General features: G+C 37.2%; 1 protein-coding gene across 1 annotated transcript; it reads left to right on the forward strand.

Annotated features, from left to right (window-relative positions):
- Positions 1-1,873: 1,873 nt before the first annotated feature.
- Positions 1,874-59,522, forward strand: LOC120089274 (proteasome adapter and scaffold protein ECM29). The gene is made up of 36 exons (XM_039046693.1): positions 1,874-2,242; positions 4,430-4,597; positions 4,701-4,790; positions 5,940-6,076; positions 6,173-6,263; positions 6,445-6,527; positions 7,418-7,524; positions 8,285-8,437; positions 9,720-9,784; positions 12,982-13,069; positions 13,188-13,266; positions 13,699-13,807; positions 15,282-15,341; positions 15,449-15,567; positions 17,744-18,122; positions 18,212-18,396; positions 18,520-18,592; positions 29,997-30,147; positions 30,238-30,407; positions 31,160-31,516; positions 32,377-32,544; positions 32,661-32,951; positions 34,109-34,285; positions 34,920-35,183; positions 35,671-35,769; positions 50,820-51,004; positions 51,355-51,690; positions 52,757-52,910; positions 53,006-53,116; positions 53,383-53,550; positions 54,351-54,468; positions 57,952-58,110; positions 58,192-58,307; positions 58,380-58,439; positions 58,591-58,826; positions 58,987-59,522. The coding sequence occupies exons 1-35, from the start codon at positions 2,069-2,071 to the stop codon at positions 58,792-58,794; spliced, it is 5,448 nt and encodes a 1,815-aa protein (XP_038902621.1). The 5' UTR covers positions 1,874-2,068; the 3' UTR covers positions 58,795-58,826; positions 58,987-59,522.
- The last annotated feature ends 2,553 nt before the right edge of the window (positions 59,523-62,075 follow it).

The raw sequence follows: 62,075 nt of genomic DNA on the forward strand, positions 1-62,075 counted from the left end.
AGGCTCGGGAGAGTCAGATTAGAATGCATAATCAAGAGATAGGAGCTTAGGAATAAGTATTGTTTGTTATCAACGCATCGCATGCATCCTAAAGATAGGATATGATTGTATGCGGTCACCTTGCCTTTATGCATTTTGCATCATCGCATAGGAAAAGAGTAGAGACTTAGGGATAAGCTTTATGGACACTTTTGCATTCAACACATGCGTCCTAGACTTATGAGCATCGCATTTGCATTGGAAAATGACTTGCTGTGCATGGTTGTAGCATGATTGCATAGTCTGACGCATTCCCAAGTAACGCTAGTTAAAGATCTTCTCAACCCGTTCATCCGCATAATCAGTGCATCTATCACACAACTGACTTTTCTCAAATCTGCCACATTTATTTATTTTTCATTAACGCAATCAACAACAAACCCCCAATTAATTGAGTTACCGGTTACCGCAAGGTTTTCATAAAAATTACCATCGCAATCTATTTTCACAAGTCTCTGAGTTCGACCCTGGACTTACCAGGAAACTCAGTGGAATTTACACTTGGATTCTGCTGAGGAAACTTGAGTGCACAACGCAATTTCACCATCGCATATCATCCATAATTTATTTCATAAAATCAAGCATCATGTAGCAAGTAAGAAAGCCATATAAATAACCATTGATAGAAATTTTTTAATCAATCGAGTAATACTATGAATGCGTTGTTTGAATATTTAGTTATGCTATTGTGGAGAAAAATATGTAGACATACTCAGTTGGGTGGATTTTTTGAATTAGATTGTCATACTTTGAGGATTCGAGTCAAATCAACCTTCCCTCTCATATTAAGGCGAGGCGAGGAATTCCATCAAATGTTTGTTGTTCAATTGGGTGAAATTTTTGAATTAGTTTCGATTTGGTCCATAAGGTTCAAAATGTTACATATTTAGTTATTGAGATTGATGTCAATTTAGTCCCTAGGTTTCAACATTTTCTAATTCTACTCTTAGATTTGAGTTTTGTTTCAATTTGAACTATATGTTTCAAGATTTATACTTCTGAACTCGCCTTTTCATTTAGTTCACAATTTGAGATGGTGGATGCTAAAAGATTGTGTATTTTTAAATTAAGACGCGAAATTTAAAAAAGAAACAAATAATGATATTTTTGTTTAAATTAAAGTTTGAAAATAAAAAGATTAATTAAGGTCCTATTTGGTAGCTATTTTGTTTTTTTTTTGTTTTTTTAAAAAATTAAGCCTATGACATTACTTTCACCTCCAAATTTCTTCATTTGTTATTTACTTTTCACTAATTATTTAAAAAAACTAAGCCAAAGTTTGAGAACTAAAAAAAATAGATTTTAAAAAGTTGTTTTTGTTTTTAGAATTTGTTTAAGAATTCAACTATTGTACTTAACAAAGATGCAAATCATAGTAAGAAATGTAGATGATATAAACTTAATTTTTCAAAAATAAAAATAAAAAACAAAATGATTATCAAACAGACCCGAATAATTCAAAGCAAATTAAAAAAAGATTTTTTTAAAACTAAGATACGATTAACATGAATTTATTAAAAAAGCAAAGAATGGAAAGAGGAAATCATTCCAATCAAAATAAAAAAAGACTTTTTAGATCGTTAACACGATAAATTAAAATTTAAAATCAAGAGATGATTTTGGAAAGAAAAGAATAGATGTTCTCAATAAACAATCATATATTTTTCTTAAATTATTCAAATATTTATTTTATTTAACCTTTAATGAAGTATATCCTCAAATTCAATTAAATCTGTGTCAGCAGTAACAAATAAACTCTGAAAAGTTCAAACTTCTAAAGATTGAAGTGCCAGTCACGTAAAGACCTAACTTTTTCTTCAAGAAAGATGTCACACACCATAAACAAGCCACAAAAAAGGAAAAAAGAGAAAAAAGAAAAAACAGAGAAACAAAAAGTACCGCGCCGAAATAAGGTCTTGTTCCTCTGTGTTAGCTTAATCTGTCAGACTTCCATCTCGTTTCAACCGCCTGACGTTTCGCGCGTGAATTTTTCACTCATCAGTGCAGAAGAGCTCAACAATATTGTGAAATGGCGGAATCGTCGTCGGCTTCAAAATCCGATGTGCAGTTAGAAGAAATGCTGGATCGAATACTGACGCGCTTGGCTCTATGCGACGATTCCGATCTTCAATCCCTTCTATTGAAAGTTCTTCCTGTCACGATTTCATCCCTCTCCTCCCAGGCTACCTCTGTTCGCAACAAGGTTTTTTAAATTGTTTATAGCTGTTTTTTCTTGTGAAAATTTATGTGTTTTCAGTTACTGAATTGAGCTCACTTTTGAAGTTTGTGTTGTTGAATATGATCTTATTCTGCTTATCGCTTTGTATCAACTGTTTGAGAACGTTCTTGTATGTTATAACTTAGAAGCGTGTGGTGTGATGAATTATGATAGTCATTAGACATTAGTAAGGGAGCTATTAGTTTGGATTGTATTATGATGAATTTTCATTGGCCCTTTTTGTTTACACACACACACACATCATATTCTTTTGAAAGTTATACCTTCAATCTTCACATTATCAACCCTCCTTCAGGCTAGTGAGTGCTATGAATTTATTTCAAACGAATGCTTTTTTATTTTCGGAGCAGCCAAATTCAAATGGATTGTACACACGAGTCCTGTAAATGTAAGAAATTTCGGGTCAAGTTCTTTTGGGATTTTGCATTCTTATTATAAAACGAGCTTAGGAAGAAGTATAAGTAGTGCTAGTTTCAATTGGGGCATGACTATACCCCTGTGGCCTCGCGACCACACCACAAACACAATGCAATGTACATGAGCTTATACTTGGGGCGTGGGTGGGTGACTCTAGGCCCGTGGAGGGTGGGGAACACGATGGTGGAATGTGCATGTTGGGGTAAGGCTAAGTGCCATGGGGGCATGAGGTGAAACTCATTGGATACAAAATGTTGCAATGTTGCCCACCACCTGTTCGATGTTTGCTTCAAGGCAGGTGCTAGAGGTCTGAGGCATGGCTAAGGACGTGGGTGGGATTATGTTGGGGTTTGAGGTGCCCAAAGCGTGCGACCTCTCAGCCTGCCAAAGTGTTGCTCCATGTTGAGTAGGTGATGTTGTCGCCTTGCCTCTCTCATTGGATTGAAATGGACTACACCCACTTGGTGCAAAATTAAGCACCCTTTCATTCATTATAGCTTATCTTTCTTAGTCCATAATTGGCGCTCTCTATTGTAATCACTTTTTGGTGCTTGAGGTTCTCCCTTGATTTCATTTTTCAATGAAATGTTTCTTTTACAAAAAAAAAAAAAAAAAGAAAAAGAAATGGACGTACACCCACGCCCCTCCACCGAGCAGGAAGAGAGTGGGATGTGGAGCCAAGCTTTGGAGGTGGGCCTGCTTTGACGACACTTGCACATGGTTGTCTCAATGCTCACTTTTTAAAAGAACTGTTACTTTTAGATACGGTCAACAATTTTGTCGGCTCTTAAAAATAGCGGTTTTTGTTCAAATATTTCAGAATTCTCCTAGTTTTATGCAGTAGAAATTTTGTTTTGATTGGAATGTCAAGTATCTCTGAATTCCTTTTCCTATAAATCATCTTCAGTTTGAACGTCTTTTGCATGTTGAGCTCCTTGTAGTTTCTCCTTGTAGTTTCTGATTTATAGGAATGGCATGTGTTTATGTAGATATGAAAAACCAATTGCTTATTTGGAAAGAAACAGTAGAATTGATTACATTGTTGTGTAGGACTGATTTCTAGCCTTAATCATGAAATCTGTGGCACAATTTTAGAAATGTGTCATTTCCTTTTAATTTAGCTTATTAAAGAACTTATGGCTGTCATCCTATTTTTTAACTTAATTGATGGAATGGAACTTGGTTCTTAAAGAAGAGTAGAAGTAATATAAGAAGAATGTCATAGGCTTCTTAACTTAGTTATACTCTATAGCTATTTTTTTTAACACATTGTTGGAATTGTTTGATAGCAGTGTTAAAATACGTTTTCTTTTTCCTAGAAACAAGTAACATTTAGCAACTTAGTGAACTCATATTTTTATGATGATTTTTTAAAGTAGTTTCAGAAAAGACATTACCAGAAACTATATTAGAATATATATTAGGATTTCCTATCGTGTCTCTAATAAGAAAAAAGAGGATTTCCTATTGCGGTTCCCTTTTGCGGGGCTCATGGGTTCCGACATTTTTCAAAACATGTCTCTCTTCTTGGACAAGGTTTTATGTTCTCAAGAAATGAAAGATTTATTCAAATATTAAGAAAGTCTTTGTGAATCTGTTTTAGTCTTTTTGCTCACTGTATTTTCTTGTTTGTGAAACTTCACAGCCCAAAGAGTTAGCAATTGTCCATGTGATATCAGTCTCCTTCTGAATTGTCATTTGTGTACTAACCTCTTGTCTTATTGAACATGATAGGTCCTTGAGATCTTGAGTCATGTGAATAAGAGAGTGAAACACCAGTCTCACATTGGTTTGCCATTGTTGGAGTTGTGGAACATATATTTGGAGGCCAATTCTACTTCCATGGTCAGGAATTTCTGCATTGTGTATATTGAGATGGCATTTGATCGTCTAGGTCCAAAGGTGTATGCATTTATCTTGTTCATTTGCCACTTAGAATGTTATTTTGTTGATTGGTATTTGGGAGAATTAGTTGTTTACCGAGTTCCTGACATTTCTTCCACAGGAAAAGGTGCATATGGCCCCTATGGTTTTGGCAAATATTTCGAAGCTACCTTCTCAGCATCAAGATATTATTTTGAGAATTGTTACTAAGGTGGACTATTCTTTGGATACCTTTGGGCTTGTAGCAAGATACTGCTGTTCATCATTTTAACTTCTTAATATTTTTTATTATCTGTAAATGTATCTTATTGTGTTTTTATATTTACTAAGATGATCTCTTGGCTGATATTTGTTTCTTACCATATTTTGATTTACAATCTTTTTTCATCTTTTTCATTTTATTTGAAAAAAATGTCCTTTATTTCGGAAAACTAACTTGATTTACTTTTTCATTCTTTTTTCTTGTGTTCAAATGTAGTTCTTGTGAGGTTTTCCATATTGTTGTAATTTGCATAATAAGATGAATAAAGCTATATCTACTTGTTTTTTGGGCATAATTTGGGACATATGGAAGGTTAATTGTTTTTTAAAGCTCAAGGCACAATAAAGCGCAATAGTCTTATGGGGCTTAAGCACGAGACGAAAAAAAGTGCTCTTTTTTATTTATTTATTTTTATTTTTATTTTTAATTTTTTTTTGTGAGACACACTATATATAAAAATACTACACAAAGAAGAGGAAGCATAGTTGAAGTGGAAATATGAAAAAAAGACCCCTAAACACAAAAAATTTTACATTTAGGCCGAGTAAATTTGATTTTTTTAGTTAATAACGAAGGAAAAACCCTAATTATTACTATTTTTTTAAATAATGAAAAAAACCCCAAAACTTAGGGCTTTGAGCCTGGAGGCTTCATGAAAGGCGCATGCCTGAGGCGTCCTGAGTGATCTTTTTAAAACACTGAAGGTTAAGAATGACATATCTTTGAATGAGAGGAAAATAGGGCTGAAGTGTGGATAAAAATCCATGTTTCTGGTTAATGTGATTCTATTTATTTGATTAAGGAGTTTCTTCTAAAAACTTCCATATTTCACGACTATGTAGGACTGGATGCCTTTTTATGAAAATCATTTTAGGACTTATCTGATGACTTTTTGTATCTCCTCGCTCTTATTAATTTAGATATCTTGTTCCTTGTAAAGAGGGGGAAAAAAGGCTGAACTCCTACAAGTAGAGATAAATCTTGGATTAGTTTGTTTACATGTTCTTTCTTACTGGGGAGAGAAACAAGCTGCTGTACGCAGTCAGCCTCCCCCTGAGACATTTCTGCTTTTGAGCAAGGCTTATTGCCTGTTTTCAGGTGATTGGTGAATGCCACTCTCATGAAATTGACGATGAAGTTGCTACCAAATATAGAATGCTGAATATGTCTCAGAATCAACTGCTCTTCCTTGACTTTTGCCTTCACACAATTTTGTATCAACCTTACTCTGAAAGGTTTGGAATTTTTAAGTTAACATTTTGTACGTATACATCTAAACACTTTTGTCTAATGAAATAATACATAAAGTTTATGCTTTATGATTTTTATAGTGATGGATGCCCGCCTGGACTTTCAATTGCTCAAACAAAACGTGTTACTGGAAAAAATCCTTTGAACAGCAATGTACTTCTATTGAGAAAGGTGGTTTGACAATTTGACCTGAATGGTTTTTCTTTTTTTAATAATTGGAAATTACATGGCTACCAATGCATTTGTTTATGCTCTTTTACCACACTTGCCTAGTAGCAATATGAATAGTTTTGTGAAAATTTTGCTAACTTAATGAGGAAGCTAAGGTATCTTATGATTTTTTTCCCAACAGTTGGGCATTTTGAATGTTCTAGAAGTCATGGAGCCAGCTTCAGAGCTTGTTTATCCTATTTATGTGATCGCCAGTGTAGATTGGTATGCATTTGTTTCCCTATTTTCTGCAGAGCTCGACATTGTAAATAACATATCATTTCTCAGATTTCTTAGGAATAGGATTTAAGCTGCAACATGGGAAAATAATCAGATTTTGGTAGGATGTTTGAGTTGAATCTATCCCCTCGGGTCCTCTCTTCTGGATATATAGACGATTTCAAATAAAATGGAATTGGTGATCCGCATTGTTGGAATGAAGAGAGCTTTAATTGGGGTTTAGGCCTTAGAAGAATTCTCTTTGATAGCGAGGTTGAAAGTTGGATGCATCTTAGAAATAAAATAAATGTTGTGAGGCTTTGATCTTGCACGCAAATTACTGCTCAGTCTCTCTTCCAATGAATAATAGGTTCTAACCAAATACCAACCAAAATGTGTGTTGGAACCATCTCTATTGGCATGGCAATGTTAGTGAAAATGATGGTTGTACATAGAAATGCCAAGCCCAGGACTCCAAGAGCTACTGAAATAGTACAACAGACAAACCAATCCTTAAAAAAAAAAAAAAAAAAAAAAAAAAGAAGAAGAAGAAGAAGAAGAAAAAAAAAAGAAACTCTCTTTATTACCTTTTAAATACAATTTAGATATAGCAAATTAATTTTTATTAGGACTGAATAACAGTGTTCAAGAAAACGGATAAAAGGATGAGGCAAAGTTGAGATATTTGGATGCGCCCACTAATCATTTGTTCTCTTTTTCTCTTTATAGACTTTTTGTATGTTGAGCATGTCTCTTTTTATTATGTCAATGAAAAACTTTGGCAAAGTTTGGTATAGATTCTAGTCATAACTTTTACTCTAGTTCTTTGTTTGTATTTGTTTTTATCTTTGCATTTGTGTTTCTTCTGAATTTGTTTCCCTGTTTCTTAAATAAAGTCACGATCGAGTTGTCAAGAGAGGGGAGGAGCTTCTGAAGAAGAAGGCTTCCACTGCTAATTTAGATGATCAACGTCTTATAAACAAGCTATTTTTACTATTTAACGGTATGGGAAGTAACTTTATTTTTTAATTCAATTAGATGGAATTAACTGGTGACTGCAGCTAGTACTTTCAAACAACCATTTGTTATTACTCATCCTTCTCCATTGTGACGGTTCGAATTGTTGAATGGTGGTCATGCATGATACTGTATGCTATTTTATATTTTTTATAAACTAATTTAGGTATGCTGCTGATTGTTCAAAATGGAAATAGGTAATGGATTATAAACTAATTTGGAAGATATGCTAATTTTGTGAATTAAAAATGAAAATAGGTAATGGTTTACGAATATAAATAAGCAAGCTGAACCTGAGTAGTTTTCCTCTAAATCTAGTATTTCCTCCTATCTCCACTGTTTCTTTGGATCTCGCCCAATGGTGGAATACTCTTGATTAGAGCAGTTACCAATATTTCCCATTTGCAGGATTTCTTTTTGGTAATAGGAACCTTGTCTGATTTTTACTTAATGTCGTTTATAGTGACTTGACATTTTCCCGTCTTCCCCTTTACCTTTATTTGAATAAATCTATCTTTCTTTATCAAAAGAGTATAAATGAAAAATTTTAACATGCTAATACGCCACTTGATTTCTTTTATTTTTCTCGATGAAAACATGATTTTCAATTAATTATAAGAATAGTCATGCGGGAGTATTTTTTTTGTCTGATTGTAGATTATTTTACAAATATTGTTCCAGTTTTCTGCTTTACATTTTTCCAATGTACTAAAATCAGCTACAAATACATGTTCCAATAAATGTAGGCTCTACTGGTGCTGAAAATGCTGCTTCAGAATCTCGAGTTAAACCTGGGAGTATTGCTCTAAAAGGAAAACTTATGTCTCTTTTTTGTCGATCAATAATGGCGGCAAATAGTTTCCCGTCAACCTTGCAGTGCATTTTTGGTTGCATATATGGTTCGATATCTATCTTTGATTAGTTATTCTTTCTAAATCGTCTCATTTTTGGTAAAAGAAACATTTCATTGATAAATGAAATCAAGGGAGATCCCAAACACCAAAAGTTGATCACATAAGGGAGCGCCAATTACTGACTAAAAAAGATAAGCTGAAATGAGTGAAAGGTTGATTTGTTTTGCACTAAGAAAAAGCCATAGACAACCAATTCCATAAAATGATTAAAAGAGAAAAAAGAGAAAAAAAGCCGTCTGTTCCTTTTGCCCCATAAACTCTAAAAAAGCACGCAGGAGAGCCAACCAAACCATCTCAGTTCCACTAGATCATCTCATTTGGTAATAATATTAGTATATTTTTTGTCATTTATTTGGAGATCCAAAGCTAAGGAAAATGGACGACCTCCAGGAAGTATAGCAAGGAATTGTCAAAGATTTTCACTATCTATTGCTACATTGAAAACTCAAACAGAAGCATGCAATCCGCATATTCCCTAAACTTCCTCCATCTTCACTTTTATTGGCCTCTCTTGTTTCGTCAAACTAACTTGATAGTCCCGTCAACCTTGCAGTGCATTTATGGTTGCATATATGGTCCGATATCTATCTTTGATTAGTTATTCTTTCTAAATCATCTCATTTTTGGTAAAAGAAACATTTCATTGATGAATGAAATTAAGGAAAACCCCAAACACCAACAGTTGATTGAACAAAGGAGCGCCAACTACTGACTAAAAAAGATAAGTTGAAATGAGCGAAAGGTTGCTTTGTTTTGCACCAAGGAAAAGCCATAGACAAAACTAATTCCATAAAATGATTAAAAGAGAAAAAAGAGTCACAAAAAAGCCGTCTGTTCCTTCGTTCCAAAACTCCAAAAAAAAAAAACACGCAGGAGAGCCAACCAAACCATCTTCTCAGTTCCACTAGATCATCTTATTTGGTAATTATATCAGTATTTTTTTGTCATTTATTTGGACATCCAAAGCTAAGGAAAATGGACGACCTCTAGGAAGTATAGCAAGGAATTGTCAAGAATTTTCACAATCTGTTGCTACATTGAAAACCCAAACAGAAGAATGCAATTCACATATTCCCTAAACTTCCTCCATCTTCACTTTTATTGACCTCCTATTTCGTCAAACGAACCTGATAGCCGCCCCCCCCCCCCCCCCCCCCCCCCCCCCCCCCGTGCACACACGTTATGTTAGTTATTTATTACTCTTAGAAATTGTGTTTTAGACTATTGATATAATCATTCCTCTAAGGGTTCTAAATCTCACATGTAGGGGATGGCACCACATCAAGGTTGAAGCAGTTGGGTATGGAATTCACTGTGTGGGTATTTAAACACGTAAGGATCTTTTTCTCTTGAAATCTTAAAAGTTGGAATTTATTTAAGAATAAAAAAGTTTCTTATTTATGTGAGTCACAGTTTGTGCAATAAAAGTTTCATACGTTGGGTTTTTTGAAAGTTGATGGTCTTGGCTCCCAAAATACATAGAGACTTGGGTTTGTTCATGCTTGTTTTTTCACTTCTCTTTTCCTTTTGGAATTCAATAATATTCAAGGGAAGAAAAACACAGCCCAAGATAAGAAATCTCATCTTGCAGCATGGTTGATGGAAGAGTAAAAAATTTCAACTCCCTTTTTCTCTATGCTTCCCGTGTCCTTCCCTTTTCACTTTCACTTCTGGAAGGGCATGGGTGTAGATTCAGCTATTCAAGGATGTTTGCTAGATGGTCCTGACCTCATTTGTTCCGCAATTCCTAGAGTTTGCCATTGTCCCTCCCGTCCTTCCATTTAAAGAGGTTGATAACTTAGGTAGTAGGCCCTCTCATGAACGCATGCTAGGTCCTAATGCTTGGCCCCTTGTGTCCACCCTAAAGACCATCGCATGCTCCCCCTTGGCTGCACACTTCTTCCCACACATGGCTTACCGTTGGCACATATCCTCTTTGGCCAACGCATCCTCCTTCATGCGCTCATCCTATAGACAGTCGCATGCTCTTCAACGCATACAGCACAACCAATGCAAACCTCTTCGCCTAGGCCAACCTTGTCACATGCGTCCATGAGGCCTTCCCTAACCTCATAGTGACTTAGCCATCGCATGGCTTCAACGCAAAGGCATTGCCTTGCACACTCATGCGATCAACTAACCTCTAATTGCCTTGGCCAACGCCTTGCCCTAACCTCACAAGTCCTTGTGTGCCGCATGCTCCTACTCTCGGACAACACCTTGCGTTTGACATGTCCTTCATGCCCCCACCTAAACAACTCTTGAATGACACTGCTCGCCCACCCACACCATGCGTCCATCATGGACTTGCCAAGCACAACACTCATTACTTGGTGTTTTGGCTGCATGCTTCACACCAACGCATGGTGTCCTTAAGCATTCCACACTTAATAAGCTTGCCTAACCTCTAATGACAATGTCAACGAATGGCAAGGCCATTGTTTTGCACTCTCTCATCCTAACGCATGGCATATGCCTTCTATATTTAGCCAAAATTTTGTCACCTAAAACCTCACTTAACCACAACTTAAGTTTTAACCTTTAAGGTCTAATTTTCAACACTTAAGGCATTTTCCTCCTCTTTTATCCTTCTTCATGCTTCCTTACTAACCAAGTTCTAACCTAATTCACTTGGGTGAAAATTCAGAGTTTTACAGGCCAGGTCATAACTTTTGAACTATTCTTGGAAGACAGAAGGCCAGCCGGACGCATAGGGCAGACGCCAGGGCCATCGACCTGACGCCCAACGCATACGCGCGTGCCCCACTTCTGTCGCACAGCGCGCGGACGCCCAACGCCAGGCGCGCACGGATGCACATCGACAGGCGCGCACGGACGCCCATCGCCAGGTGCGCAGATGCCTGTCAGCATGCACGACCGTGCGGCTGAGCGCCCCAGCGTATGCTTGCGCGCGTCACACCGCCCAGCCCTTGCACGCGCGATCACCTAACGTCGTGCCACGCCCACCCTGTGCGAGGCTTGACGCCCAACAACACCCATCTTCACGTTGCAACGCTCAGCCCTACAGCCACAACACCCGTTCGAAAGAAGATATGAAGACAACTGACATCACCCTTGTGATATCAACTGCCCAATTTTCATCAACTACAGATAGGTGTTATATATGAATCTTAATTAATTTTTAGGAACGGTTACAAGGTTCATACTATTACAATATTAGCTTTAACAATCCCAATGACTTCTAAAGATAACCTAATCCGAGTCTCGCTCTGTGAGAGAGTAGCAGTTCCAGACTTGGGTGACTTTTCTCAGAATGTTTCGCTTATGCTATCTGGGGGGGATAAAACATTGAAAAACATGAGCTAACTAGCCTAGTGAGTGGTACCAATGAGAGAAGTTTTTTTTTTGAGAAAACATTTTTGGGAAGCCAATTTTACACTCAATCAATCATCACATATAATAATGCAACCCTCCCAGCCTGATAACTAGATATCCCTGGCATGATCACGTATTTCCCCGACTATTCCTGTGAATTCCTGATATGAATAATGTGGAAACAATCCTAGTACCCTTATAGCCCGCGAATGTGCACATGCTGACAATATCCCATTAGACGTGCTATAGACACGCTAACAATTTTTCAACGTACAATCCCAATTTCCAATGCAAATCACAACAAGCAAAATAACAAGAATCTCATCAACCAATTAAAATCTAGAAAAACGTATTTCCCGATCATGCCAATTTTCCAAACTTTACACACATATATAATAGCTTCTATATATAATTCAAACATACGAAAATAATTAAAACCACTCAAAGTCCTCTTTGCTATTTCCTCAGGAATTCTCCTAGAACAACTCTCGACTCCGATTCCTTGAATTCCACTTCTTTTCGAAGAAATCCCAAATTAGTCCAAAGTTTCTCCAATAATTCCATTTTAGTCTTAAAAATAACCTTAAAGTAAAATAATCAGCTTAGCCCCTTTAAAATACCCAAACCTTGGACTAAATAATCAGCTACCATTAGGTTTGGGTATAGGAAAACTCCTTTGTCATCATCTTATTTCTTCCAAGAACACAGTTTGGTCTAAATTGGCCATAGAATATAAAACTGGTTGGAAGAAATGATCAACTTCTTCATGCTTTTACTAAAACAATGAGCTGATTCCAATTCTCAAGACAACTGGTAAATCATGTCTACCACTTTTGAATCTAAGCGCTGCTTCTACTTCTGATTTCTCTTCACATGTCACACTGTGCTGCTCGTGTACCACTCTTCAGCTGCACTCCTTGTAATTTCAACCTTCCATTTGTAGTTGTGAAACATGGATCCGTCATCCATTTGGGCTGTATTTATTTATTTATTTAATTAAGAAACAAATTATTGACTCATAGGATTTTAAGTCTGTCAAATTGATGAAAACAACTGACTGTAAGATAAGTCATGTTAGAGACTCATTTCTCACCTCATGATACTGGAATCCGTTGCCACCTTGTATTCTTCATTGCTTCTCTATCTGTAATGTGTATTTTGCCCAATTTAGTTCATATAAGAAAATGTTGCAGGCAAACAGCGATCAACTTAAGCTTATGAGCCCTCTTATACTTAATGGAATTCTGAAGTCACTTGACGGGTATTCAAAATCAGTATCAGGTCCATACTAATGAAGCTATCACATTTTATGTTATTTATGTCTTTTATACGTTTCCAATAATTGAAATTGTAGGAGTAGGACCATACCTAAATTGATGTAGTTCACGCATTTTACCAGATTCTACTACGAGAGACACGAAAACCTTTGCTTTTCAAGCAATTGGATTGCTTGCTCAGCGCATGCCTCAACTATTCAGGTTATATAGCCTCTCAGTCTATACTTGGTGGTCCGAATTTCATTGATGTTCGACTCTGTGGCTTCTTCCATGTATTTTCCTTCAGCAGTTTGGAATAAATCTTTGAAAACATTTGCAAGATCCTTAGTTAGGGAAATATTGGGATTATTAGTAGTTGCATAGAAGTAATTAGCTAAGGAGTTTGTTAGGGTTTTTAGTTATGAATAGAAGGAGCGGGTTGGGAGCAAGGTGTGAACATTTTAGAAGGAATTTCCATTATGGGGATTTGGGAGAGAGTAGCCCTCTCGAAAGGTAATGATATTGTTTCTTCATTAATATTGCAATATATATTTCTATCTGTTAGTGTTCTTGTATTTCTTGTATTTTTGAAGCTGTCTGGTTTAGAGGTAGCATAACAACATAAAAGCTGATTTCTGTTTTCACTAATTGCAGAGATAAAACTGACATGGCCATTCGTCTTTTTGATGCTTTGAAGACGGAGGACTCATCTCTTCGTTTTGTTGTTCAAGAGGCGACCAATTTGCTTGCTGCTGCATATAAGGTTGCTCTAAGATATTGATAAATAGTCCATCGTTAGAAAGTGTTAGCATGAAATTACTTGCATAAATGGGCTCAAATTTTAACAAGATGAAGAAATTTTGATCATGGAATTCAGAATTATGAAATGAATGTTATATGCTGGAAAGTAATGGGCTAGCCCTCACCCTTTCGAGTGGACATCGGGTGAAGTCAAAAGCACCCAAAGTTTTGGAAATTTCCATTGATCTTCCTACCTGTTGTTACTTTGTTCAATGTTCTATGGGTGACGGGGGATAGTTAATTTTGGGCCAATAAGTGGTTGGGAGATAAATTCTTAAGTTCAAATCATTTTTGTGGCAGTTTGGACATGATGAGGGTACTGAGGGGGTGTCAACCTAGTTGAGATACTCGGGGACACTTCCTGACCCACTAGATTTGTACTTTGTACCTTGAGACTTTGTCTCTTTCCATTAATTCAATGAAAAGTGTGTTTTCTTTTTTTTTTTTTTAAAAATCATTTTGTGGCAGTTGTCAAATATCTTTCTAGGAGCTCTTCTTCTTTACTGAGGATTTCGTCGTTCATTGTCTGATAAAGAAATGACAAATATTATAGCTATTTTATCAATTAATTGGGGAGTTTGAGTGTAGACCTAGTAGAAGGGATATTCATCTTTAGAGCCTAAGGGCTTTTCTTGCAGTTCACTCTTTTGTTGTTCAGTGAATCCCTCTTCCTCTACCCGCCAACAGAAGGTGAAAAGTACAAAGAAGGCTAGATTTTCGTGTGGCAGGTCAGTCATGAAAGAGTAAACACCTTGGATTAGTAATCGAGAAAGATGCCTAGTTGGGTACGGTCGTTCTGTTGCATGCTTTGTCGAAGGGCGGAGGAAGACCTTGACCATATCTTTTGGAGGTGCAACTTTCCGCAGACAGTTTGTGGTTGTTTTCTTTGAAATGTATGGTCTCCAGCTTGCTAGACACAAGGGTTGTAGAGGGATGCTGAAAGAGTTTCTTCTCCATCTCTCTTTTCTAGAGAAGGGTAGGTTTTTGTGGCAAGTGTGTGTCTATGCACATGTAGGGTCTATGAGAGGGGAACATTAATAGGACCTTTGGAGGTTGTTAGAGACTCGAGTTATGTTCAGTCCCTTGTTAGGTTCTATGTTTTACTTAGGCTTTGATGGCAAGGTTACCACACGAAGTTCTTATCTATTTTTTTTTTTACTTTTTAATAAGAAACACAAAAAAAGATATATTCAAAAAGGAGGAAAGAGAACAATCAAGGGCCCAGGGGTAGAGCCCCCTCCTAAAAAGACCATAACATCTAATTACTCTTTAGGTATCATTTTAGTTGACAGTAGCTCTTTTCTTTAGTTTGACTCCCTTTTTATGGGCATGATTTTCTTGGATGCCTTTGTATTCTTTTTTTCTTTTTCTCATTGAAAGTTTGGTTGTTCATTAGAAAGAAAAATTTATATCATTATTCCATATCTGATCCACAGGAGGCTTCAACTACTGTGTTGAACGAGTTAGAGACCCTTCTTCTTAAAAATTCTCAGGAGGTATAAGTTTACATCTATTTTTTGCTTCCCTTTTTCTTTCTTGTAATCAAGTGTCATTAGTTTCTTATTGCTTCTGAAATGATGTCTAATTCCATAATGCGAAACAGGAAGAAGGTGAAGTGCGGTTCTGTGCTGTGAGATGGGCAACAAAGTTGTTTCATTCGCAACATTGTCCAAGTAGGTTTATTTGTATGCTTGCTGCAGCAGATTCCAAACTGGACATTAGGTACCCTTGCCACTCCATTTTGAAATGTTAAGTTCCATATCCATGGCATGGGATGCTAAATTAATATGCGGACAATGTTTTCGGTGCTATATATGAGCACATATTGCTCATACTCACTAATGTAGGCAGATAAAAAGAAAATGACAACTTTTAAAAGAAGTTCTGAATTTTTTTTGGATAAAGACATCAAACTTCCATTAAAATCATGGAGTACAAAATGTTTAAAGACGCACTGAATAGCAGAAATACAGAAATACTCACAAAGTATGCAAATCTCTACAAGTATGGTAACCTCCAATTTTAGCAAAAATTTATGGACATCACAGTAGAATATAGGCTAAGAAAATCAAAATGAACTATTGAATTGAATAAAACTTAATAATTCTTCCAAGGCTCGTTATATATTTTCTCTTTGGTTCCTCCGAATTTAAATTGCCTACGACGAGGTAATAGCCCTAGTTTCCAAATCAATCTGCCTTCGTTGCTAGTTGGTAGTCAAGTTTGATACTGAGACTGGAGGAACTTACACTAAAGAGCACGAATTGAAGGGCAGTGTTGGAATTGTTCTTGACCTTTAGGGGCCGTTTGGTTTAAGGATTTCTAGATACCTGAGAATAAAGGATGTCTGAGAATAAGATGTCTGAGATAGGATGTATGATAATCAAAGATGGCTATGTTTGGTTGTGCATGGGAATGCTATCAGAATTTTGTGAACAAAAATTGTGTGTTTAATTTATGAAATTAAGCATGAAAATCTTATTATAATTGTAATTAGGTTGATAATTTAAAGAATAAATAATATTCAATATATCAATAAAAAAATTAATTAATTATGAATCAATAATAATTTTAATTATAAATATTTGAAGATTATAATTATAATTATAAATATTCAATATTTTAGTTATAACTATAAATATTTTAATAATTTTATTATTAAAATTAACCAGTTAATGCATTTAATGAATGCATACTAATTATAATCTAACACTTAATCATTTTTATTATTAATTGAGCTCAACATTAGTAATTTTACTTTTAATTAAATAATATAAGAAAATATATTTAAATGGACAATATATTATATAAAAGGTGAAGAAAATGAGATAAAAATATGATATATTAATAAATGTTATAATTCTATAGTTAGGTTTTCCATTCTTGTAAATATTTTGTGATATTTTCCTTTTCTATGCTTTGTACACTTGTATATATTCATATCTTTGGTGAATGAATAGTGTATTCTGATTCTTTCTCAAACCTAAGAGTTGTTTAATATGATGCAAAAATATTTTGTAAATATGATATGTTAATAATACTTGGAGATGCAAAAGTATTTTGTAAATATGATATGTTCATATATTTTGTAAAGAAGTCATATTTACTCAACCTAAGAGTTGTTTTTGTTGGCTTTTTGGTGAATATACCTTTCCGTTTCTTATAAAAAAAAGTCATTGTTTAATACTTGGAGATGCAAAAAGTACTAAAAACAAAAACAAAAAAACTTAGAACATCAGCAAAAGTTAAAGGAAACGGAATTATGAGGGATAAATGAAAACCGGTCAATTGCAATAAATGTTTTGAATCAAGAAACCTTCAAACTTCTTCGATAAGAAGCACCATGAAGAGGACATTAGATAATCAAGTCATAAATATAGTATGGACTTTGAGAAGAACTCTGAAAAATACATGGTTTCTTTCCATTCAACTCTCAGAATTGTATGATTTTACGATGTATTTATTGTGATCAGAATTGTATGATTTTATCAAGCAGCCAAAGGCTTCTTGGTGTGGTGATTCTTGTCAACAATTATTCTGCTTCAGATATTTTTGCTGAATGGAGTTCCTTTTTTATTCAATTGGTGTGTCTTTTTTTTTTTTTTTTTTTTTTTTTTTTTTTTTTGTTGTTGTTGTTGTTGAATTGAAAATGATGAGTGGTCTAAATCTTGGTTTTTGCCTAGTTAGATTATCAAGTTGGGCTCAGGGGTGGTGTAAGTCTGGTGTGGCATGTTTTATTGTGTGCTCTTCTTTAGGTTAGTCTGTGCGATACGTCTATTGGTTTTTTGATTGCTTTTAGGATGGGAATCTTCTTTAGGTTAATCAAAATATTTCTATTTCAAATGAAGAAAAGAATCTTGAAGTGAAAGATGGGAAAATTACTCTTTCCTTGTTTTAGGGAAATGGCCCTTGAGGGCCTCTTTGGAGCAAAAGGTGAAGGCCGAAGTACAACTCAAACTCATGACGTTAAATATCCAAAATTTGGGGTCATGCTAGATTACATTATTAAGCAGCAGCCAATGTTGTTATGTTCAACTGAGTTGAGGGAACAACAGGTTCTTTTTCCATCTCAAACATACATCGCGATGATACAATTTTTGCTAGAATGCTTCGAGGCAGAGTTGCAGCAAGATGATTCTTCTGAAGCATCATCTACTGAGTCTTCTGTGGAAACAATGTGTCAATTTTTAGAACACGCTATGGCATATGAAGGCTCTGTTGAGTTGCATTCTACTGCTTTCAAGGCATTGATTACCGTTGGATCTTATTTACCAGAGGTGGTTTGCTTTTTCTTAAAACTATCTTCAGTCATATTCATCTTTTCCCTCTGCTTGAAGTTCTTGCACTGGTGTGGTTATTCTTGCAGGTGATATCAAAACATTATGCATTGAAGGTTTCCTGGATAAAGAGCTTTCTTAGTCACATTGATATCGATACTCGTGAATCTGCCGCACGCTTACTTGGAATAGCTTCTTCTGCACTGACAATATCTGCATCATCAGCTGTTATCGAGGAACTATTGACCTCAATTAATGGAGCACATAATTTAAGGTGCAAGTACTAGATGAAAATGGAGATTTAAGATTTGTGTTTGTCTCTTATGTAGGAAAAAAAAAATGTCATATTTCTGTCTTTTGTATGTCGAGTTTATTTTTCATTTTGTTTATTCTGCAGGTTTGAGACTCAGCATGGAGTGCTATGTGCTATAGGATTTGTTACTGCAGATTGTGTTTCCAAAGCACCAATAGTAAGTTGATTAATTTCTCTCTCTCCCTAACAAAAAGTGTTGCCCATCCATATTTTGTGTGTGTGTGGTTTCCCCCCCTTCTTTCTTCTGATAGGAAGATACAAGTTTTTGTTGCTGAATGGGAGATGAATTTGCCATGTTGCATAAAATTACCTCTGTATCTTGGGTTTTTATTCTAGAGATTGTCAATATATTCCTTCAGGTTTGTATTAATCAATGGAACGTTTGTTTTCTTGTTTTATACTTCTATTCTTTTTCTTTTAAGATTGGACATCTAGTTGTATTTTGTTTTCATTTTTTTAAAGGAAGCAAAATTTTTCATTGATATAATAAAAAGAGGCTAATACTCAAAATATGGGGAAACAGATAGTTCAAGAACAGATGAAAAACAACGAATATGAGAACTAATGCATCCAAATGACAATAAAGAAAAAACAAAAATCATAGGGATAGAACATCAAGCTTCCCAGACAACTCCAGCTATGAACAATTTAAAACACGAAGAACTCCCAGCTTAGAACTTGATTGAACATGAAGCAGCTGCTGAAAATGCCAGCTTAGAACTTGATTAAACATTAAACATCAAGCTTCTAGTTGCATTGTAATCCTTGTTTTTAGTTATTGATGGGATTATGCGCTGTTATTTGTACATTCTTCATCAATATCCTTATTATTCTCTAGTTTCTTCCTTTTTTTCTTTTTATGAAAAGTTAACTTTAATTTAGAAACTGAAAATCTTAGATTGCGGGCTATCACCTTGACCTTCGGAAAAAAGGTGCAGAACCACATCTGACAAGTAAATACATTCGTTATAAGACAAATAACAGATGCCTTGAAAATTAGTTGCTATAGAAGCCCAGATGTTGGAATAAAGCTTATTGTGCTCAATATCTCATTGTCCAGAAATTTATCCTAAACAAATTTTTTTTTTCCCCCATCAAATACATGAGTGGCTTAGAAACCAGAAAGTCGGATGAGTTTTCCTTTTAACCATGAGAAGTATGAAACCCTTAGGTTTGAGAAAGAATCCGAATGCTTTATTCATTCACCAAAGATATGAATATGTACAAGAGTACAAAGCATAAAAAAGGAAAATATCACAAAATATTTACAAGAATGGAAAACCCTAATTATAGAATTATAACACTCCCCCTCAAGTTGGAGCATATATGTTAATCATGCCCAACTTGTTACATAGATAATCTATACATTTTCCATCCAATGCTTTTGTGAAGATATCTGCTAATTGTTCTCCAGTTTTCACATATCCTGTAGATACCAACCCTTGTTGAATTTTCTCACGTACAAAATGGCAATCAACTTCAATAATGTTTAGTCCTTTCATGAAAAACTGGATTAGAAGCAATATGAAGTGCTGTTTGATTATCACACCACAACTTTGTCGGTGTGGTGATTTCAAATCCCAACTCAACAAGAAGTTCATATATCCAAATCAATTCACACACAGATTGTGTCATTGCTCTATATTTTGATTCTGCACTTGAACGTGACACCACATTTTGCTTCTTACTCTTCCAAGAAATCAAATTACCACAACAAAAACACAATACCCTGAGGTTGATCTTCTGTCTTCTTTAGATCTTGCCTAATCGGTGTCTGAGAAACATTCAATATTAGATGACCATAATCCTTATATAATAAACCAAGCCCGGGAGCAGCCTTCAAATAACAAAGAATTTGTTCCAATGCAGCCCAATGAACAACTGTAGGGCATGACATGTACTGACTCACAATACTTACTGAATAGGCTATGTTGGGTCGAGTCACTGTAAGGTAATTAAGTTTTCCCACTAACCTCCTATATCTTTCAGGATCTTTTAGCAATTCTCCATCTTTTGTAAGCTGTAGGTTGGGCATCATTGAGATACTACATGGCTTAGCCCCTAGCTTTCCTGTTTCAGTCAACAAGTCAAGTACATATTTTCTCTGTGATAATAGAATTCCTTTCTAGCTTCTTATTACCTCAATTCGTAAGAAGTATTTTAACATGCCCAAATCTTTTGTATGGAATTGACTATGAAGAAAGGTTTTTAGAGACGGGATACCTAAAGCATCATCACCAGTAATCACAATATCATCCACATATACGACTAACAAGATGACACCACTCTCAGATCTCTTAAAAAAGACTGAAAGATCTGACCTGCTCTTCCGCATTCCAAAGCTTTCAATCACCTGACTAAATTTACTAAACCAAGCTCGTGGGCTCTGCTTTAATCCATACAAGGATTTACGAAGGCGACACACCGTTCCATTCTCCCCCTGAGCGACAAACCCCGGTGGTTGCTCCGTATACACCTCTTCTTGAAGATCACCATGAAGAAATGCATTTTTAATATCAAGCTGATGTAAAGGCCAATGATTGATTGAAGCTAATGAAATAAACAACCTCACAGATGTCATTTTGGCTATAGGAGAAAAAGTATCAGCATAGTCAACGCCATAAGTTTGTGCGTAGCCTTTCGCTATGAGGCGCACTTTTAATCAAGCAACAGAACCATTAGGATTGACTTTAATTGCAAACACCCATTTGCAACCGATAGCCTTCTTTCCTGCAGGGAGAGAAACTAAATCCTAAGTATAATTATCATCTAAGGGAGTCATCTCCTCCACCATTGCGGCATACCAACCAGGATGAGACAAAGCCTCATGAATAGTTTTCGAGATGGATACAGACTCTAAGGATGCAATGAATGAACATGTGGAAGGTGACAAATGGTTATATGAAACAAAAGAGGAAATAGGATGAGCACAAGTACGTTTACCTTTACGAAGAGCAATAGGAAGATCATCACCCGTTTCTGGATCCAATGATGAAGAAGACTCTGGTACAGGGCATGGAACTGGAGGAGGTTGTTGTCGAGTATAGACCTTAACGATGGGAGGAAGAGTAGAGGTAGCCACAGGAAGAGATGAATTAGGAAGAGGATCGGAAGGAGAAATAACTGTGTAGACAAGGAAATCATCCTCTAATTCCTTATGCTCCCCCTGACTCTTATTCGAAGAGAAAGACGGTGATGAAAAGAATGGGGTATATTAAAAAAACGTGATATCAGGAGAGACTAAATATTTATTTAGACTAGGACAATAACACCGATACCCCTTTTAGACACGGGAATAACCAAAGAAAATACATTTTAAGGACTTTGGATCCAGCTTGGTATGCTGAGGCTGAACATCCCGAACAAAGCAGGTACAACCAAATATTCTAGGTTGAATGAGAAACAAATGTTGCTTGGAACATAAAGTACGAAAAGGTATCTCACCCTTAAGAATGGAAGAGGGCATGCGATTTATTAAGAAACAAGTTGTGGAAACAGCATCAGCTCAAAAGGATTTTGGAACATGCATCTGAAACATCAAAAGCTCTGGCTGCCTCAAGGAGATGACGATTCTTTCGTTCTGCAACCCCATTTTGAGATGGAGCATCAACACAAGAAGATTGATGAAGAATGCCATGGGCATCTAAATAAGACTTGAGTGTATGAGAGAGATATTTCTTAGCATTATCACTCCGTAGGATTTTAAGAATACCACTAAACTGAGTTTGAATTTCGGCATGGAAGTTATGAAAATAAGAAAGTAACTCAGAACGACTTTTCATTAAATATAACCACGTAACACGAGAATAGTCATCGACAAATGTAACAAAATACCTAAACCCTCTTTTGGACTCAACAGGACAGGGACCCCAAACATCAGAATGGATTAATTCAAAAGGAGCACTAGCTCGTTTATTGACTCGAGGATACGAACTCAAACGATGAAATTTAGCAAACTGACATGACTCACAATCAAAAGAAGACAAATGTTGAAGTTGTGGATGAAGACTCTTCAACACAGAGATAGATGGATGACCCAAACGACAATGCTCTTCAAAGGGAGACGACACGCTAGAGCATGTGATGGCCGTAGGTGTTTGTGGTTCAAAGATGTAAAGACCTCCAACTTCCTGCCCTTTCTCAATAGTCTGTTTCGTCATAAGATCTTGAAATAAGCAATAACCAGGAAAAAAGGAGACACAACAATGAAGATTACGAGTGAGTTTACTGACCGAAATCAAATTAAACAAGAAATTTGGTAAATTTAAAACGGATGACAAAGAAATTGATTCAGTGAGATGGACGGTTCCTGATCCTAAAACAGGAGTGGAGGTTCCATCAACCATAGTGACATTAGGTGAAGAGGTAGATGTACAAAGGGCAGAGAATAAACTGGGGTTACTTGACATATGATCTGTAGCGCCAGAGTCAATGACCCATTTTGACGTGGAGGAAAGAAGGCATTTAGAAATGTTACCTGTCTCTGCGATGGTCGTAATGGGAGTAGAAGATGATGCCCTCAATGACTCTTGATACTGCTGAAATTTAGCAAACTCCTCTGCAGAAATCATAATTGACTTGTCAAGATTATTAGGAGTAGAGGCGACATGTGCAGAGGGTGATGGCATCCTCTGACCTTATTCAGCAATCTTCTGCATTCACGTTTCGTATGGCCAGGTTTATGACAATAATAGCAAACACCACCTCCTCGATTTGATTTCCATGAATAGTAGTTGGATCCATTCAACTTGTGTTCAGTTACTTTTGACACCATAGGAACAATCTTAGACATTACTGGTTTCTTATCAGCCATTACCTCAAAAAGTAGACACCGGACAGCAAAGAATCAAACCCTAATTTACCGAAGAGATGTCTACACAAGCAATGAGTATATCTATATATCCCAAACAAACTCACCACAAAGAAGAGCCAACAACACTGAGGAAACCCACTGAAGACAGACGAAAAACTGCGGCGCACGCGACCACACACGCTAGCGCGTGGACGGACAGCAGGCTGGAATAAGCGGCGCGTGAGCCTCACGCGCTGGTCAGATGGCAACCGGACTTTGGGGATTTTGTAGATCGGCGGTTGGGCGGTGTCGAAAAAAACAACCTTTTTTTTTTTCAGCGGCGCGACTAACGACGGAGAACGAACTGAAGACGGCGACTGTGAGTAAATTCACCTCTCCACAAAACCCTAAATGTATCACAAATGGGTTCTAAATTCTCAAACCCTAAGGTTCACAAAAACCCTAAGTTTATTTAGAGAGCTCTGATACCATGTAAAACTCTTAGGTTTGAGAAAGAATCAAAATGCTTTATTCATTCACCAAAGATATGAATATATACAAGAGTACAAAGCATAGAAGAGGAAAATATCACAAAATATTTACAAGAATGGAAAATCCTAATTATAGAATTATAACAAGAAGCATTGTGTTCCTTTGTCCCCTATTGATATTCTGTTAGGCACCTACACTCGACCTTCTCTCTAACCAGCTTCCGATCAAGAAAACAGAGATGTATTAAGAAGAAAAGAACAGGGAATAATAAAAAATAGCACGATCTTCTTATTGAACTATTTCTTCCTTAAGCAGTCACAAACTTCAGAAGAATTCACACTAGAAAACAGAAGGAAAAAAAAGATGAATGAAATACTCAGAAAACATTAAGACTAAAACGACCCAGTTTTGAATTCGAGAGATGCTAGAAATCTCTCCATGAAGATCGACTCTTCCCTCTCCTTCACTAAATTCTTCTTGCCTCCTTCGTTCCAGCCTTCCCCCTTTTGTTCATCCTCCCGTGGTCCCTCCCCCAACGGCCTCCTCCTTTATTTTGTTTGTTGAAATCGTGTATTCACCTCCCATTATCCCCTTAACCGCATCCATGTGTGAGTTTCCCTTTCTGTCCCTCCTTTTGTAAGTAAATATTATAGGGGGTTTTACATTACCGCTCCTCTCAAAATGCACCTTGTCCTCAAGGTGGAATGATAGAAATTGTTGTCTTATGTTCGATGCTGATTCCCACATAGCCACACTATCCGGAAGACCCTTCCACTTTACTAGCCATTCTTGTGTATTCAGCTCTCCATTCCACCTTACTCCTAACACAACTTCAAGGGCAACTTGTAGCTCAAAATCTTCGGTTAGCATAGGTGGTAAGTGTTGTACCTGTTGTGATTTGCCCAACTTTTTCTTGAGTTGAGAGACATGAATCACATTGTGTATAGCTGCTTCAGGTGGTAGATTCAAACGGTATGCCACTTCTCCTATCTTCTTGGATACTTGATAAGGACCAAAAAATCTAGGGGATAGCTTCTCACTTTTTCTTGGAATGAACGCTGTCGATAAGGCCGTAGTTTGAGGAAGACTTCTTCCCCTATCTCAAATTTCAACTCCCGCCTATGCTGGTCAGTTTGCTTCTTCATTCTGTTTTGCGCTATTACTAAATTCTTTTTGAGCGCGTTCAAGGCTAGGTCCCGATCCTTTAAGAGCCTGTACACACTGCCATTAGTTGACTTTGTTTCTCCATAGTGCACTAGCGGTGGGGGGGCATTACCATAGATTGCTTGGAAGGGTGTGGTTCTTATAAACACATGGAAGGTAGTGTTATACCAATACTCTGCCCAAGACAGCCATTTATTCCATCTAATGGGTTGTTCATTGCAGAAACACCTCAGATATGTCTCTAGACAGCGGTTTACTCGCTCCGTTTGGCCATCGTTTGAGGATGGAAAGCCGTGCTTCTTCTCAACTTGGTTCCCAAGGCTGTGAATATCTCCCTCCAGAAGTTACTCAAGAATATCTTATCCCTATCCGTGGTAATCGACTTAGGGATGCCATGAAGCTTGATGATTTCTTGAATAAAGGTTTCAGCCACCTGTTTAGCTGAAAAATGGTGTTTCAAAGGAATGAAATGCCCATATTTGCTTAGCCTATCTACTACCACCAAAATGGAATCGAAGCCCCCTGCTCTCGGAAGTCCTTCAATGAAGTCCATTGTCCATTCTTCCAAAGTTAGTTTGGGAATGGGCAGTGGTTGCAGCAGTCCTGCAGGTGTTAGAGACTCCAACTTATTCCGTTGGCAAGTGGCTCATTCTTCAACAGGCACGCAGTCAGAGTCCTGGTCTCCTCCCACTACTTGGAAGCTTACGGTTTCATGTTCTATTTCACTCCCCGATGGGGGTTCTTTTCACCCTTCCCTCACGATACTACTTCACTATCGGTCACCCAGGAGTATTTAGCCTTGCAAGGTGGTCCTTGCTGATTCACACGGGATTCCACGTGCCCCATGCTACTCGGGTCAGAGCGTAAGCTAGTGTTGCTTTCGGCTACTGGACTCTCGCCATCTAGGGTGCAACACTCCATTGCTTCGCCTAGCAGCACGATGCTTGTATTGCTCTCCCACAACCCCGTTTTCACAGTTTAGGCTGCTCCCATTTTGCTTGCCGCTACTACGGGAATCGCTTTTGCTTTCTTTTCCTCAGTCCACTGCTGAAGAGTACAAGCTGAGGAGTTTTGAGGGGAATTGCACACGTGAAAGGGCATCAGCTGCCTTATTCATCAGTCCCGGTTGGTAAAGGATCTCAAAATCATATCCTAGGAGCTTGGTTAACCAGCGCTGGAATTGTGGTTGCACTTCCCTGTGTTCTACTAGAAATTTCAATGCCTTTTGATCTGATATTATCGTGAATCTTCCCCCTAACAAATAATGTCTCCACCTTTGGACAGCTAACACCACTGCCATTAATTCCCTCTCATAGATCGACTTATTTTGTGTCCGTTGTGAGAGCTTTTGACTGAAGAAGGCGATTGGCTTGTCCCCTTGAGTTAGCACAGCTCCCACCCCCGTCCCTGAGGCATCAGTTTCTATGATGAAAGGTTGATTGAAATCCGGTAATGCGAGAATAGGGCACAATATCATCTGCTGCTTCAAATCCTCAAAGGCTCGGGTGGCTGCTTCATCCCAATTGAAACTATTTTTCTTGAGTAATCTCGTTAAGGGAGCTGCTCTGGTGCTGTACCCCTTGACAAATCGACGGTAGTACCCAGTTAAGCCCAAAAATCTTCTCAATTCAGTTACATTTGTGGGACACGGCCAGTTTACCATAGCTTGGATCTTCTCCCCATCTGCTTCAACCCCTTGCTGTGAGATCCAATGCCCTAAGTATTGAATCCTTTCTTGGCAGAAAACACACTTCTTTTGATTAGCAAATAGTTGGTTATCCCTTAGCACATTGAATACAACCCCCAAATGAGTCTCGTGGGATGAAATATCTGGACTATAAACCAAAATGTCATAAAAAAACACAAGTATAAAACGGTGTAAGAATGGTCTAAAAACCTGATTCATGAGAGATTGGAATGTTGCAAGTGCATTAGTGAGCCCAAACGGCATAACCAAGAACTCGTAGTGTCCTTCGTGGGTCCTAAATGCTGTCTTCTCAATGTCTTCCTCCCTTATTCGGATTTGGTGGTACCCGGACTTCAAATCAAGCTTAGAGAAAACCATAGTCCCGTGTAACTCATCAAGTAGTTCTTCGATTACAGGGATAGGGAACTTGTCTGCTATTGTAGCTTGATTCAACCTTCAGTAGTCTACACAAAATCGCCATCCACCGTCTTTCTTTTTCACCAACAATACTGGACTTGAGTAAGGACTTCGACTGGGCCGAATGAAGCCGACTTGTAGCATTTCCTGGACTAACTTCTCTATCTCTTCTTTCTGAGCATAGCCATACTTATAAGGTCGAACGTCGATTGGATCATGAAGGGATGGTTATTCTGTGATCGACTGCTCTTCTAGGAGGAAGGGAGGTGGGCAAGTTAAAGATATCTTGATTTTGGTCCAACCGCTCCTGGATCATGAAGGGTAGAGTGGATCGAACTTGGTCTTTCTCCCCCTTCTTTGTCTCTTTAGAATTCTCAATCTCAAGGTGTTGGAAGTCCACCAAGAACCCCAGATCTTCTTCATCCCATTGCTTACTCAACGTTTTAAAAGATATTTCAGCTTTAGTGAGGGATGGATCCCCCCTCAACATGACTTGAGCTTCCCCTGACCAGAAAGCCATGGTTAAAGAGGGCCAATGGATACCCATGAATCCTGTGGTACACAATCAGGGCATCCCAAGTACTACATTCATTCTCCCCAATTCCATAGCCAAGAAGTCAGCCTTCATTGTCAAGTTCGGTAGTGTGAGCTCTACCCCCTTGCATATCCCCTTCCCTTCTATCTCACCTGAATTGCCCCATCTATCCTTCTGAGGAGAAGTTTGGTTTCAAACCCCAATTCAAACAGGAGAAGTACGCCATGCTAATGTGCCTTGGATGATCCACATCTCAGGGTCAGGCGTTGATGAGCACATTGAACTATCCATGTGGCTGAGAGCCCTCACAGCCCAGGCACAACAATCCAAGTTCCCTCACTGTATCATGATGTATAAAGTTGTGTGTAGCATCGGAGTCGATGAGTACTACCACCTCTTTTCCTCTGATTTCTCCTCTTAGCTTCATGGTTCCCTTCGCAGAAAACCCAAGTAGTGAGTTCAGTGATAGCTCTGCCTTTTCCCCCACCTCAATTTTCTTCATTTCAGCCACTTCTTCCCCTTCGGCCAACTCTTCTTCCTCCATTTCTTCCTCTTCGTTGGTTATGAATAGCATCAGTTGCCTATTCTTCTTGAATTTACATCGATGCCCGGGTGCGTATTTTTCATTACAACGAAAACAGAGCCCCTTATCCAGCCAGTCTCTGAACTCCGCGTCACTCAATCTCTTCATAGGTGCCTCCTTTTTTATGGGAAAATTGGGTTTCGCCGGAATGGGTAATATCGGATTCACCGGAATAGCGACTTGCTTCATGGAGGGGTTGTCCTGAATCCGACCTTGGTTTTTTTCGCTCATCTCCTTCTTATCGTTCAGGCCCATTCTTTGGTTCAGCCCACTACTGCCTATTTCCTTTAATGCTAACTTAAGGGCGATATTTCTGTCATCAACCAACAATGCTTCCTTCATACAGTCATCCAAGGATTTAGGATTTCGACTCACGACTTCAGCTTGCAACTCCGTTTCCAGTCCGTTCATGAACGCATCCCTCAAAACCTCCTTTGATAGGTCCGGCAAGTGTGCCGAATAATTGACAAACTTCTTCACATACTCTTGGTAAGAACCTTCCTGTCGAATTTTGAGAAGTCGTGCACACAGATTCCTTTCTCCTACTTTCCGATAATGTTCAAACAACCTCCGCTTCAATTCGTCCCACGTGGTGATGGCCCTTCGGTTATTACTCCAGCGGAACCAGTCGACTTCATCGGGGGCGAAGCTAATCACTGCTACCTTAACTTTCTCGGTGTCGGAAAGATTATGTATCTCAAAGTAGTGCTCCGCACGATAAACCCATGACTCCGGATTGTCACCTGTAAACAGAGGAAATTCAAGTCGCTTGTACTTACCTCTATCTGAGCTTCCGACTCCTGAGATTTGAGAGGACTCCGCTTCTTCTACCTTTCCTTTCGCCTTGAGGTTGCTTCCCTCCGTTAACATCGACACTTCTTTCTTTCGAGCTACATTGCTCTCCCGGACTTCCTCAGTGAGCTTCTCGAGATTTTTGCACAATCCCATCAACAGGTCTTTTAGCCCCGCCATCTCCTTCTCCGTGATGTCCACCCTCTCTTCCACTGTTTCTGTATCATGGCGCGCGTTTTTCCCAGGATTGCGGCTCTGATACCACTAATGTTAGGCACCTACACTCAACCTCCTCTCTAACTAGCTTCCGATCAAGAAAACAGAGATATATTAAGAAGAAAAGAATAGAGAATAATAAAAAATAGCACGATCTTCTTATTTAACTATTTCTTCCTTAAGCAGTCACAAACTTCAGAAGAATTCACACTAAAAAACAGAAGGAACAAAGAATGAATGAAATACTCAGAAAACATTAAGACTAAAACGACCCAGCTTTGAATTCGAGAGATGCTGGAAATCTCTCCATGAAGATCGACTCTTCCCTCTCCTTCACTAAATTCTTCCTGCCTCCCTTTTGTTCATCCTCCCGTGGTCCCTCCCCCTTTTGTTCATCCTCCCGTGGTCCCTCCCCCAACGGCCTCCTCCTCTATTTTGTTTGTTGAAACCGTGTATTCACCTCCCACTATCCCCTTAACCGCATCCATGTGTGAGTTTCCCTTTCTGCCCCTCCTTTTGTAAGTAAATACGATAGGGGGTTTTACATATTCATCTTTTTAAATTAAAAGATTCTTTTGTGAGTGACGTAGGAGAATAGCTAGTGTAGTTATCCACACACCCATTACTCTTTCGATCTAATATTATTTTATGCTGGACTGTATTTAAATGTTGAAGTAGAAGGCTGTTCAAGATACTCATCAATGAATTTCATCATTTTGTCATATTTATAGTTATTATTGTACCGTCTATTATATCATATGTTAGGCCCATATATCTTCTGAACAAGAGAGACTAATAACAATGGCTTCTACTTAAATTTATGTTAAATCTGAAGTCATTCTATTGTCTAGAGCTGCAGTCATTAACTTTAAGATTTTCACAGGTCACTCAGACATTGCTCGAGGATATCCTTAAGTGCTTGGTTAGCATTGTTAAATCTGAGACTGCGGCAATATCCTCGGTGGCAATGCAAGCCATCGGTCATATAGGGTTGCGTATACCATTGCCACCACTTAATAGTAATTCTGAGTCAGGTAATCATTGTTATCCAAGTTGGCAGTTCTAGGGTTTTGTTGCTTGTGGTTTTTTCTATGGACTAAATTATTTGAGTAAACTGAATGCAGTTGATGTTTTGATGATTTTGCGTGACAAGTTGAGCAAGCTATTGTTGGGTGATGATATTAATGCAATTCAGAAGATTCTTTTATCCATTGGACATATATGTTTTAAGGAAACATCATCAACATGTCTAAATGTTGCCCTGGATTTAATTTTCCATCTGTGCCGGTGCAAGGTGAATTTAATCTATCTGTATAACCTTTTGTGTTCACTTAACAAACAGAGATTGTGATGCAGGCTTATGCATTAACCTATAATTCTTTTACTTTTGCTTTCTGTAATTATTAGACTAGTTAATAATTAGTTTTTACCTAAGCTTATTTTTATTTTTAGCGTATGGGTAACTAGTGTAACTTAATCCTCTTTTTCTTTATCCTAACCTTTTTAGAAAGGTAGGAGCTTCCTTGTGTATATTTTATTTTAAATTAATAAAATAGCTCCCTCTGTGGCTTAGCATTCCACCAGATTGTGTTATTAATCTAATGATATCAATATATATGATCATATAATCATCACATTGAACTTCTAGGTAAGAAATATGAGATTGAAGTTCAAACTAAAACTTTTAGGACAAATTTTGTTCATGTTTGTATTGTTTTGCTTTATTTTTTGTTATTTCTGTTTTGCTCTTTCTTTCTCTTCTGTCTACTCTTATGAAGTCTGTGATTTCTCCTCTGGTAATATTTTCTTCATTAATAAAAGTCTTGTTTTCTTTAGGGGGAAAAAAAAACTAAAATTCTGGGGGAATAAAATCCTCATTTAGTCTAGATTCTTTTGGTTTCTCTCACGTGCTAATAATTGTGTGATAAAATTTTGTTTCCTTGTTAGTTGAGGAAAACTTATGGCAAGTTCTTCGATGTAACATCCTATTTTGGATATGATAAGATCTTATTATTATATAACTTCCTGCACTGCCAAAAATTTCAGGTTGAAGACATTCTTTTTGCTGCTGGGGAGGCTCTGTCCTTCCTATGGGGCGGTGTTCCTGTGACTGGTGACGTGATTCTCAAAACCAATTATGCTTCTCTTTCTTCTGCATCAAACTTTCTTGGGGGAGATGTGAACTCATATTTACTAAAATATAAGTGCAACGTAGCTGGAACAAATGAAACCACGGAAAATTTTCATGCTGAGGTTAGAGATTCCATTGCCAAAAAACTGTTCGATGATCTTTTATACAGTACAAGGAAAGAAGAGCGCTGTGCTGGAGCAGTCTGGCTTGTATCACTTGCAATGTATTGTGGTAATCATCCAGCCATCCAGCAAATCCTTCCACAAATTCAGGTCTGTGTCTAATAAGCAGATTTAAGGAAATAATATTCATCTCCCCACCTCAAAGATTCAAACTAGTGAAACAGAGCTGGGAAATATTCATTAAAAGAAAAAATTACACTTTCGTCCTTGAGGTTTGGATTATGTTGTCTTTGGGCCCATGAATTTCAAACTCGGGGATTTATTCATAAGGTTTGAATTTAGTATCATTTTTGTTCCTCACTCTAATTTTCTGTTTATTATGTAACAAAAACCGAGGTTCGATTCTCCCACTCTGCAGATTATGTAACTAAAGTTGACATGGTAATATTTTTATTTTTTTAAAATAAAAATATATTTTTTTCATTTTTGAAAAGAAACTTTTTACTTTTATTTTTTTATTTCTCTTTCCCACTCTTCTTTCTTCTTCTTCATCCTCTTACCCATCTTCTCCTTCCTCTTCAATGGTCATCGATGATGAGAGGCAGATGATGGTCGGCTGCCTCTCACTGGCGACTGCGAACTTCATCATCTTCCTTTGAAAAGTCAACAAAATCACCAAATTCAAATATCTTTTTTCAGTTTCATAGTTACAACTTGTAAAAGCACCCCAATTCAAACATATATCTTGAGATGCAAACTTCATCAAACTTTTTTTAAAATTTTATTTCATTGTACTAGTTCACGGTAATCTTGAGATTATATTGTTTATGTTTTCTGTTTCATCTTTGATTTTTCTTGTATTTTGTGCGTTATACTCTTTTCATTATACCAATCAAAAGTTATGTATCCTTTCAGAGAAAAAATTGACATTGAAAAAAAATTCAATCTTATGAGTTTATCATATCATTCCACTCCCCATTCAAGAGATATACGTGTTTATCTGAATGCAGGAAGCCTTCTTAAATCTTTTGGGCGAGCAGAATGAACTTGTACAGGAGTTGGCATCACAGGGAATGAGCATTGTGTATGAATTGGGTGATTCATCAATGAAGACAAACTTGGTAAATGCTCTTGTTGGCACTCTGACTGGTTCAGGAAAGAAAAAAAGAGCAATTAAAGTAAGTCAATGTTTTGATATTTATATTTTTTTGTCCCTTTCCTTTTCCCTTTCCCAATGTGCTCCTTTTTCTATTTTTGGTGGTGTGAATCAGAGGCTCACATATTTATTAATCAGCTAGTTGAAGACTCTGAAGTTTTTCAAGAATCAATAGGTGAAAATCCTAGTGGAGGAAAAATAAGCACATATAAAGAACTTTGCAGTTTGGCAAATGAGATGGGGCAACCAGACTTAATTTATAAGTTTATGGACCTAGCGAACCACCAAGCATCCTTAAACTCCAAGAGAGGTGCTGCCTTTGGGTTCTCTAAGATAGCAAAGCAAGCTGAGGATGCATTGAAGCCTTATTTACATTCATTGATTCCAAGGCTTGTTCGATACCAATATGATCCTGACAAAAATGTGCAGGTACTTCATATGCAACCTCACATGCCCTCGATGAAACCAACAATAAATCTTGTTCAGGAGTTAACAATTAATTGTATAGTGCTTTTATTCAATCTTATGATTTATTATATGAGATTTCGTTTGGTTAGGGGGTTTAATGACATGAAGTTCTAAGATAGTAACTACTCCAGGGTACCTTTACGTTAATTTACATCCCAACGGTTGTTATATAGCAAACTGGTTCTTATTAACTGAGTGTAATTTCTTGATGTGATCGAAAAAACTTGAAAAATTAATAACATAAGAAGAAATTTCTAGTTGCTTTTAAATTCTTTCAATCTTATTTGATGTTTAAAATAGTCTATTAGTTTAATTACCAATAATTATGTTTATTAATTAACCGATAGTATAAGCGTGCAACAGTATTCTTTGATGTGTAAATATACTTTTAAATATTAATGATAAAAAATACCTCTGTTGTTAAATTTTTAAATGAATTTTACGTTCTAATATTGTTGTACTTCGATATTGATCAACGTAATTTGACCATAAAATTAGCATTTTTTTTAAAGGAGAGAAATATATATTATCTGTGAAAGGACTTTAGGGTAGTAGTTTTGGATTTACATTCTTATCTCTCCAACTTTTTATAAAATCTGAAACTAACACACACCTATACTTAGTGTAACTGGATTTGGGCATGTTGTGGATGAATTGTAGGGATTTTTTTTACTACTTTATTTTGTAATGAAGTTTATGTATTTCTTGTGGTTGTAGTTGCGCATTTTGTTACTTGATTTTGAGTATTTTATTGCTTGAATTTTGTGCGGTTTATGGAGAATGCAGAAATCATGATAAAGGAATTTGATTCTATTTATGCATTCACTATATAATCATGTTTCAGAAAAGGACTGAATTGCTCAAATAGTTATAGGAAAAATAATGACTGTAACATGGAATTTGGTTTTCTATTTGCTTTTGTCCAGACTAAATTCATATATTTGGTAAGGCATTGAATTTAAGCCGCCTCTTCTAAATCACTTCATTATGGTGAGAGGAAAGTTAATATGTTTCTGGCATATGTTATTTCCTTAGTCCTACGAGTGCACTACTTTTTCATTAAGTTCCCATCCTCACGAGTTTGGCATAAAATAATCTTCGTTCTTGTGATTTTCTAGGATGCAATGGCACATATTTGGAAATCACTAGTGGATGACTCGAAGAAAACTATCGATGAAAATTTAGATCTTATAATAACTGATTTAATAACACAAAGTGGATCTAGGCTTTGGCGGTCACGAGAAGCGTCTTGTCTTGCCCTTGCTGACATTATACAAGGACGAAAGTTTAGTCAGGTAACTATCATATTGGTTGTGTATGTTGTAAGCATTCTTTTAGTTGACAACATAAGTTCGTTCATGTGCACATACTTGTTTAAATGTAAAGCTGAGAGGATGAAATTTGGATCTTAGCTCCGAGATCTAAAAGTCTTCAAGTTCCATGAGTAATCTCTGCAGGTCGCTCAAACTGAACAAAGAAGGCTCAAACTGGACAAAGAAAGCTCAAACTGAACAAAGAAGGCTTTACCTTGTGAATAATATTTCTTCTCCAGCATGATTTGACAATTGCTTATACATCATATATTAACAAATAGAATGAGATACAAGAATTCAAATTCTTTATATATTACAGCTACATATGTGGTCTTTTTCAACATCTTAATTATTTTCCTAGATTTGGGCATTCTTTTTTCTTTAAGTTTATGAGCTTACAATTTGGTTCAGAATTTGGATATAAAATAAATATCAAAATCCCTCATTGAAGATCTAGCAAATACGTCAACATCAATCTAAAAAACGTCGATTGGTCATATGATCTATGGATGGCTGCTTTCTCATTATTAATCTTTTTAAGGCATGCAGATGTGGCATTCTTTTTTTTCTCTTTTATTATAAAGTGGCATACATTATATAAATCTTTTTCATGTAGGTAGAGAAGCATCTGGAAAAGTTATGGTCAGTAGCATTTCGAGCCATGGATGACATTAAGGAGACTGTTCGAAACTCTGGAGATAAGTTTTGTCGTGCTGTTACTTCATTAACAATAAGACTCTGTGATGTCTCCTTAACGGAACTGGCAGATGCCAGTAAGGCAATGAACACTGTTCTGCCTTTTCTGCTTTCAGAAGGAATGATGAGCAAAGTTGATAGTGTTCGCAAAGCATCTATTGGTGTAGTGATGAAGCTTGCAAAGGTTAGTTTTGTCTAGAATTCCTCTTTCGGTGTTTTATATTTCTTTTCCAGCAGTATCCTAAGTTTAGCTTTTTAAGTCTAAGAAGAAAAAGTTGATCTTGATGTCAATTTCAGTGATTAGGATTTATGGACATATTGATAGATATTTGGTTATCGATGGAACGTTACAGACACTATCAAGGAAAATGGTTGAATTAATTAGTAAAACTTTAATATTTGATTTTTTTTTTTTCCTTTTCTGAACAAACCATGATCATTTAATTGATTTAATAAAAAGAAACAAAACATTTGAAGCATACAAATCCAAGTGGAGTGGAAAAAGAAATAGAGATAAATACAATAGGAAGGTGACATATATTCTCCCTTCTTTACAATGAAGACATAGACTATCCTTTTCTTCTTTTTCTTTTTCTTCTTTAATTCTTGAACATTTAAAAGGCTGGACTTCTTTTCTGATGATCCTGTTCCCTTATTTTCCTTATTTGCAGGGTGCAGGACCTGCTATTCGTCCACAATTATCTGATTTGGTCTGTTGCATGCTCGAAAGCTTATCTAGCCTTGAAGATCAGGGACTCAACTATATTGAGGTTGGTTTGGACCATTCGGTTAATTTGTTTGGCATGAATTGTATTGTAAACTCTATTACTCTAGATGTATGACTTAGGCATTAATTCGGAAGTTAAGGTTAGGAAGTTGAAATACCTGGTGTATGTTGGATCATAGAACTGGGGCTTTCCCTTTGAAATGCTTGGGTAATATGGTTTACGTTAGTAGACTAGGAGTAGGAGGTTATCTGAAAGGCAACAGATCTGGGGGATAATGTTGCTTTTATTTGTTTTAACTTTTTATGTTGTTCCCCTTTTTTAATATTCAAAATTTCTGCATTTTACTTGTATAATGTTGGAAACTCTTCTTTTTTCATTTTTTCCCCTCTCTATCTAATTTTTCTAATTATTATATGGGAGTTTTCCCTTGCTTGCAAAACAGCAGAGCAGAGGAGATTAGGAATTTAGGATAAAGTTCAGATACTCCACGGTGTCAGTATACCCATTTCTAGTTCTTTTGAAAAAGGTGCTTAGCATTCATGAAAATTGATTCAATAGAGCTGAAAGTTACTAGAACGCATTCTTCGGGTAGAATTTAAGAAGTCATTTATACTGCAAGAGATCAATCAATTACCGGTTAGGAATCTTCCACCTGCAAATAGAAATATTCCCAACAAGCTATCCCAAGAAACAGAGCAAGAGCTCTGATGATTTATATATGTATATTCAAGGGAAAAATACAGTAAGAACACTTCAGCACTTTCTAGAGGGCTGGAAATCCTCTCCTCCAAGCCTAAGCCTGATCACAATTCACACATACCCTGCACTCTACTCACAAAAACCCTTCAGAAATCTCTCCTTCACCATGGTCCCCGCAATGCTAACAAACTCCACTCTCCACTAACGACTATCCCGCACGTGGGGATAGTGATTATTCAATGGATAATACATTTTCTATAAGAACCAGCAGCACTTAAAAGAAATCCCAACTGATTTGAAGAAATTGTCTCCCTTTTGACTCTTGAGCAAAGCAGAAGCCAAACAGACACATTTGCCTGCCTCTCTTTACACCAAATTACTCTATTTATCATCACTTCTCGTAACAAACCAAACCAACTAATTATTAATGTAACATTAATAAAAAAAATTGTATGTTTCGTATCAATTTTTGCTGGATTTTATCTCAGGTTAACAAAGTTTCTGTCAACTAAGATTATATCACTGGAGAAACAAGTAGTTTCCTGAAGGCTGGAGACTCATTTTGCTTGCTTCAGTTTTACAAAGTTCACCGCTATGTTATCCTTCAACTTTTCTAATGTCTTGCATGGCAGCTTGTTCCATTGGTAATATGGTTTCCACAAAGCTCGATGGAAATTTTCGTATGATCCTTTTTCATTTGGTTTCTATCATTAAACAGCCTTTCTGAAATTAGACGTCCCATGATTAAAATAGCAATAGCATTACGTACCCAGATGCGAAACACCTAACAATGTCTCTCTCTCCTCCCTCTCCCTCCCCGTCCCAACTCAGCCTCCCTCCCCCTCCGCTAACCACCTCGCCGGTTTTCTCTATGGACCCTCACCTTAACCGCGTCCCTTTCCCTTCTGTTTCCCTCTTTTCCTTCACTCTCAAGTGGTTCCCCTTCCCGCGGCTCACTGTGCGTTGTGTCTGTGTGTTTTTCGGCCATGGAGATCAAAAGTTGTTGTATTTTGGATCACTTTTTTTGTATGTGGCAAGAGGGTTCCGGGTTCCTCGTGGAAGATTTGAAAAGAGGCCAGTCCATGTTCCTTTCTTTAACCTCAGCCATTTGGCTCAAAGAAAGCTTTAGAAGACTATTGTTTGGTCCAACTTTTGAATTCTTTTTGCTAAAGGAAAGATTAGACGAGAGTTTCATCCATTTAGCCAAATTCCGAGCTAATGATAAGTGGTTTGTAGAATGTGCAGTGTGGCCAGCCTCAGGGGGAAGAAAGAATATCACGTTCCATATGGTGATGAAAAATCTGGTTGGCAAGAGTTCAAGGACATGATTGAAGCTAGCATTCACATCTTCAAAGATCCATCTGTTCAGCAAGATCATCAAGAGAAAAGATATTTAGAAGTGGTGAAAGGAAGAAAAGAGCTCCCTCAGCCGGTTTCAAAACCCCTAAAGCTTAACACAGTTGCACATCAAAAGTCCTCTATTCAGAGTTTAGTAAAATAGACTAAGAGCTCATTTTGGATTCAAAAGAATCATGAAGTTCTCAAAGAAGATTTTAATAGCTTATGGCTCATCTCAAGGCTCCTGGTCTATAATGATTAGAAGGAAATTTCAAAAGTGTTGGGTGAGACCTTCAACTCCAGTGTTACTATAAATCCCCTGTTTGCAGATAAAGCTTTAATTAAAGTCAGTAATGGTGATTTGAATGCTCTAATTTCAAACCCGGGAAAATGGCAAATGTTTGGTCCGTTTCACTTGTTGTTCGAAAAATGGAATCTGACAAGGCATGGAAGAACCTCAGTAATGAAAGGTTTTGGAGGATGGTTATCAATCAAGAACCTTCCACTGGATTATTGGGGAAGAAATACGTTTGAAGCCATAGGTGCTTATTTTGGAGGTTCGGAATCAATTGGTTCAGAAACTCTCAACCTAACAAATTGTTTAGAAGCCAAAATTCAAGTTAGAAGAAACCTCTGTGGGTTCATGCCGGCTACAATCGAAATTAAAGATGCAAATCGTGGTAATTTTTATTTAAACTTTGGAGATATTGATTGTTTAGAAGCTCCATCCAAGTCTGTGGGGAATTTATTCTTTAAGGATTTTTCTAATCCAATTGACCTTATTCGGTTAAATGAAGTTATTAAAGATGAAGGAGTCAATTTCAATTTAGATATTTCGGATTGGACCTTCCTTGTCTCCTCACATTCCAAGCCTAATTTCTCAAGAAACCCGAATCTAATCTCAAAAAAGAGTTCCCTGCAAAGAGATGCAAGTTTTGCGGAGGAAGTTGAAAAGCCACATTCTCCTCATTCACTTCACGGGAACTCCAACCACCCTTTCCTCCATTTTAGCCGAAGAAGTCGAACAGCTTCCTGCTAGTAAAGGGTCTCTTGTGAAAGAAGTCGAACAGTCACAACCCTTTAATGACAAAGCTGAAAAGGCGCCTCGAGTATTTAAGAAGAGAGAGAAGGGAGAAGATGATTGTGTAGCCGGCTTCTTGCCTTTTGAAGTTGAACAGCTGCTTACTCAAGAAGGTGATAAGTCCTTGGGACTTTGTGATGCGGAAGTACCTATGTCAAAATTTAATTTACGGCATGCAGCTTTACTTTTCCCAATCACCAAAGAAGTCCATTCGTCATCCAAGTCCGTTACACTTCTCCTCTGCTCCAACCCGATTAAGCCTCCTTCCTCTATTTCCACTAAAAATCTGGCTCCCCTGCCTCTGCCGGTTCCTGAGTTCTCCTTAAAAAATTCAGTCTCCTCCTCCGCGTAACATCTCCCTCCCTGCTGTAAATCCTGTCTCTTATACACATCTAGATGTGTATAAGAGACAGCCTGAGTTCTCCTTAAAAAATTCAGTCTCCTCCGCGCAACATCTCCCTCCCTGCTGTAAATCAGTGCCAAGGCTTAGCAAATCAGGGGCTAAACGACAACACAAAGCAAAGCATCCCCCCTGCCTCTTTAAATCCTTCCCAAAGCATTTCATCAGAAGAAATCTTGTGAAGGATTCAATCAAGATATCAAGTCTTAAAGCCAAATCAGTGGCTGTTCAAAACCCGAATTTATTAGAAGCTCATTGCACTTCAATTCAAGATCAGCCTCAAAGTTTCAGGTCAGCTCCCCCCTCCCTCCTCTCCCTCCTCTTTTTGAACACTCTGTTTTTTCTCTACCTAATTCAAAGTATACTTTTCTGAGAGGTTCTCCAAGCTCCAACCTAGGTGATTTTTCAAAAGATAAAGGGGATGTCTTCCTTAATTCTCCCTTCAGTGTGAGTAGTAAAGAAGGGGATTGGGTTAGATCTGAAGGATTTTCAGAAGAGACAAGAAAAGAAGCCCCAATTGAACCTGATTTAAATCCCCTGTTTCAGACAGAGGACAACTCTTCAGAAGCTATGGTTGTCAGCTCCATCTCTACAGCCATTCCGTGTGACCTTCCAGCTCATCTAAAATCTATAGTCACGGATTGTCGTCTCATTCTGGATTAACGGTTGGTCATTGAGGCTGCAACCAAATTTTTGGCCCTGAATTATGAAAAACGTGACTTGGAATACTAGAGGCCTAAAAGATGTTAATAAAAGGATAGCTCTCAAGCGTTTTCTAAAGAAACATAATCCAGTAGTAGTTCTAATTCAAGAATCAAATAAAGATAGCTTTGAAATGAGCTTCATCAAAACCCTTTGGAGTTCCAAAGAAATAGGATGGGAATTTGTGGAATCATATGGAAATTCAGGCGGATTACTGACATTATGGGATAAGAGTTTGATCTCTGTGGTTGAAACTTTGAAAGGAGGGTATTCGTTATCAGTAAAATGCATCATTGCTTGTAATAAGACTTGTTGGATCACTAATGTTTATGGATCAAATGATTACAAAGAAAGAAAATTTGTTTGGCCAGAACTTCTATCTCTTTCATATTATTGTGTAGAAGCTTGGTGTATCGGGGGAGACTTTATTACAAGATGGGCGCATGAAAGATTTCCTATGGGTAGAAGTACTAAAGGAATGAGGAAATTTAACAACTTCATAGACCAAGCCAATCTTTTGGAGGTCCGGTTGGGAAATGGCAATTTTACTTGGTCTAGGGAAGGTGTTTCAGCTTCAAGATCTCTATTAGACCGCTTTTTCATCTCTAAAACTTGGGATGAGCTGTTTGAAAATTCTAGAGCTAGTAGGCAAGTCAGATCCTTCTCAGATCACTTTCCAATTTTGCTAGAAGCAGGGTCTTTTAGCTAGGGTCCTTCCCCCTTTTAGATTTTGTAACAGTTGGCTGCTCAATAAGGAGTGTGTCAAACTTATTGAAACAGTTTGGTCAAGCAGTAATGTTCAAGGTTGGGCTGATTTTGCCCTTAATCAGAAGCTGAAAAAGGTAAAGACAGCAGTAAAGGAGTGGCATTCGAAATTCCAAGAAGATCAAAGAAGGAAAGAAGAGGGGCTGTTAAAAGAAATTGAAAAATGGGATGCTCTTGCCGATTGCTCTACCCTTTCTAGTAGTGAATTGGCACTTAGATCCACTTTGAAGTCAGATTTAATGTCTCTTTATAGACTGGAGGAAGTAAATCTAATTCAGAAAAGTAAGTTGAATTGGCTCAAGCTGAGAGATGAAAACACAAGTTTTTTTCATAAATACTTAGCTGCAAAGAAGAGAAAAAACTTTATTTTTTGAACTAATAGATGATCAAGGGGTGCCAACGACTTCTTTTCAAGAGGTTGAACGATTAATCCTGAATTTTTACAGCAACATTTTCCTTAAATCCCCAGGTTTAAGGCATATTCCTTTGAACCTAGATTGGCCATGTATCAATTCAAATAAGAATTCAAGCGTACAAGCCAAGTTCTCACCCGAAGAAATTAAGGCAGTTGTAAGAAAACTTGGAAAATGCAAAGCACCTGGACCCGATGGATTCACTGTGGAGTAATTTTGGCACTTGATCAAGGACAGTATGCAATCCACCTTTGAAGATTTCTATAAGAATGGTAAGCTTAACGTGTGTATAAAAGAAAACTTCATCTGTCTTATTCAAAAGAAGAAAATAGCAGTCAAGGTTAGTGATTTCAGGCCAATTAGTTTAACTACTGTGTTATATAAGGTTGTTGCAAAGTTGCTGGCTGAAAGAATAAAATTGGTTATGCCTAGCATTATAGCTTCTTCCCAAAGTGCCTTTATTGAAGGAAGACAAATATTAGACCCCATTCTTATTGCTAACGAAGTTGTGGAGGAATATAGAGTGAAAAAGAAGAAGGGGTGGATTCTCAAGCTTGACTTGGAAAAGGCCTTCGACCGTGTTGATTGGGAATTCCTAGAAAAGGTGTTGAGAAGCAAAAATTTTGGTCAGAAATGGATAGATTGGATTATGGGCTGCGTTAAAAATCCAATGTTTTCAGTCTTCATCAATGGTAAACCAAGGGGAAGGGTGGCTGCCATAAGAGGTATTAGGCAAGGTGATCCCCTCTCACCTTTCCTTTTCCTTCTTATAAGTGAAGTTTTAAGTGATTTGGTGAACAAGATTATTCAAGCCGGTCTTTACGAAGGTTTTGTGGTTGGCAAAGATAAAATTCAAATTTCCATCCTTCAATTTGTAGATGATACGCTATTATTTTGTAAATATGACAGAAACATGCTTGCAAAACTAAAGCAAACGGTGGAGTTTTTCGAATGGTGTTCAGGGCAGAAAGTAAATTAGGATAAATCAGCCCTTTATGGTATAAATGTGGACGAAAATGAGTTGATTTCTACTGCTGCTTCATTAAATTGTAAGGCTGATCATCTTCCAATCCGATACCTTGGGCTGCCGTTAGGTGGGTACCCGAAAAATCTGTCTTTTTGGCAACCAATTTTGGACAATTTTCAAGCTAAATTGGACAAATGGAAACGTTTCAACCTATCAAGAGGAGGTAGAGTCACATTATGCAAGTCAGTTTTGTCTAACCTCCGAACGCATTTTATGTCCATATTCATATTGCCGGATGGAGTGGCATCAAAATTGGAAAGGATTACAAGGAATTTCTTTTGGGAAGGACACAATGGCAGCAAGTTAAATCACTTGGTGAAGTGGGCTTCGGGGCAGAAACCTTTGACAGATGGAGGCCTCGGCCTTGGTGGATTCAAAACTATGAATTTAGCACTACTTGCTAAATGGGACTGGAGATTTTCAAAGAGGAAGGCTCTCTTTGGGGTCAAATTATCAGAAGCATTCATGGCTCGGATCCTTTTAATTGGCACACGGCAAGTAAAGGGGGCAGAAGTTTGAGAAGCCCGTGGATCAGTATTTCGAAGTCTTAGCTAAAAGTTGAGTCGTTGGCCACTTTCAAACTTGGAAATGGCAGCAGAATTGTATTTTGGTTAGACCCTTGGGAAGGAGTGACCCCTTTCGGTACCTTATTTCCAAGTCTCTTCAAAATCACCTTGTTTCCAAATGGTTCGGTTGCTGACCATTGGGACAGCAGATTGGCCGCTTGGTCAATCACCTTTCGTCGTTTGCTTAAAGATGAGGAGATCATTTCTTTTCAAGAGCTGCTTGGGGTTCTTGCAACAAGGAAAATTTCAGAGGATGTTGATAAAAAGGGAGTGGTCAATTTCAGCCTCGGGTCTCTTCACGGTCAATTCCCTTAAAATACACCTTTCCCCTTCCTCCCCATTGGACAAATCTCTTTACTCGGCCCTGTGGAAGACTTGCAGCCCGTGAAGGATTAATATTTTAGTCTAGATAATGCTTTTTGGTCAGCTGAATGTAGCTTCAGTTTTGGAAAGAAAGTTGGCAACCAGCTATATTTCTCCTTTAATATGCCCTTTGTGCCTACATTCGTTTGAAGACTCCCTCCACCTTTTCTTTGCGTGTTCCTATTCAGCTCGGTGTTGGGAGAAGTTGCTGTCCTTCAACAACTTTTCATGGGTTATGAGCAATGATTTTAAGGGTAACTTGCTGCAGCTTTTAGTTGGTATAAATCTCCACAAATCCAGCTGTAGATTATGGATTAATGCGATCAAGGCTCTTTTGGCAGACCTTTAGTTTGAAAGAAATCAAAGGGTGTTTCATGATAAGGCTCTTGGTTGCCAAGATCGATTCAAATCAGCCCGTCGGCTTGCTTCTTCTTGGTGTATCCTCTAGAAGCATTTTAATAGCTACAGTTTATTAGAATTCAATCTCAATTGGAGAGTTTGCCTCCCTTTCAAGTGATGGTTTTTAGCCTCTTTAGTAGCCAGCGGTTTTCTTTGATTTTTCAGACTGTTTGTTTCTGTTTTGCCCCTGTGTTATTTTGGGGAGTGTAATACTTTGTGCTATTCTTATATTTATAGCTAGTCTTAGTTTGTTTTTGGATGTGATGAGGGCGCTAAGGGGGTGTCAACCTAGTTGAGATGCCCGGGTGCGCTAGCTGATCCGTTTGGTATTCGGTTATTATTCTGCTCATTGTATAACCCTCTTGTACTTTGTGCTTTTGCTCGCTTTTCTCTTATATCAATGAATTGTTTCCTTTTAAAAAAAAACAGCCTTTCTGAAATTTGTTTGGATTGAAGAACAAGTTTTGTATGTACAATCTCTTCTTCTTTATTGGGTGATTGTTTCTTGTAAAAAAGAAAAAAGAAAAAAAATTGTAATGGTTCATTAAGATATTTGAGTGGGTATAGATTAAAGTGCAGTGTACAAAATCTAGGATCGTTTAATTTTTCCATTCACCTTTTTCATTTGTGGTGGAGGGGTTATGTTAAACCCCCAATCATACATACTTATAAGCAGAAGGACTAAGCGGAAGGACGGAAGAGGAATTGCACCCATGATCGTGGGTGAAGGAGGGAATAACCCTGAGATAGGAGGTTGAAGAGAGGGGACCATTGGTTTGGCTATAAACGAAAGGGAGGGCGAGTCAGGAAGAGTGTCGACATTTTGGGTAAAGCTCAGTAGCTTTTGGAGGAGAGAATTTCCAGCCCCTCTCAAATTGTGCTGGTTTAGTTGTTTTCCATTTTCTTTCCTTTTTTGTTGGTTATTTTGATACTCAGATCGTACTTATGTTTCTTTCATTGTAATAGTTGCTTTCTGTTCGTTAATATCAATACATATCCATCAGAGCTTTGCTGCTCTGTTTTATTTGTTCCTTTGTTGGGTTTTACTGCCTAACAAATTGGTATCAGAGCCATACAACCTGGGGCGAACAAGGCAAATGGCACAGAAACAAATCAAAGAAAGGATGGAGGTGAATGAGAGGGAGAACTCGGGGATGTAGGACTTGATCTTGGGACTCTGTAAAAGCGTAGAGAAATTATCAGAAGAAGTTTGCGAAAATAGCTCGGTACGGAAGTATGAAGAATCTGGTGTGGCTGAAGGATCTGGTAGGAAGTTGAAAGGAAAAATGGAGGAGGTGGACTTAGCTCAGGTCAAGGGACTGCAGGAATGGATAAAGGTAACTATAAAAGACTGGAGATGTTGATCTTCGTGGGCGAGAATCCGGAATCATGGGTTTATCGAGCAAAGCTATTGCACTTAAAAATGTTGTGTTTATTGTGAGCTACACTAGATTGAAGATGCGATATCAATATTGTACGTCTAGTTGCAGTAATCATGCGCTAATCACAAGCTTTCTTGTTATCAAGTCAAGTAAACAAGATTACGAGTTTCTCAAGATAACCCATGGTCGAACACAGGGATTTGTACTAAGAGGCGAAGCAAATATTGTCAGAATTACGTCAAGTTCATGCGATTAACTAATTTACGTGAACTAAATATCTAAACTAACAGAGACGTCCTTGAGATAGATTATGAGAGTACTTAAGGGAAACAATAGTCTTAATTTGAAGAAAATATATGGAAAAGGCAGTGTTTGGGGGAGATCAATACCACATCACTAAGCTTATCGTGAGAGTTTGTCCTGGCTTACAACTTCCGATTATCGCATACCTCTCGGTGGCCAGCCACACTTATCATATTTCTATGATGCGTGAATGAGATTGCTATGAGTGCAAGGTTGTTTCTATCTCTAGAAATACTTCTTGCTTTGCTTAATGAGATCCACAACTACTTTCCTTCTCAGGTAGTTCGTCATAGCTACTTGACTCAATGAGTACTCATAGGTAAGCATTTTAATACTCATATATTAAGCAAACAGGATAACTTCCACAGATTCTACTTAGATCATGATATTAACCTTTCCCTTTACCTCGTTAGAATTAGTTACTCATGACATCAGATAAAGTGAAAGCAAAGATAGAGAAGATGATGAAAGTGGACATGATGATATCAAAATAGAAATAGAGTTGTTGAATACACAGATGAACAATCTCTTAAACAAAATGCAATTCAACAACTAAAGTGGTAAAGAGATAAGGTGAAGGGCAGTTGTCAGCAATCTTTTGCTTCCAACAGATGAATGTCGAGGCTATTGGTGTTATAATGGTTGGGTGAATGGAGAAGGCCCTCTCAGACGAAGCTCCGATGAAGGATCAGGGTGAAATATGGAGGTGGAATTTTCTCTCATGAAAATCTCAGTCTCTGGGTCTAGAAGTCCATCCCTTATTCATGGCGTCAAGGCTCTATTTATAGAGTCGTGCACTGACAATTGTTAGGATTCCCGCTTTGATCAGCCGTCATCGTCCGACGCGGTAGGTGAGAATGTCAGCACTGCTATCATAGTCAATATTCTGAATGCTTGCCAAAAGATCCGCTGGTACAGACTCAGAGATCCTGAGGTATGCGATCAACCATTTGTTCCTTGCAAGATCGACACATGTGGTAATTCCTGCGGTCAACTGCAAAATAGACACTTTGCTGCAACATAACTCATGATATGCGGTCAGCGGGTGTTCTTGAGATACTTCAGTGTAAGTTCAATATTTAGCATGAATTCTTAACAAAATTGACAAATATTCTTCTTATCTATCCTCATTATTCTAAATAAAAGACTATAATAACTTGTATTTCTACAAGTTATCAAGAGCATTATTTCGAAATTCATGAACTGAGCGATGCTGAGAAGGTGAAGGTGGCGGTGGTTAGTTTCACTCCCGATGAAGTTGATTGGTTCAGATAGACCCATAATTGGAAAGCGATCTGTACCTGGAAGGAGCTGAAGAGACGGATGTTTGAGCATTACCAGTCGTGGAGCGAGGTTGCTGAGGATCAAGCAAGATGGTAGCTACGCATACTATGTGAAGAAATTTGTGACTTATTCAGCACCATTATCGGAGATGGCGGAGGGTGTCATCGTGGATACATTTTTGAACGGGCTTGAATCGGCGATTCGGGCCGAAGTCATCAGTCGGCATACTGTGGGCTTGGATAAAAGTATGCGGGAGACCCAACTCATTAAAATGAATAGTGGGGCGGTGAAGGGGAACCCTAAAGGAATGGAGACTGGAGCAATATGGCAGGTGATGGTTCCTATCGAAGGAAATTTCGTGAAGGAAATGTCGGTGAAACGATTGTCCGATAGTGAGTAGAGGCAACGGCTGGAGAAAGGACTGTGTTTTCGTTGCAATGAAAAATATTTGCACGACCATTGTTTTGTAAGGTTAGAGAAAATCGAGAACTAATGTTGTTTATCACAAATGAGGATGAATTGGATGCAAAAGCAGTAGACGAAGAATCGAAGATGTTCCTAAATTGAAATCGGTGGAAGTAATTGAGGATGTTGAAATCTCTCTTCGGTTGATGAGGGGGTTTTCGAAACAAGGTACCATGAAATTGAGGGGAACCATTGGAAGAAAGGAGGTGATCATATTGGTGGATTGTGGGGCGACTCATAACTTCATCCATCAAAGACTGATTGAGGAACTTAAACTACTAGAGACACGAATGGTGAAGTATAGGGTGGTAATCGGTAATGGGGAAGCGATACGAGGCAATGGAGTTTGTAAATCGGTGATAGACAAGTTATAGGAATTGGTCGTCAAGGCAGATTTTCTTCCAATGGATTTAGTGAGAATGGATGTGGTGTTGGGTATGCAATGGCTGTTCACCACGGGGTTCATGGGCGTTCACTGGCCATCACTGACAATGAGTTTCACGAAAGGAGACCGAATCGTGACATTGAAAGGAGACCCGTCGTTAACTTGATCATAAATTTCTTTGAAGGCCTTAGCTAAGGTTTGGGAGGAGGATGATCAAGGATATTTTTATTGAATTCCAGAATGTGGAGATCACGGATAACCGAGATGTGGTTCGTGACGGGACTAATCGGGAGAAGAAGTGTTACCAGTTATGATACTAACATTGTTAGCCAAAAGTGAGGGTATCTTCGAAATTTCAATTGAACTTCCACCTAAATGCGAGATTGATCATCAGATCATCACACGAGAAGGAAGAAATTGAAAAGCTCATGGGAGAAATGTTACAAGATGGTATTATTAGACCAAGTCGAAGCCCATATTCGAGTCCTGTTTTGTTGGTTAAAAAGAAAGATGTGTGATGGAGATTCTGGGTTGACTATAGAAAGCTGAATCAAATCACTGTTGCTGATAAGTTTTCAATTTCTGTCATTGAAGAATTATTAGATGAGCTTCGTGGTTTTGCGATATATTCGAAATTAGATTTACGATCAGGATATCATCAAATTCAAATGGAAGAAAGGGATGTAGAGAAGACAGCTTTCCGAACTCATGAAAGACATTATGAGTTTTTGGTGATGTCCTTCGGATTACCAATGCACCCGCGACATTTCAATCATTGATGAATCAGATTTTTGGGCCGTTTCTTCGTAGATTCGTATTGGTTTTTTTCGACGACATCCTGATCTACAGTTCTGATATTACTACTCATGAGATGCACTTGGTTGTGGTCTTTAATATTCTAGGGGATCATAAGCTGGCAAACAAGAAGTGTACATTCTGCCAAACTCGTATCCAATATCTAGGCCATTGGGTATCGCAAGAGGTGCGACGGAGAAAAAGTGAAGGCAATGATTCATTGGCCTCGACCAAAGAATGTAACGAAATTCAGAGGCTTTCTCGGCCTCACCAGGTACTATAGGAGATTTGTGCAGAAGTATGGACAAATTACAGTGCCATTAACTCAATTACTCCAGAAAAACGCGTTTAATTGGAACGAGCAAGCCAACCAATCGTTAGAAGAACTTAAACAAGCTATGATGACAATTCCAGTATTAGCTCTACCAGATTTTTCGCTTTCTTTTGCGATAGAAACGGATGCATCAAGATTTGGATTAGGGGTATTCTAACTTAGAACTCTAGGCCGATTTCCTACTTCAGTTAGAAGCTATCACCTCGAGCACACAAAAAATCTATTTACGAGAGAGAACTGATAGATGTGGTATTAGCAGTGCAGAAATGGCGACACTACTTATTGGGAAACAAATTTACGGTGATCTCAAATTAAAAGGTTCTGAAGTTTCTGATAGAACAAAGGGAGTTGCAACCACAATTTCAAAGATGGCTAACAAAATTAATGGGATACGACTTTTAGATCTTGTATCAACCGGGTCTTCAGAACAAAGCAACTGATGTGTTATCCCCGTTACCACCTACAGGAGAATTATTTGTATTAACTACACTGACGCTGTTAGTGTGGAGTTAGTATTGAAAGAAGTAAGTGAAGATGGAGATTTACAGAAAATCATTGCCTCGTTGAAAGAGGACCCGGAAGAGGAACCAAAGTATCAATGGCATCGTGGAAAGCTATTATATAAAGGGAGGTTAGTTCTTTTGAAACATTTCACTTTAATTCCCTCACACCTTCATACTTTCCATGACTCGGTTTTAGGAGGGCATTCCGGATTTCTTCGAACTTATAAAAGAATGTCAGGAGAACTATTCTGGCAGGGAATGAAGTCTGATGTAAAGAGGTATGTTGAGAAGTGCGAGACTTCTTGGCGGAATAAAACAGACTCACTGAAGCTTGCAGGACTACTCCAACCTCTACCAATATTGGAACAAATCTGGGACGACTTTGACCATGGATTTTGTTGAAGGATTGCCAAAATCTGAAGGGTATGATTCAATTATGGTGGTGGTAGATAGATTGAGCAAATATGCACATTTTGTTCACCTGTGACATCCGTTTTCAACGAAACATGTAGCAAAGGCTTTTATTCAGGAGATTGTACGACATCATGGGGTTCCAAAATCGATCGTGATGGACCGAGATAAAATTTTCCTCAGTTATTTTTTAAAAGAGTTATTTTCAATGATGGGAACAGTGTTAAAGAGAAGCACAATGTTCCACCTTCAAACTGATGGCCAGACTGAAAGAGTAAACCGTTGCTTCGAGACCTACCTGAGATGCTTTTGCAACGAGCAGCCATCTAAATGGAGTAAGTGGATCCTTGGGCTGAGATTTGGTATAATACCACATTCCACACATCGATTAAAACAACTCCGTATCAAGCAATATTTGGAAGAAAACTCCCACCATTGTTATCGTATGGGGAAAAGTAGACATCGAACGACTTAGTAGAACAACATTTGATGGCCAAGGATGTGGCTTTGAACGCTTTGAAAGAGCACTTGGTGATTACACAAAATCGAATGAAGAAGCAGGCTGATTTAGGCAGAAGGAGCTACAATAAGGTAGGGGATGATGTATTCTTGAAGCTCCGACCATACAAACAGAGGTCCCTAGCTAGGAAACGATGTGAAAAGCTAGCTCCAAAATACTATGGTCCATATAGAGTTCTGGAACGTATTGGAGAGGTGGCCTACAAGTTAGACCTACCCTCGGAAGCAAATATACACAATGTGTTTCACATTTCTCGATTAAAGAAGAAATTGGGAATGACGGCCCAAGTTCAACCGCACCCCCCAACGTTGACTAAGGAGTTTGAATTGCAGATGGTACCTGAGATGATTTTAGGGATGCGCTAGAATAGAGAGTTGGCTGCAAATGAATGGCTAGTGAAATGGAAGGGATTACCAGAGAGTGAAGCTACATGGGAGTTAGTGTATGTGATGAATGAACAGTTTCCCCAACTCCACCTTGAGGTCAAGGTGCAATTCGAGGCAAGCGATAATGTTAAACCCCCAATCATACATACTTATAAGCGGAAGGACAGAAGGGGAATTACACCCAGGATCGTGGGTGGAGGAGGGAATAACCGTGAGATAGGAGGTTGAGGAGAAGGGACCACTGGTTTGGCTATAAACGGAAGGGAGGGGGAGTCGGGAAGGGTTGGACATTTTGGGTAAAGCTGCGGTAGCTTTTGGAGGAGAGAATTGCCAGCCCTCTCGAATTGTGTTGGTTTAGTTTTCCATTTTCTTTCCTTTTCTGTTCTTGGTTATTTTGCTACTCAGATCGTACTTCTGTTTCTTTCACTGTAATAGTCGCTTTCTGTTCGTTAATATCAATACATATCCATCAGAGCCCTCTGCTGTTCTGTTTTCTTTTTTCTTTCGTTGGGTTTTACTGAGTGCAGGAAGAAGATACCTAACAGGTTACTCAATTTTTTGTTCTTTACAGTTGCATGCAGCAAATGTTGGACTGCAAACAGATAAGCTTGAGAATCTCAGAATTTCAATTGCAAAGGGATCTCCTATGTGGGAAACTCTAGACACGTGCATAAGAGTTGTGGACGATGAATCACTAAATTCATTGATTCCTCGGCTTGCTCATTTGATTCGGTCTGGAGTAGGCCTCAACACCAGGTCTGCATGATGCAAATTATCTCAACTTTTATTCAAGAACAATTCGAATTTTCCCTTTCCTTCTACTTGGTGCAATTCTTTTTCCTTCAAGCATCTCTTGTTCCAAACACATGGAAGTCGCTAATTCCTTATCTAGTGGATGGGATTATGGAATGAGAATCATGAACTAGATATGTACATAAAGCTAGGCCATTGTGAATCATAGAGGATAGCCGAGGAATAAAGAGTTCATAATTCAGAAAACTGAATGTTGTCATTTTTGTTGCCCGCCAGTATTGTTATATATGTGTGTGTGTTTATTTATTTATTTTTGTTATTATTATTTTTTTAAGTTTTTGTTTTCTTAATAGGGTTGGTGTTGCCAACTTTGTGACCTTATTGGTTCAAAAGGTTGGTGCTGATATCAAACCATATACAAACATGCTATTGAGGTTGTTGTTCCCGGTGGTTAAGGAGGAGAAGAGTGTTGCAGCAAAACGTGCCTTTGCTGCTGCTTGTGCAGTTGTTATGAAATTTTCAGCACAATCTCAGGTTCAGAAGTTAGTTGAAGATAGTACATCTCTTCATACAGGGGACAGGAATGACCAAATTTCCTGTGCTCTTTTACTGAAAAGCTATTCATCCATGGCCTCAGACGTCATGAGTGGATATCTTGCGGCAGTTATTCCAGTTATTTTTGTCTCAAGGTTTGAAGGAAATTTCTTTTTAGTAGACTAGCTAAACACCTATCTTGGTTTCTGATTTTCACATTGTTTCATTAATTCATACCCCTATTAACATAAAATAACATTGCTTAGCAAATCAGTAAGGATGCCTGACCGAAAGGATACACCACTTTAATATCTAAATCATGACTAATAGCAATTTCCATTAAGGAGTTATTTAAACTGGTTTGCCTAATGAAATATTACAAAGGCCATCAAATTTTTATGTATTACGAGATCATTCATCTACTATTGCTCCTTAAGCATGCTAACGTTCTTTTGAGATAATTTGGCAACTAATGTTCTTTTGTGATCACTCAGCCGCAAGTGTTCCTTAAGCATGCTAGTATTCTCTTATTTCATGTATTGTATGGACATGGGTGCCAAAGTGCCAGCTTTGTGCGGTGCATTTTGGCAACACTGTGGCCCAAAGGAGCTATATGCCACTGCTCAAGTTCAATAGTTTATAGACAAGCAAGAATGATAAGTTCTCTTGAAGGATGAACCCAAATTTACCAATAATCCTGTCTAATATTCCAGAATGAAAAAGGAAAACCTTAATTTTCTATGCTCTAACTATGAAGTTTTTGGCCTCCCACATATTTTCTATGGCATAGATGATTGTTTATATGTTGATAGAGCTAATGTGATGTTGTGTATTATTTGTTTATGCTCGTATTGTATCAGAGATCAAACCTTACTGTTTATCATTTGGGATTGGGTAATTTTTCTTCATTTACTTTCCAGTTCCATTGTTGGTTGGTTGGTTTTGCTATTAGTTTCATGTCTTCTTATTGCGCAGCGCTGCCGCCGTCCGTCTGGTCGGACGGGCGGGTTCGGCGCGGAAAAGAAAAGTTTCATGTCTTCTTATTATAAAGACAGTTATATTTACTTTAATAGAAAAATATATGGTATATGCTTCTGCACCATAAAGATTTACCATCTTAATTGATTAAGGTAATCGATGGCTTCATCTTTCCTGTAATCATTTAGGTTCTATTTACTCTGGGATTGAAAATATTAGTTTATGATTTTTTTAATTGTTTAGATTTGAAGAAGATAAGCATGTTTCTGGGTTATTTGAGGATTTGTGGGAAGAAAATACTAGTGGTGAACGTATTACTCTGCAATTATATCTGGGAGAAATTGTCTCTCTCATATGCAATGGAGTTACATCATCATCATGGACCGGTAAAAAGAAAGTAAGTAATGTTCTTTTCAATGTAACTCTCTTTTGTTTTTTCTTATTTGAATGATTTGTCTTTTCCATTTTTTTTTCTCCGCTTCTATCTTGTAGTCAGCACAAGCAATTGGCAAACTTTGTGAAGTTTTGGGCGAGTCCATATCATCTTATCATCAAGTCCTGCTCCAATCTCTTATGAAAGAAGTTTCTGGCCATATATGGGAGGTACGGTTATATGATTTTACTTCTTACCCAAAAGAAATATGCTGTTTGATTTTCAGGAATAGATCCAATGTTGAAGAAAACTAATGATGGAACTTTTAAGTTCTAGGAAATTTTTTCTTTTGACAAACATAGCATGAAATTACCTCATCATGCTGGAGTAGGATGAAGAGGGTTCTGGTATTATAATAGAATTATGAAAAAAACTGAGTTAATAATGATGGGGATTCCTTAGGTACCTTAGCTGTTTTTGTTTCTTGCTGTGACAGGGAAAGGATACCATCTTGTATGCACTGGGTGCTATTTCTTCTGCTTGCCACAAATTAATTTCTACGGCAGATCCTGCCATGCCCGATGTCATTGTAAACCTGGTATCTTCCTCTTGCTCCAAGAAAGCAAAGAAATTCCGAGAAGCAGCTTTTTCTTGTCTTGAGCAGGTGCATAATGTTTCTATTAATAGAGGTCCCAACCTCTCATTAACTCATTCATGAATTGGGTTCCTTTTTGGTTATTACTTATGTCATCTATGGATGTTAGAATTTCTTAGGATTATCTTGGAATTTAATTTATAGGAAATAGAGACTAGTTTGTTTGTCTTCTAAAACCAGAACAAAGATTTTAATACCCGAGACGGTACCTTCCTTTTCTGGAAAGATTTAAGATGTCTGATTGATGTGGCTAAAATATGATGCGTTAAAGTAACTTTCATGGTGAAGTTGTACAGATGTTCAATAGTTTGCTGTGTAGATTTTTTTTATACTATATGTGTTTCCTATTTGAAAAGTCTCAATAACCATGACTATTGTGGGGCTAGGTCAAAATGTCGAGTTAGGTATATGGAGTAAATTGTGGTGGTTGATTGGTGCATAGTGTCCCTCAACCCCACTCTCCCGACCAAAATGTTTTCATTTGAACTTGAAATTCCTGTAGATGAAAAACTTCCTAGAACTATTAAGTATGAATAAGTACTTGCTGCACTATCACTTGTTAGATGTTCTATGAACCAAAAAGGGCAAATGCTGTTTTGGCGAACTCTTCAACTGCACCTTACTGCATCTACTATTATGTTAGTTATTAAAAATCATTGTCTAGAAAAGCTAAAGAATTAAGAACAAAAGAACGTTAACAAATAATATTCCTAAGCTGTTGCTTGAATGATACATTGGTCGTGAAATAGGCAATGCATTTAAAACAGAGTGGCTATCCTGCAACTTACTTCCATCGGGGCTTTTTTCAGGTTCTAAAGGCCTTTGGCAGTCCCCAATTCTTCAATATGGTATTCCCATTGTTATTTGAGGCTTGCAAATCAGCGGATTCTGGCCAGGCATCTCTGGGAGGGGTTGCCGCTAAAACAGGTTCTTACTTGCTACCAAATTTTCTGTTTTTGTAGTAAGGTGATTCATTTTCATAAATTTTCTCATGAGTGGAAGTGGGAACATTATTCTGATGTCCCTGTCTATGTAGTTTACTTTGATGTAAACTTCAAGAAAGAAAATATATATATATATATATATATTATATTGGATAGAAACACATTCCAAATTTTTGTGATGAAACAAGTTGATGTGAATGTTTGGTTGCTCGTTTTTCAGATGTTAATGTATTTCTACAAAATTGCTAACATGAAAATATGATGAGGAATGATATTGAAATGTTTTCTTTTTCTAACTCCCGTCTCTATGGCAAAGATACTAATGTAGCCTTAAGGAGATAAAAGGAGAATTCTCTCCAAGAATCAAGATTGTGGATCTTTTATTAGAATGAATAATGTGTTTGATACAAGAGGGAAAGGTTCCTATTTATAGAGTTTTATTACTAGTGGAGTAAAAAGAGAATTAAACTAGAAATTACCTAGTTTCCCAATTAACCCCTAGTCTTCTTACATCATTCTACCCCTCTAAAAAGAAAACTCGTCCTCGAGTTTTAAAAAGAAAAAAAATTATGAAGTAAACAAGGAATGAAATAAAATTGTTCAACAGAGTGTGACCAAACCAACCTCCGACATTTTGAACAAAAATATTATGATCAAAGGGATAAATTCGAGAAAAAAAAATCCAATATGCCACCAAAAGATGAACTTCTCCATCGGCCATAAACCTAAAAAAGATGTTTCCTTCAAGCTCATTCAAAACCGTATTCAAAGGACCAATCATTAAAAAACCACCTTCCAAAGAGAATCGTTCAAGAATCACGTCTTCTTTATCATTCGCTTCAAGTTCTTCGACAGTTTGGGGATCCATTTCTACTGCAATCAATATGTCGTTGTTCTTGTTTGATTCTTGCTTTGTGTTCGATACTTCTTTTCCATCTTCTTCGTTGGATTTTTGTTCTTCACATGCGACTGTTTCCAGATCAACATCTTCAAATTCTTGTTTTTCTTCAATTTTATCTTCAAGATTTTCTATTTGAAAATTTTCCAACCGTGATTCCTTTGTTTTTTCTTCAGTATGTGAAATCAATCCGTTTTTTAACTCTTGCAAATGAATTGATAGTTGATCAATATGTTGAGTCATTTTCCCCAATGAATGTTGGATTTCTTTTGTTGTTTTATTTATTTCCTCCAATGCTATGGGATCAAAGTAATCAATGTTGGATTCTTGGATATGCCTCAATCTCGTAGTGGGTATAGGATTCATCCATTGATTTTCTTGACTCAACCTTTCTTGATCGTGTTTCATAACTAAAAGAATAATTTTGAATCTTGAACGTTCTTCTTGGGCTGAAAAAATCCATTCTTGATGATTTTTTAATTCATCGGACTCCCAATCTTTACGTTGATTTCTTGAAAAATGGATTTGATTGGATCGTTGGGTCCTTTTTCGATATTACCGCCTTCTTATTCCGTCCCAAACTGCCTTAGAAACATCATCGGAGTCACTTAAATCACTAGAATCAAATTTCCAATGTGGATAATGATAGGTTCTTTGAGAAAATCGAGCATGGGCAAAATTAGTATGTTGGAATTCTTCTTTTGAATCACTTGAGTCAGAATTCCAGCATTGTTTTTGGAAGTAAATTTGATTTTCTTGCCTATACCAACTGCTGATTTTTTTCTTGGATGTCCTCTTTGATCAATAGTAGTCCATTCTTGTAAAATTTTGATAAATCTTCAGTTTCTTCTTTCTTTTTTGGAATTTCAAGGGTTCCCCCTAATTAGATGTGTGTTGTTTGGCAATGAGCAAAACTCACAAAGCTCCCTCTTGTGATCGGCGTCGCCAAGAGTTTCCCGCTCTTCCACCGGCGGCAGTCAACGTTGGCCCAGATGGATGCTCTGATACCAAATTGATGTAGCCTAAAGGAGAAAAAAGGAGAATTCTCTCCAAGAATCAAGATTGTGGATCTTTTATTAGAATGAATAATGTGTTTGATACAAGAGGGGAAGGTTCCTAATTGGGGGTAAAAAGGGAGTCAACCTAGAAATTACCTAATTACCTAATTAACCCCTATTCTTCTTACATCAGATACCTTGCACGGGCCAGATCATGAGAATTTTGATCATCTGTTTTTGCACCATCCTTCTGTTCTTTAATTTGGATTAGGTTGTTTGATACTATTCATGATCGATTGACCTCATTCTTATTAATTCTATGCATGCATGTGCGTGTGTGTGTGAGATGGGGGCATTGGGGAATTCTTCCTATCTGTAATCACATCAATAGTGAACTATATTGGGTAACATGAAAAGAGACATCCATAAGTTTGTACAGGAATGTCCTATTTCCAGTAAAATAAACCAATGGCCCTTTCTTTTGCGGGATTCCACTGTCGTCATGCTGAGTTTATGGGTCGGGGACTTCATTCACCTCAATCTATAGCCATATTGGTATCATCTACGCTTTCTGTTGTTGAAGGTGAATGAAAAATTATCAGCACGACTTTTTAGGCCCTGTAAAGTGCTCAAACGAGTGTGGCATGTGACCTACTGCTTGGACTGACCATCAGAGGCACTACTCATTTCTCTCAGCTATGTGAAGCATTGAGAGATTAAACTGAATGGTAAGTGGAATTGGAGTCTGCCTTGAGTGTTCATCAGGCTTCTTCCGACTTGCTCTAAATTTATGTCGTAGAAGAACCTGCCTTCTTTTGGAGCACCATCGGCACCTCTAGATGTGATTGAATGTCAAAGTTTTGGCTTTGGACCTAGAGGAAATAGGTGTCTTCTCTAGTCAAGGATACCAATTTAAGAAGCCGTAAAATGGACAATCACGGTATTAGGTAGTCAGAAAAGCCAGAGTGGGCGCATACAAAGAGGGGGAAATCCTACATCCGAAAGAACTGCAAGAAAACACTTTGATATTAGGAAATAACGGCTGCAGAGTTAATGTTAAGAAAAATGAAAGATATGACCGAGAGCTCCAAGAGGAGGCTAGATTGCAATAACTATTGCATCCTTTTACACTTCTGCATATTTTAGTTCAACTACATATAGGGTTGGAGATTCAAACTTCTTACTTTTTTGGTCGATGTCTCGAGGATATATGTTTTAACTAGTCAAGCTATATTGAGGTTGGCTAGTACTTCTATTATTATCTTGAAACATATTCTCTAATTCTTTCCAACCTAATTTTCTACAAATTTGCTTGCTAAATTCAGTCATTTAGTTTTATCTTCATGTTGAATAGAGAACCACTACGAAAGAGTCTGAATGAGTTCCTTGATCCATCCGGGGAAAGACAAAATCAATATAAAAACTAATAAATGGAGGGTCTCCTTCTATTTATTGCCGTTACATATTGTTGCTTGTGTGTGTTCTATATCGTCACAGATTTATGCTCTTCAACTTGCATGTGAGACTTTACAAGTTTTGATTGCGTTATGACCTGACTTAATTTATGCAGACTCAGATGATAGAGGAGAAACCTCAGTTCCTCGAGAGAAAATTTTAAATTGCTTAACATCTTCCATCAAAGTGGCTAATTTAGATGACGTTATTGAACAACAAAAGAACTTGCTGTATTTGATTACTACATCCTTGTCTAATGGCTTTCGATGGACCGGTATCAACTTCTCTTCTAGTCTCTCTTGTCTCAGCCTATAGTTGCCTTCATTGATGTTGAAATTGTACATGTCACTTTCAGTGAAAACTTCGACCTTTTTGTCAATCAATGAACTTTGCTCAAGGTTTCATGAAGTCTTGCGTCATGGTTCTCAAGGGAGGACTAAACTTGATAGCATTATTTCTTTTGTTCTTGAGGTAAGTGATTGCTTATATTTTCCATATGTTATTGTTAAATGTCTGAAATAAAATTTTTCTTTTCATCTACAGTTATCTCATTCTGTATCACCTTTAGTAGTCCAATGCATAACCACCGTCAAGATTGCTCAGGTGTGTTATCGATTCAACTTTCAAATTAAATTTTGAATTAGTATGCTAATTCAACATGATAACTTATGTAAATCTCGTTTCCTACCAATTGCCTATTGGAGATCATAAAGCTATATACTTATTTGTGTGATTTTTTTAATATCAAATTTAGGTTCACATCAGTGCTTCAGAATGTCTATTGGAGATCATAATGTTATATTCTGACTTGCCGTCTGTCCACCGAACTGACATTGGAATCAAAGCCGAGCTTCTTCATCTATCCCAGATTGAGAAAAATGAAGTTGCCAAATCATTATTGAAAACATGCATCGAGAATCTTGAAAACCTCCATCAAGATAAGATCCAGGAAGACTAGACGCTGCACTTTCCTTGAGCACAACACAATTGGTTAGTTATAGCCTTTATATATAGTTTCTCTTATTCTTACATGGCAAGTAACTTAGAACATAATTCGGATGGTATTTCTTAATACTTTGTAAGCCTCTTTTAGAGTAAAACTTGAAAACTACTACAATAAGTTTGCATTTTCACACAAAATAACCTACAGAGCTAGGAGTCCACAAAGCAAGAGGCAAATAGGTACAGAAGGCTCCACTCTTTGCATTAGGCTCACGAGGATCTTACACGGCGGAGCAAACTCCTCTATTGTCTTGCATTTCATCTGGGTCCGTCCTTATTTTTCACTGAGGTTTTGCCCATCTCAAAGCTTCAGTGAACGAGAATTTTAAATCATTACATTTTTCATTAGGACTTTAAAGATTATCTTCAGATGTCTCAAGCTTGGCTCTTGCTATGAAAGGGAGCTGTTTCTCAGGGGTCCTGTAAATTTATTAAGATTTGGATCTTTGGCAACACCCAAAGATATTCTTATTGTGAATTTATCTTAGATATCTAGACATATTAGTCAGTCTTGAGCCATGACAAATTTCAATCTTTTGGTTCTGTTAATTCCAAAGCTAAAGCCACTATAAGAAGTTTTGAACATGTAGGGTACTAAATATACAAATCGGGACCTAAGGCTAAGGCCAGAGGTTACTTGGATTTAAAAGCTTGCAGACCCTAATATCATTTACCATTACTCAATACACGTGTTTATGTACATATCTAAATTTAGGGTCTAAATGTGTATGTATGTATTTTTAATACAACAATTAAAAGAATGAGGATCGAACTTTCATCTTCAAAGTAGGAGTGCATGACAATCAGTCCATAATGGTTTAATTAATTTTAATTTTAACTACCGAGTTTTTTTTTTTATAGTCAAGATGTTAGGGGAGCTTTTGTTACGTTTAGTTCTAATTCTTCTTTGCCAAAGTGAGTTTAGCTCAATGGTAATTGGTATAATCTTTCAGATCTCTCATTCTCACAATTGTTGTACTAAAAAAAATTTGAATTCTTCTTTCAATTTGTAGACATTCAAAGTGTAAATGTGAATAGGGTTTTACACTTTTATCTGAAGTTTCAAAATTTTAGTTTGATAATTTTATCTAAAAAAGAAAATAATAAATAAATTATAATTTTGGTTTGATAATCGACTTTTGATCATTTTAAAAAGTAACCTAAATTGCAAATTTAGGAGTTTGAACCATTAGAAATCAATTTTGTACTTTTTAGAATAAAATATGTATTTTGTTTTCCAATTTGGCAATGTTATATTACTAATAATGGGGACGTTGTGGATTGCAAAACTATATAAATTTAAATAATGCTTTTTCCAAGAAGATAATTTTGATAATGCTTATATTTAAAGTAACTTCTGAAAACAAAAATAAAAACTTGCAATAATTTTTGAACGACCCCTGGTTTTCCTTTTAAAAGTTCCAAATCAATATGAGACACTGTAATGGATAAAAATAAATTGACAAATTATCGTCAACTTGAAAAGCACGATTAAAACACGGATATTAATAAAATATAATATAATAATAGTATAAATAAATATTAAAATATATTAAAATAAATATATAAATAAAAATATAAAATAAGAAATTTCTCTAAATTCTCAACTTTCTCTAATTTTTATGGATTTTGCCTAATGTGTGTCTTTCAAAATCCATCAAATGCCACTGTTTATAAATAATTTGGTAAGTAGGAGGTGAATTACATGGACACTGATAATGTGTAATGTTGAGACATATGGACAACATTTTAGCAAATGAGGGTGTGACATATAGTCAATGGACACTAAGTATGAGCATCTAATGTGCATCTATCATCATAATATTTATAATACTACCCCTTAGATGTTCATTATATATATAAAATATGTCTTCTTAAAACCTTATTAAGAAAAAATTCAATAAAAAATAAAATCCTAATGAAAGAAAAATAGTACATATTTCATATAATTTGTACTCCTACAAAGTATATTTCCTTGTCCTTATGGAAACATCACTTGAGATCTCTGAGTCACCGCATTCCAATATTGTACACCAGTTTTTCAAAGGTTGTGGTAGGTAATACCTTTGTGAATATGTCTATCAGGTTATCTTTCGAACAAATTTATTATACAGTGATGTTGTCATTTTCTTCAAGATCATGAGTGTAAAAAAGCATTAGTGAAATATGTTTTGTTTTATCTCCTTTAATATATCCTCTTTTGATTTGGGATATACATGTTGTGTTGTCTTCGTATAATATTATTGGAATATTTTTATTAGAAGAAAAATCACATGTTTCACGATTGTGTTGAGTCATTGATCATAGTCATACACATTCTTGACTAACCTCGTGAATTGTAAGAATTTCAGCCTGATTTGAGGAAGTAGCTATTATGGTTTGTTTCACTGACCGCCATGATACATTAGTTCTTCCACATGTGAATAGATAATCTATTTGAGATCTAGCTTTGTGTGGATCAGATAGATATTCAGAATTTGCATAACCAACAAGACCAAAATCCGATTTATTTGAATAAAACAAAATCACATCAATCGTCTCTCGAAGATAACGAAGTATATGCTTAATTTCGTTCCAATTTCTTTTTGTTGGAGAAGAACTATATCTTGTTAATAAATTTACTGAAAATGCAATATTTGGTCTTGTATTATTAGCAAGAAACATAAGTGTAACAATTGCACTAAGATATGGTACTTCAGGACCAAGGAGTTCCTCATTATCATCTCGAGGTTGAAATATATCTTTCTTCACATCCAGTGAACGAACTTCCAATGGTATGTTCAATGGATGTGCTTTGTCCATATAAAACATTTTCAAAACTTTTTCTGCATAAATTGATTGATGAATAAATATCTTATTTGCTAAATGTTCAGTCTGCAAGTCAAGTCAAAATTTTGTTCTTTTGAGATCTTTCATCTCAAATTCCTTATTAAGATATTCTATTGCCTTTGAAAGCTCTTAAGGAGTCCCAATTATATTTAAGTCATCCATATATACCGTTATAATAGCAAATCCTGACTATGATTTTTTTAATAAAACACATAGACATATTGGATTATTTCAATATCCTTCTTTCAACAAATATCCAACGAAGCGATTATACCACATTCATCCCGATTGTTTCAATCCCTGTAGCGATCTTTGTAACTTTATTGAATACAATTCCCGAGAATTTGATTTATATGTTTTAGGTACCTTAAATCCTTCTAAAATTCTCATATAAATATAATTATCAAG

The sequence above is a fragment of the Benincasa hispida genome, chromosome 10 (genome assembly GCF_009727055.1).
Source record: "Benincasa hispida cultivar B227 chromosome 10, ASM972705v1, whole genome shotgun sequence".
Taxonomy (NCBI): domain Eukaryota; kingdom Viridiplantae; phylum Streptophyta; class Magnoliopsida; order Cucurbitales; family Cucurbitaceae; genus Benincasa; species Benincasa hispida.

What these genes read in the sequence shown, in the direction of transcription:
- LOC120089274 (XM_039046693.1), top strand. Translation starts at nt 2,069, where the DNA reads ATGGCGGAATCGTCGTCGGCTTCAAAATCCGATGTGCAGTTAGAAGAA. An exon ending in GTATTCAAAATCAGTATCAG is followed by an intron (nt 13,070 to 13,187) that starts GTCCATACTAAT and finishes GCATTTTACCAG; the next exon opens with ATTCTACTACGAGAGACACG. An exon ending in CCAGTTATTTTTGTCTCAAG is followed by an intron (nt 51,691 to 52,756) that starts GTTTGAAGGAAA and finishes TTAATTGTTTAG; the next exon opens with ATTTGAAGAAGATAAGCATG.